Here is a 72089-nt window from a genome sequence, read left to right as displayed (position 1 = left end):
AATCCTTATTTGAAACATAATATTCCTATAGCTTAGGGAAATGAGTAAGTGGATTGGTGGCAAACATAATGGTTTAAAAGTCTCTGCTCAGATGTGGTACATGTCATGTCATACATTTCACTGTCTAAAACTTGGGTAAGCCCCAAACAATATCATGGAGACATAGACTCTTCCCCAAACAAAAGGCAAGTCATTAGACAAAAGATTGGAATGGATGAGTCTCTTGCAAAAAATGTTGGGAATATACAATGTATAATATATACTCAATATATACTTTAAATATCATTAGTGTTGGACTAACTAAAGGTTGTCATTTCTCAAAGTTCACAAATGGTGAAGCAGCTTGAATTAGTTTTCATATTGTAATCAGACTATGGGAACGGAACAGAAAGAATCAGTTGGTTAAATTAACCAAATAGACTTTACAGTTAGAAACTTTTTCATACATTAAAAAAAATATATGTATATATTAAGGTCTACCTTATAGGGTTGTTAAAAGAATTGAAATAAGAGAAACAAAATCCCAAAATATTTGATGCAGAGTACCATATACAGCAATAAATGTTATTTTCCATCTGATTTCTTACACAGAATCAAATGAATATTTCTAGTCTTCAAAATATTCAATGTAAATTAGATATATAGCGTGTAGCAAATAAAATACTTGAATACATTTTATTGAGCTATAACAGTGGAGATAGTCTGAAATTGTATCACAAGTTTTCAAAATTCATATATGCTATTTTTTTTTCTTGCATAAGAATAACAATGAAAAATAAAAGAGAAATAGGGAGAACAGAAGTCTAAAGACTAGGTTGAGTACGTTTCATGCCATATTATATAATTTAATGCTTTTTTTAATTAAAGGATTTAAGTTGCTGGGCAATAATTTTTAAAAATGCACTAAATCTAATATTATTGCTACTGAAAGCTTAAATAAATGAATACTGTAAAAATATTGAATTTAAACATATATATTTACTTCTGTATTTTTTTTCCAGTCCTCTTTAAATTATTTGCTTAAAAGAAATTCCTATCAAGATCTATTTAGGACTAGCATTTTTAAGTGTCTAAAACCAAAATGCTAAGATTTGTTCAATTGTTTATATTATTAACTATGTGGTGCACTTACTTTATCCCAAATGTCCCCACAATCTTTCCAAATTTTTTGGAAAAGAATCATATATAAAGAAAAAAAAGAAGTATTCTGGTCTTGGAAGTAATAAATTAAATCAGTATGCAAAGGATTATTTTATAGTATTTCATAAAGAACAGCGACCAAGACAGCCTTAATATTCCCATATGACTAAATTTTAGAGACAGACTTCTGCCTGACTATGAGCCCTTGACCACCCTTGTCCTGCAGCATTTACTTGCCACTGTAAATTCTTTCTCTATCGCTTTGAAGTGTAATTTTCTTTTTCCTCCAATGTCTTTGCCAGTTTTGTAGGAGAGGAGTATCTTTCTCCAGGACCTGGAAGCCATCCCTTCAAAATATAATCTTCAAGAAAAGATAGGACCCCTTTCCTTGGTCTCTGTGGGATGATAGAAGCTTGACTTAGATGAGAGCCAGTTAGCAAACACTGACGGCTTATTCACATTGATCAACTCCCCCACCTAAAGTCCTGCAGTACTTCCCCACTAGCTCATCCCTGTGCTTAAAATTCCTTCACGGTAAAGAGTCTGTCTGCAATGCGGGAGACCTGGATTTGATCCCTGGGCTGGGAAGATCCTTTGGAGAAGGAAATGGCAACCCACTCCAGTATTCTTGCCTGGAGAATTCCAGGCAAGAGCCTGGTGGGCTATAGTCCTTGGGGTCACAAAGAGTTGGACACGACCGAGTGACTAAATTTTGCTTCAAAATTGTTGAGACCAATCTCTCTCCCCTATTGCAATAATCTAGATGATATTTCAGTAGTCATGAAAAAACCTTGTTCTATCCTATGTAGTTTTTCTTTGATAACAGAAATAACTCCTTCCTGGACTAGATTAAATGCAGCCCTAATTAATGGCAGGAAAATATACAAGAATACTTTTTGAAGTTTTTAAACTCTTAATAGGGAAGTCACAAACTGAAATAGCTTTTAAGATCACCGAAAATGTCAGATGATATCTGCTCCATACTAAAACAAAACAAAAAGCACTTAAATTTTGGAGTCCTTATTAAAAAAAAATAAATAAAAACTTTGAAAGTGACATCATTTGCTTCAGAGTGACTCACATTTCATGAAGCAGCCAAAGAAATTAAATTTACTTGAAGCCACCCAAATGCTGCTTCACTGTATCAATGTGTGGCAGAAATAATACTATGGCACATAAATCCATTTTCTATTTTAGAAAGACAAGGCTTCTGTAATGAGCTGAAGTGCAGAGAGCAGCATTATCATATATTGTCATTGAAATATATTTCCCTGGTGGTTTTGCCCACAAAAGTATGAAATTGAGATGGAAAATAAAACAGGTAATACTGTAGACAGAAGGTTAGTGAGTATGCATTATCTAAAATGTGTGACTTGCTTAAACAAACAGTTAGTTTTCTGATTGATGGGAATTAAGATTAGATCTTTAGAAGTCCTAAATTTAAGGTGATGTAAGTCTGAAAGCATCAGAGATTCATATCAGCTTTACTGTTCCAATCTATTGACAAGATAAGATGCAATAAGTACTTGAAGATAAGATGAGTCTTGCTTTTGCTGGGAAAAAAAGAAAAAGAACTAAAGAAAGATCCTATATTTCAGGGTAGTGGAGTGGGAAGTGGACCAACCTCTCTCATTTCTATAAGAAAATTGAAAACTCTGTGATGCTGTCTAAATTGTTTTGATACTGTTGAGGAACCATTAGAATTGGTGAGACATGATCAGTACCCACTTTATATTTTTTCTTTCTTCCAGGAAAGTCAAAACAATGTACGTTTTATCCAAAGCCTAAATAAGTAAATTAAAAACAATTTTTTCCAGATGTTTTTAAAAGATACACCATTTTTAAATTTTTTCTTCAGCTTTTTGAAAATAAAAGATATCAAGTTTAGGGTCCTATTGGAGAGCTATTTTTAATGAAAAGATGAATTTTAGAAATAGAATAACTTTTTCAGTTTCTTAGTACTGATTAACTAAAAAGGCAATTGTTTCTCTATAAAAATCTATATATCACCTATATATCTCTCCATTCATTTATCTATGCACCTATCATATCTCAGTTAAATATCTATTATCTTTATATAGAAGATAGATACTTAATAGTTGGCATAGTGTCTGACTATGATACATATCTAACCTAACAGATATACACAGACACAACAAGAAATTATATTTCAACCTAAAATTTATTTTTACTTTGTCATTTATTCTGGCCAAATATAAAGATTTAGTATGTCTCAAAGAATATTGTGTTCATCTTCTCAAAAACTAGTAGGACAAAACTGAAAGGAATATGCCAAGAGAACCGTGAGCCATCCTGCAGCAGCAAAGCTGGGGTATTTCTTGCTATTGGCTATGCGCTCACCGACTGGGTAGACTTCCTCTTGGAAAACATGTACAACAGGTCTTAGATCACACACTTTCATTAGAAAAATAACGTTGTTTTGATAGCTTATGGTGGACGATGTTGGATTCATGATCTCTGAAGAAGAAGATTTAGCTTCGGGACCAGAGACCAGGCTTGACCACTCAGGGCTCTTGTGTGGCAGAAATTTATTTACAGTGAAAAGAGACAGAGAGAGCTTCTGACACAGATGTCAGACTGGTGGAGAGTGACCCAGTCTTAGCAAAAGAGCTATATACTTTTTTAATTGGTTATTACAATAAGTCAAAAGAATGTCTCAAGGTTCTAAAGATCTCACCAGACCCGCTCCCCTAGTTTACACTTTAAGATAACAGTCAGAAGGTCTTCAGGGAGGAGAACCTGTCTCCAAGCAGGATACATTGCTGTTATAGAATCCTTAGTACAGAGTTTAAACTGAGTTGTTGTATTGTATCATCATCAGTTCTGGGCTTAAAGAAAAAGTTTTCTGTGAATAAGACTAAGGAATGTAGAGGAAAAAAAAAAAGTTTGTCCTTTTTTCCTCTTTGAGAATTCCAGACTCTATCTGCTCTTCAAGAACCTCCTGAGGGACCCAGGACTTCTTATCAACCTACCTAGAAATTGACTCTCTCAGTTTCTGACAAAAGAAAAGAATACATGAATATTATGTTGGCTTCCCTGATGGTTCAGACTCCAAAGAATCTGCCAGCAATGCAGGAGACACAGGTTTGACTCCTGGGTCAGTTAGATCCCCTGGAGGAGGAAATGGCTGCCCACTCCAGTATTCTTGCCTAGAGAAGTCCATGGATACGGGAGCCTGGTGGGCTACAGTCCATGGAGCCTTGAAGAGTCAGACATGACTGAGTGACTAACACTTTGACTTCACTTAGTCTTCATATCTTCATGAGAACTGAAGATGAACATCTTTAGGTACTCTAAGAAAGAACCTTGTAATAATTTATCATTTCTATTTTAAAAAATTAAGTATATTATCTTAAAGGAATGAGGCAATATTCAGATTATTTCTGTAAATCATGACCATTAATAAATATCTCTTCTTTTTTTTCAATTGGTCTTTACACAAGGGTCATATCTCCTTGAACTTTATGCAAGAGGGCTAGGATTTAACTTTTCTTAGAGTAATTACTAAGTTGTTAAGTGAAGAACACTTAAGTAGAAAATAACAGAAAATAACAGAAACTATGTTTTTAAAACCAAAACAAAATCTGTTGTTGTTCAGTTGCTCAGTTGTTTCCGACTCTTTGTGACCACATGGATGCAGCACACCAGGCTTCCTTGTCCATCACCAACTCCCGGACATTGCTCAAATTCATGCCCATCAAGTCAGTGATACCATCCAACCATCTCATCCTCTGTCATCCCCTTCTCCCACCTTCAATCTCTCTCAGCATCAGGCTCTTTTCCAGTGAGTTGGCTTTTCACATCAGGTGGCCAAAGTATTGGAACTTCAACTGTAGCACCAGTCTTCCAATGGGTATTTGTCATTTCCAGGTTATAGGAAGGAGTATCTTTAGTTTTAATTAGGCAACTCCAGATGGACTCCTGGATGGCTCTTGGGTGAGGGCTGGTCACAGGGAAAACCAAGCTGTAATTAGAGACTTGGAATTTTTAGTCCCCCTCCACCATTTTCTTGAAAAGGGAGACGGGCAGAAATTTGAGTTAATGATCAATCACACATATGTGATGAAGCCTCTACAAAATTCCAAAAGTGTGTGAACTTCTGTAACCCTCATATCTCTTTCATCTTGCCTCTCACCTGATATCATTTATAATATTATTTAATAAACTAGTAAGTGTGTTTCTCTGAGTTCTGGGAACCACTCTAACAAATTAATAGAATCCAAGGTCATGGAATGGCAAATTTAACTCAAATGACCATTATATCTACAACTAAGGGCAAGAATCCCTTAGAAGAAATGGAATAACGTCTTAATCAACAAAAGAGTCTGAAAGGAAGTCCTTGGCTGCAGTCTCAAAAACTACAGAATGATTTCTGTTCATTTCTAAGGCAAATCATTCAATATCAAAATCGTCCAAGTCTATTCCCCAACCAGTAATGCGGAAGAAGTGAAGTTGAACGGTTCTATGAAGACCTACAAGACCTTCTAGAGCTAACACCCAAAAAAGATGTTGTTTTCATTACAGGGGACTGGAATGCAAAAGTAGGAAGTCAAGAGATACCTGGAGTAAAAGGCAAATTTTGCCTTGGAGTACAAGATGAAGCAGGGCAAAGGCTAATGGAGTTTTGCCCAGAGAATGCACTAGTCATAGAAAACATCCTCTTCCAACAACACAAGAGAACACTCTACACATGGACATCACCAGATGGTCAATACTGAAATCAAATTTATTATATTGTTTGCAGTCAAAGATGGAGAAGCCCTATAGAGTCAACAAAAACAAGACTGCGAGCTGACTGTAGCTCAGATCATGAACTCCATATCACCAAATTCAGACTTAAATTGAAGAAAGGAGGGAAAAGCACTAGACCATCTAGGTATTACCTAAATCAAACACCTTGCAATTATAGAATGAAGTGACAAATAGATTCAAGGGATTAGATCTGATAAAGTCCCTGAAGAACTTTGGATGGAGTTTAGTAATATTATACAGGAGGAAGTGTCAACAACATCCTAAAGAAAAAGAAATGCAAAAGGAAAAATGATTGTCTGAGGAGGACTTACAAATAGCTGAGAAAAGAAGAGAAGCAAAAGGCAAAGGAGAAAAGGAAAGATATACCCATTTGAATGCAGAGTTCCACAGAACAGATAGGAGAGATAAGAAAGCCTTCCTCAGTGATCAATGCAAAGAAATGGAGGAAAACAATAGAATGGGAAAGACTAGAGATCTCTTCAAGAAAATCAGAGATACCAAGGGAAAATTTCATGCAAAGATGAGCACAATAAAGGACATATATGGTACAGACCTAACAGAAGCAGAAGATATGAAGAAGAGGTGACAAGAATACACAGAAGAACTATACAAAAGAGATTTTCATGAACCAGATAACCACAATGGTGTGATCACTTACCTAGACCCAGACACACTGGAATGAGAAGTCAAGTGGGCCTTAGGAAGCATTACTATGAACAAAGCTAGTGAAAGTGATGGAATTCCAGTTGAGCTACTTCAAATCCTAAAAGATGATGCTATTAAAGTGCTGCACTCAATATGCCAGAAAATTTAGAAAAAGCAGCAGTGATCATAGGACTGGAAAAGGTCAGTTTTCACTCCAATCCCAAAGAAAGGCAATGCCAAAGAATGTTCAAACTACCACACAATTGCACCCAGCTCACACACTAGCAAAGTAATCCTCAAAATTCTCCAAGCAAGGCTTCAAATGTACATGAACTGTAAACTTCCAGATGTTCAAGCTGAATTTAGAAAAGAGTCTCAAAGTGTCTGACATGACTGAGCAATTGAACTGAACTGAACACAGTCAAAGGCTTTGGTATAGTCAATAAAGCAAAACTAGATGTTTTTTTCTGGAACTCTCTTGCTTTTTTGATGATCCAGTGGATGTTGGCAATTTGATCTCTTGTTCCTCTGCCTTTTCTAAAACCAGCTTGAACATCTGGAAGCTCACGGTTCACATATTGCTGAAGCCTGGCTTGGAGAATTTTGAGCATTACTTTACTAGCATGTGAAATGAGTGCAATTTTGTGATAGTTTGAGCATTCTTTGGCACTGCTTTTCTTTGGGATTTGACTGTGTGGATCACAAAAAACTGTGAGAGTTCATGAGATGGAAATAACCAAACCACCTGACCTACCTCCTGAGAATTCTGTTTGCAGGTCAAGAAGCAACAGTTATAATCAGACATGGAATTACAGACTGGTTCCAATTTGGGAAAGGAGTATGTCAAGGCTGTATATTGTCACCTTTCTTATTTAACTTATATGCAGAATACATCATGAGAAATGCCAGGCTGGATGAACCACAAGCTGGAATCGAGATTGCCAGGAGAAATATGTATAACCTCAGATATTGATGGCACCATACTTATGGCAGAAAGCAAAGAAGAACTAAAGAGCTCATTGAAACTGAAAGAGGAGAGTGAAAAAGTTGGCTTAAAATTCAACATTCAGAAAACTAAGATCATGGAATCCAGTCCCATCACTTCATGGCAAATAGATGGGGAAACAATGGAAACAGTAAGAGACCTTATATACTTGGGCTCTAAAATCACTGCACATGGTGACTGCAGCCGTGAAATTAAAAGACACTTGCTCCTTGGTGAAAAGTTATGACCAACCTAGACAGCATATTAAAAAACAGAGACATTACTTTGCCAACAAAGGTCCATCCAGTCAAAGCCATGGTTTTTCCAGTAGTCATGTATGGATGTGAGAGTCGGACTGTAAAGAAAACTGAGTGCCAAAAAAGTATGCTTTTGAACTGTGGTTCTGAGGGTCCCTAGGACAGCAAGGAGATCAAGCCAGTCCATCCTAAAGGAAATCAGTCCTGAATATTCATTGGAAGGACTGATGCTGAAGCTGGAACTCCAATACTTTGACCACCTGATATAAAGAACTGACTCACTGGTAAAGACCCTGATGCTGGGAAAGATTGAAAGCATGAGGTGAAGGGGACGACAGAGGATGAGGTGGTTGAATGGCATCATCGTCTTGATGGACATGAGTTTGAGCAAGGTCTGGGAGTTGACTATGGACAGGGAAGCCTGGCGTGCTGCATCCATGGTGTCACAAAGTGTAGGATACAACTGAGAGACCAAACTGAACTGACTGAAGGTCCTTGAAATCTCTGATCTTTAGCTAACTGGTCAGAAGCACGGGTGATAACCTGGATTTTTGACTGGCATCTGAAATGTGTGGAGGGGATGAGGGGTCAAACTTGTAAGATTGAGTGTTAACTTGTGGAATCTGACAGTATCTCTAGGCCAATAGCATTAGAATTGAGTTAAATAATATGGGCTTCCTCAGTGGCTCAGACAGTAAAGATTCTGCCAGCAATGCAGGAGACCTGGGTTCAGTCCTTGGGTCAGGAATTTCCCCTGGAGAAGGAAATGGCTACCCACTCCAGTATTCTTGCCTGGAAAAATCCCATGGGCTGAGGAGTCTGGCAGGCTACAGTTCATGGCATCATAAAGAGTCGGATACTATTAAGCCATAACACACAAATATGGGACACTTGGCTGCCGTTACGGAGAATTGCTTACTGTAGGGTGAAACCGTCACATATTTATTGACCAGGAGTGTCAGAAGTGAAGGGTTCTGTTAGAATAGCAAAGGAGACTCACAGGGAGGAAACACAGAGTAAGGAAGAACTGGGGTTTTCCCCACTAAAGAAGGAAAGCTAAACTTTCCCTTTAAAGATAGGGACAGAGTTCAAAGAATTTCTCTTAATTATTGTGATCTTTTCCTTGTTTGTTAACTGCTTCATGGAGATAAAATTCACATGATATACAATTCACCCACTTAAAATGTACAAGTCAGTTTTTTTTTACTGTATTGGAAGACATTGTATAGCCATCCCTATAGTCATTTATAGAATGTTTTCTACACTTAAAAGAAACCCCAAACACACCAGCAGTGACTTCTAATCTCCTTTTACCCCTTTATGTCTAGAGAACAATAAATCTAATTTTTGTCTCTCTATACTTGTATATTCTGGATATTTGATATAAATAAAATCTTACAATATGTAGCCTTTTGTGTTTGCTTAGCAAAATGTATTTTACTTAGCAAAATGCATTCACAGTTCATCCATGTGCAGCATATGTCAACACTCCATTCCTTTTATTTTGCTGAATAATATTTCATTTATGTGCCTGGAGTATTTTATTTATCCATTCACCAGTTGAAAGATATTTGAATTTTTTCTGCTTTTAGCTATTATGACCATTTTTCTTTTGATACTCATGCACAAGTTTTTGGGTAGACATATGCTTTTATTTGTCTTGAAAATATACCTGGGAGTAGAACTGCTAGGACATATGGTAACTTCTTCAGTTTAACCAAATGAAAACCTAAGACTATTTTCCTAAGTGACTGCACCATTTTCCATCATCAAAATTACATGAAAGTTGAAATTTCTCTGTATCATCATCAGCACTTGCTATTAAATGTGTTTTTATTTATAGCCATATTAGTGTTTGTGATGTGGTATCTTATCATGGTTTTGATTTTTGTTTCTCTAATGACTAATAATTTTGAGTGTGTTTTAATGTGTTTATTGGTCAGTTGTTCATTATCTCTAGAAAATATCTATTTGTATCTTGTACCCATTTACTTCATGGCTGCAGCCACCACCTGCAGTGATTTTGGAGCCCAAAAAATAGTGTCTCACTGTTTCCATTATTTCCCCATCTATTTGCCATGAAGTGATGAGACGATCTTGATGCTATGACCTTAGTTTTCTGACTGTTGAGTTTTAGGCCAACTTTTTCACTGTCCTCTCAGTTTCATCAAGAGGCTCTTTAGTTCTTTGCTTTCTGCCGTAAGTGTGGTATCATCCGCATATCTGAGGTTATTGTTATTTCTCTCAACAATCTTGATTCCAGCTTGTGCTTCATCCAGTCTGGCATTTTGCATGATGTACTCTGCATATAAGTTAAATAAACAGGGTGACGATATATAGCCTTGACATACTCCTTTCCCAATTTGGAACCAGTCTGTTGTTCCATGTCCAATTCTTACTGTTGCTTTCCTCAGGAGGCAGGTAAGGTGGTCTGGTATGCCCATCTTTTTTAGAATTTTTCACATTATGTTGTGATCCACACAGTCAAATGCTTTGGTGTAGTCAATAAAATAGAAGGCATACTAGAGGCATACATTTATTCTTTTGCATGTAGATAAACAGTTGTCCCTCTACCATTCAGTGAAAATAGTATTAGTTTTTCATTAAATTGTTTTGGAAAACTTGTCATCAGTTAACCAATAATTGTGAGAGTTTATTTTTGAATTCCAAATTCTATTTCATTAATTTATATTTCTATCCTATGCTAGCATTACACTATCTTGATAATTATATCTTTAAGATAAATTCTTGAAATCAAGATGTGTGAATCATCCAACTTCATTCTTCTTTTAAAATATTCTTTAACTATTACTTCTTTACATTTGCATATAGGTTTAGGACCCTTATTTATTTTTTCAAAATGATAGATAAGATTTTGATAGGGATTTTATTGAATCCATAGATTATTTTGAGGACTATTGCTATTTTAACAATGTTAAGTCTTCTTATGAGTATTGTTGGAAATATCTTTGAGGTAGCTTCCAATTTATTAGGTCTTCTTTTATTTGTTCACCAATGTTTCAGGCTTCTCGTTACATAATTTTACATTTTTGGTTAAATTTATATTTAGGCATTTCATTCTATTTTATGCTATAGTACTAAAATGGAATAATTTTAATTTCATTTATGAAAAAGATTTTAATTTTATTTGTTTGGCTCATATTAATTGAAATATTTAAAAATTCATTTATGGTTCATTACTACCCTGTGGAAATATAGTTGATGTTTTCTTTGATCTTATAACCTGCCACATTGCTGAACTGTTACATTAGTTCTAGTAGTACTTAGTTGCCAAACAGATATTAATCTTTTTTCAATTTATTGAGACTTGTTTTATCATCTAACTTATGGTGCATTTGAGATGAGAGTGTGTCCTACTGCTGTTGTGTGAGGTGTTCTTAAATGTCTTCAGGTCTAAATGGTTTATGCTGCTATTTACATATTCTATTTCTTGATTAACCTTCAACATAGTGGCTCCATCCTTGCTAATGTTGAAATCGCAATTATTTCAACACTAGTGTTGAAATCTCAACTGTTACCTTTGAATTATCTATTTCTTCTCCCAAAGATATTCATTTTTGCTCCATGTGTTTTGAAGTGCTTCTTTTTAGGTCCATACATTTATAATTGCTTTGTCTTCCTAAATTTTTAAATACCTAATCATTATAAAATGTCCCTCTTTATTTGTAGTAATACTTTTCGTCATAAACTCCATTTTGTCTGATGTCAATATAACCATTTTAGCAGTCATATGGTTGCTGTTTGTATGCATATCTCACACAGTTTGAATTTAAAGTATGATTCCTGTAGAAAGCATACAAGTGGACAGTTGCATATGACATGTTGTTTACTTGTATCTCAATTCTCAAATTACAGTCTCTGCCTTTTGATACAGATGATTTTGTCTGCCATTTTGGTGTTTGTTTTCTACTATCACATCTTTTTTCTTCTCTTCTTCCTACTCCTTTTTCTTTCATTAATTGAATGTGATCAGAGTTGTTAATCTTAAACTTAGTTGGATTAATTTATGCCTATATCTGTTGAATATTAAATTTTTTACCACAATTACTCAACTTAAATAAACAATTCACTAACCAAAAGTATCTGAAGAATACATTGCCTACAAAGAAACATCCTAATAAATCCATAAAGGTTAGTTCAAAATATGCATAATTCAGAATATAGCTATTCAAAAGCCCACTGCACATAAGATTATATATATACATATATCATTGTGTACATTTTATAATAGGATATTTACTGTGTTGCCAGAGTTTATTTAGTGCTTTCCTTATTGTCATAGAATACATCTATTGTGGAAAAAATAGATGAATAAATAAAATAAGTTTCTAGAGGTAGCATGGTTTATGTTTTAATTGTACTTAGAATCTATTATGCACTATATAAAAATATAAGATTTCTTCTGTGCTAAAATGGTTGTTTTATTACATCTTTCATTTGGATTACTTTAGAGTGATGTCTCAATTATACTTTGGTTCCATGAATATTTATCTTGTCCCAGGGTTAAATTTACTTAGATTCTAAAAATTTATAGCCTCAAATTTATTTCATTTCTGAAAAAGTATAGATTTAGTTTCTAAGCATAAAAAGAACTGAGTTTTCAAGCATTTTATTTTTAGACTATAATGAAATGTGTAGAAACACTGCCTACATATAGAGAGAAATGTAAACAACCTATCCTTTCTAAGATCACACGTTTTTTTTCTTTCTTTAGTTCATATATTGAAACTGTTGGAAAATGAAGCGTTTTGGATCACATTAACCCTATTTAGCACTGCTATGAGATGATTATGAATTCTCCTGAAATGTAAGTGGAGCAATTGGCTTATATCTCTAATTATTTTTCAACCAATATTAATCAATTTTGAAACAAAAGTTTTTAATTTACTTTTTATGTTCCACAGTATAGACATTCTCTTAGATAGGTGTAGCAATTTTCTTGTTAAACCTACTTTTTTATGTCTTTTTTGAGTATTATAAATGGAATCTTTCCACCATTGCATTTATAAGAGGTTACAATTTTATATAAAATATTTCATATTTTTAAATTTTAATTGTGTTGTCAGTCACTTTATTGAATACTCTTACATTATTTTGGTTGGATTTTCTGAGAATGTAATGATATCAGTAGTAAATATAGGTACATTTATTCCTTCCCTAAATATAACTTTTTATTCTAATGTCTTTATGCATTGTCTAAAACTTCTTAAAGAAAACATTAATGGTAGTGATAAAAGTTCTTTTTCTTTCTTACTAATATATTTCAGAATGATTAGGCATTTTACCCCAAATCAAGAATTTAGACATTGTTTACAGAATGGGCAGTCGTGTTAATTAAATGTTCTCATATTTCTATTTGTGTGGGGCTTAATTCTTAGTCAGAAACAATTTTACTTTTTATTTTCTAGCTCTTTTTGAAGATATCTCTCAAGATGGTTTTTGTTTTTTGTTCTTTTATTTATTAATATTTTGAATTAAAGTAATAAATTTCTTATCATTGGCCTCTTTATTCCAATAATGACACTGTTTGGTAATATTTTAATAATGCTGAACTGTATGTTATCTAGGTTTTAAAAAGTTACATGTAGTTGTTGTCTTTGACACTTGTTTTTTTTCTGGAATCATTTTCTTTCTATAAGCTAGAAACGTGTTAAATAGTGAACGTGTAAGTCACGTCCGACTCTTTGCCACCCAATGGACTGTAGCCTGCCAGGCTTCTCATTCCATGGAATTTTCCAGGCCAGAATACTGGAGTGGGTTGCTATTTTTTACTCCAGAGGATCTTCCCAACACAGGGATCTAACCCAGGCCTTTTGCTTCTCCTGTAGTGGCAGGTGGATTCTTCACCACTTCACCACCTGAGAAGTTTATCATAAGCTCAGTTCATAAGTTTATCATAAGTTCAGTTAGTTCAGTTCAGCCACTCAGTCATGTCTGACTCTTTGTAATCCCATGGACTGTAGCACGCCAGGCCTCCCTGTCCATCACCAACTCCCAGAGTTTACTCAAAATCATGTCCACTGAGTTGGTGATGCCATCCAACTATCTCATCCTCTGTCATCCGCGTCTCCTCCGACCTTCAATCTTTCCCAGCATCAGGATCTTTTCAAATGAGTCAGCTCTTCATATCAGGTGGCCAAAGTTTTGGAGTTTCAGCTTCAGCAGCAGTCCTTCCAATGAACACCCAGGGCTCATCTCCTTCAGTATGGACTGGTTGGATCTCCTTGCAGTCCAAAGGACTCTCAAGAGTCTTCTCCATCACCACAGTTAAAAAGCATCAATTTTTCGGCTCTCGGCTTTCTTCCCAGTTCAACTCTCACATCCGTACATGACCACTGGAAAAACCATAGCCTTGACTAGACAGAACTTTGCTGACAAAGTAATGTCTCTGCTTTTTAATATGCTGTCTAGGTTGGTCATAACTTTCCTTCCAAGGAGTAAGTGTCATTTAATTTCATGGCTGTAGTCACCATCTGCAGTGATTTTGAAGACCCCAAAAATAACGTCTGCCACTGTTTCCACTGTTTCCCCATCTATTTGCCGTGAAGTGATGGGACTGGGTGCCATGATCTTAGTTTTCTGAATGTTGAATTTTAAGTCAACTTTTTCACTCTCCTCTTTCACTTTCATCAAGAGGCTTTTTAGTTCTTCACTTTCTGCCAAAGGGTGGTGTCATCTGCATATCTTAGGTTATTGAGAGGTTACAAACAAAAACTGAGAGGAATTGAAGTTCCTGAGATGGCTATGAAACTGTAAGTCACCCAGTGAGTGAGGGAAAGTAGGTGCAATTGCAAGAAGCAAGATTTTAGAGGATTTCAAAATCATATTGGAGTTTAGGCTTTATGCTCTTAGTCCCAGAAGTTCTTTTGCTATTTTTCACCTGTTTCATGAAAACACATGTGTTTTGATGGATTTTTATGGTGACATTGTAGGGAGAGAAAAAGGAGGCAGATACAGATGGGTACAGTGTTCCAACTGTGAAACACTGATTAGGGCAGTGAGAAATGGAAAGGATGTCCCAAGGGCTATTTTAGAATTAGACTCTCCAGATCACTATGCAATCCCTCAATCACCTTTCTTCCTAATCCACCTTGCTTTGACAGCATTTCAAAGTGCTGCCCTCCTAGTTTCTTTCTGGGGCACATCTTGGATTATGCAGTCTCTTACTCAAAACTAGACATGCTCCTCTGCCACAACTGAAAGAAAAATAATTCTATCTTCTTACCTTGACATTTAAGAGCCATAGTGATCGAACCCCATTATCTTTCCAGATTTGTTACATCTGTATATTTACTTTGTATTTCAGTAACAGTAGCCTCTCTCATGAAATAATCATCACAATCAAGGTGTGTACCTTAAATATATACAATATTTGTCAGTTTTATTTCAATAAGACTGGGGAAAAAAAAATAAAAACTGTTGCATAAAAATGTAACCTCTCTCTCTAAAACTATTCTTCATTTCTCTTGTGTTTGTTCAGCTCAATTAAGTGCTACTAATTATTAAGAACTCAACTCATATGTTATCCCTTTAATAAAGATGCATCAGAGTGCCCAATCAGGTGTGTTCTTTTCTAAATTCTCATGGTGTTCTGCTCACATTTTTTCTTATGCAATGTTATATTATATATTGTCTCCCATATAGAATCTCTAGATGACATTCCCTATGTCTTCATTTCATATCCAAATTTCCCAGGGCATCAGTTATAGTGTCTTTCATAGAATAGATGCTTAACATTATTTGCTGAATTAATAAATTACAGTTCTTGGTTGTACTCCATTATATTCAGTATCAGGTTCAAGCTTTTAGAGTAGCCTAAAATGCCTTGCCTGACCTGGGGTGTTTGCGCTCCAATATCATCTATAGCCAATTATCTTTTCATTAGCCTATCACAGCAACCTTATGCCCACCTTAGGACTTTATAATTACTGCTTTCTCTATACAGTAGTATATTCCACTATCAGGTGACTCATCAGTTGCTTCTTCTCATTCAGATCTCAGGTTCCCTGGGAGGCCTTCCCCAACTGTCCTAATGTTAAACTACCATCATTCCCCCAGTTACACTCAGTTACGTCAGGTGTTTTATTTATTTATTTATTCTTGGTATTATCATTTAGTAAATTTTATTCTAGACTTTTAAATTATTATTCATTTTCTTTATCTTTATAGTCCCTAAAAATATAAGCTATACTAGAAGAGATATTGGGTCTATCTGGGCCACACAAGTATGCCTCAAGACTATAATAGTTTTTAATCTTAGTGCTCACTCTGTGTGTGTTTGCTGGATGAGTTACTCATATTATATCATTCAAATTCTTCTTCTAAGTGCATAGTAAACTGGAGATGGAAATACATAAAATGATTGAATAATTTATTCCTGTCAAACTTAGTTTCTCCCAGTTTACCTCAAGGGATCAACTGATCAAATTATTTTAGAGGAATAGCCTATTTTAAAGGTACATGAAATATCCAACGGGCATAGTGATCAAACCAGAACTTCCCATTTGCAATCCATCAATGGTGTGAAATCCCCAAATCAATTATCTTTCCATTTGAGAGAACATGCCAACATGACTTGAAAAGCAATCCCAGAAACTGGATTTCACAGCAGGTTAAAATTATATACATTAGCTGTAATATGTTTCTGCAATTGTATTAGTTCTTTCCCATTTCAAGTGTTATGTTATTCTTTTCATTTGGCTTTTTATGTAACTAATTGTAATGTTCTATAAATATTTTAGAATATTTGAATTCTGTAACATTTTGCTTTTTTTATGACTCTTAGATTGTTGAATTACAAATCATATGCAATAACTTGGTCAAATTTAGATAATACCTGTGATCAATAAATCTTAGAAGAAAAGGTGAAGAAAATCATGTTACTCTTTAATCCCCTGAAAATTTTCTCTATGAAACTAGTAACAAATGTTATTGAATAACAATGTCATTCTTAATAACAATGTTAAAGAATAACAATGTTATTCTTTACTCTTGTCTATTAAAATTTTAAAATTGCAGTGTGAAATAGGGGGTGCAAATGTTATATTAAGAATCCAAATATTAATATGTAATAATAGTAGATGCTTTTAATGGGCACTGACAATGCTAAACAGTTTGCACACTTTCATTTAATATTTATAACATCCCAATGAATATGTCCTTTAATCAATACCCTATTTTCACATGAGGAAACTAAGGCCAAGAGAGGTTTTAATAATTGCCAGTGTCATACAACTAATATTGGAAAATTTTTGTCATTCAGAGTTAGGCTTTTCTTCTTTAAAGTCGATGCTCTTAACCATAGTGAAATTTTATTACAACTGCGCCAGCAAAGAGGAAGAATGCTGCAGTCTTCCAGAGATCCACTGGTGCTTCTCTGCAGTTATAGTTATTGGAGAATATTCAAAAAAATCCCACAACTAACCTGTAAGAACAGGCCAAAGGATCAGGGCTCAGTATTATTTTTTTAAATAATTGTATTTATTTATTTTTGGCTGTGCTGGGTCAGTATTTGTGGCCCTAGAGCACAGGCTCAGTAGGTGCTGTGCGTGGGCAGAGGAGCCCCACAGCACGTGCGGTCCTCCGGGGATGGGACCCAAGGCTCCTCATTGGCAGGCGGTTCCTTTACCACTGAGCCAACAGCGAAGCCCCAGGGCTAAGCATTCTTTACTGTTCACACTTGGATGACTACAAACTATGGTCCTATATTATGTTTTACATATATTCTTATCTTTACTGTCTATAAAATGTGCACTAATTTCCAAAATTTTGTCTAGTCTAACTAACTCAATGCTAAATATACTACTAAAGAGTTTGTGACATAGAAGCTAATTAGTATATGCTAACTAGTGACAAAGCAAAAAAAAAAAAAAAAAAAAATATATATATATATATATATATATGTATATACATGTAGCAGGCAGATTCTTTATCATCTGAGCCACCAGGGAAGCCTTAAAAATATATATATATATATATATACACATACATGTATACATATATGTATGTATATACATATATATATGTGTGTATGTATATAGTGTGTGTGCAAAAAGATTACTTAAAATTAATTACAATGAAATCTCAATATTATAATTTTCATTTTACAAAGGTAAGCAACAGCTACATTAACATAGGCTTCATTGAAAAGGTGAAATACAAGAGAAACAGATAACAAATGATGCAACTGAAAGAAACAATTTACTTCCCACTGAGGTAAAATGCTTTTGAACTGTGGTGTTGGAGAAGACTCTTGAGAGTCCCTTGAACTGCAAGATCCAACCAGTCCATCCTAAAGGAAATCAGTCCTGAGTGTTCATTGGAAGGACTGATGCTGAAGCTGAAACTCCAGTACTTTGGTCACCTGATGCAGAGAGTTGACTCATTGGAAAAGACCCTAATGCTGGGAGGGATTGGGGGCAGGAGGAGAAGGGATGACAGAGGATGAGATGGCTGCATGGCATCACCAACTCGATGGGCATGAGTTTGAGTAAACTGCGGGAGTTTGTGATGGACAGGGAGGCCTGGCTTGCTGCAATTCATGGGTTCGCAAAGAGTCGGACACAGCTGAGTGACTGAACTGAACTGAGGTAAAAAGAGAAGCCTCCCATCACATGATGTTTTAGCTAGGGCTGAAAAGGCCATTTCAGAGGCAAATACAATTGCAAAAGCAGTTGCTAAAGTTGGGAGAGTAATAATACATCAAACAGTTAGCTGCTCAACAGAAGGCAATAGTACATTTAAACATAGATGACAAATAGAATGTGCTTTGCTTTTTAATTCATTTTGGTCTGTTCAACTATTTCTTTTCTTAAAGAGATTCAGAATTTTACAGAATTAATATTTATAAACTGACGTATCACTTTTTAATTTATTCAATATCATCTTTCCTCTGAAATATATATATTCTTATAGATTTTTTAAAATGAAAATAAAGCTGCATGTTAGTATTGATTCCTCAAAGTCTCCTATCTTAACTCCTGTATTGATTGAGTGACTTGAAAAATAGCATTATGGTTCAAGCAAAAGTGATTATAAATTTTTCTTCTATTTCTGGAAGAAAACTGAGTTGATATATGGTTCAATTATCTCTGTTATTTTATAGGATAGCCTGAGATAGCATTTATTCTGAATTACTAACAAAAATATAAACTTGAACAGTCAAATAGATAATTAAATATACAACAGTCTGGAATACATTTAATGTTAAATTGGATAAAAGTATTAATTGATACTGAGAACTGGAGTAAGAGGTCAAATGAATGTGAATTTTTTGTAACTTTATTTATTTGATGAATTTAGGAGTAAAAACACTTGAATCTTGAATAGACACATTTAGAAATTATACAGGAAGATAAAATAATGTAAAATGCCAGTTAATACTCAGTCATGTCTATCTGGCCATATAATTAGATGTATATGTGCTTACAAAGCTAGTTTCTCATTGAGTATTAAACAGACCCAGTGTAAAATATCTTGAATGCCTCTTTCATAAGATAATTCATAGTAATTAAAGATAGAATGTGGTGGCATCTTTATTTCTGCTCAGAAGAGTCAATTTTGGACTATAATCAGGAGGTTACTTTTCAAACTATATAGTCTCTATTACTAAATAATAGGTAAACAGAGACAGAAATTGAGGCATAAAACAAAGTTTATCACCATACACTTAGGAAAATTCAGTAAGTAGCACTAGTAGGCATCTGCAGAGCATATTTTAAAAAAGTATAGCTTTCTTATTATAAAAGTGGGTAAAAAATGATATTTAAAATTAATTTTGATGTACAAACATTAAAAATTCTATAAATAGTAACAAAAGTTATATTGAAAGACATGGGTCTCTCAGGACAGATTATGAAGTGCAGCAACAAAAGGTGACATGCAGAAAAAAATTGGAAGATCATGAAAAACGTGAGCAGAAATTGTTGGATGAGAACACAAAAGAGAAAATCTCCAAATCACACTTAGCCACAGGTGATGACAAAATCTCAATATGGAGAATTTAAAAGAAAATAATGTAAGAATTAAACCGCATGTTTATTTAATTTTGTTGTATATGATGATGTTCAAGTTCACTGTACATCTAATCTGCCTGGAATGGTAATATCAGCAAAGTCCTGTTAGGCCAACTGATCCCCACCATGCATCTACATCCACCAACAGTAAGAGTCTGATCTACACATGATGATAACAACAGCAGATCCAGGTAAACCAACCCATTTCCCACACTACACATTCTGATAGTCTGTTGATGATGGCCAAGTAAACCTCAGACAGATATCCATCTTCTGCCACATACCTTAACACTGGCAGTTTCATCTGCTTCCTTAACAACAGCAGGATTCCTGACCCACAGGTTACAGGCATAGGATGACAGGCCTGCTTCACTAAAGTATCAGTATCATCAGGTTCCCTATGCCACACTTGGGACAGGAGGTGGGTCAATAAACCCAGAGTGGTAGCATCAGCAAAGACTGACTGGGGTTGCACTATACCAAGCTCATTCCCACTGGCAAGCCCAACTGGTACCTATGTACAGCACAGAAGAAGAAAACGCATCAGAAGACTATCACTGCCAACTTTCTGAAAATTAAGCTTACAGTTTACAAAAATAGTCAGGGACCTACATGCTATGCCTAATAATGTGGCTGACTACCTGCTATAAAAAAGTTTTAGATAGGAAAATGAGTCTTCTATGATACTGTGCAAAATGTCAAGGATAAAACAAAACAAAAATCTCTTATCAAGAACTAAGAAAAATACAACTTGAAAAGTAAAAACAATCATTGACACCAACAGAGATTATTCATCTCTTACAATTATGTGACAAAGATTTTAAAGCAGTCATTATAAAAATGCTTTAAGAAGTAGTTACAAGCTCTCTTAAAACAAACAGAAAATCTTAGAAAATAAATACAAAAAAAGAATTTGTATTTTAGAACTGAAAAATATAATAACCAAGTAAAAACCTTGCTAAGGGGTCTCAGAGTAAAGTAGAGATAGCAGAAGGTAAAATCAATAAGTTTGAGGAAAAATAGTTTACCCAACCTGCGTAATTTTATTACCATTTGGCAACTCACTCCAGTATTCTTGCCTGGAAAATTCCATGGACAGAGGAGCCTGGCAGGCTACAGTACATGGGGTTGCAAGACTAAACATACACACCAGGCCAGAAATTTAATTAGTAATTATAAAGCCCTCCCCCAAATAGGAAAGAAGGGCATACTTCCTATCATTTAGACGCCAATATTACCTGACACCAAAGCCACACACAAAAAGAGTTCAAAAAGAGAAAACTATAGACTAATATATCGTATGAATTTAGATGCCCAAATTCTTAATGACATATTGGCAAATTAAATCCATCAATGTATTTAAAAAAAGAGTTACATCATACTGAAAAGATTGATAAACGACTGCTTTTCCTCTTGGTTTGAGAACAAGTCTGATTTATGCTCGGACCACTTTTAACATTGAACTGAAAGCTCTAAATAGCAAAAAAAAAAAAAAAAAAAAAGTCAGAAAAATAATTAAAATACATACAAGTTGGAAAAAAAAGAAAACTATTTTTATTTGCAGAGTACATTAATGTTGATGTAGAAACTTACAAAAATATCTACCAAAAAAATTCTTTGAATTTATTAGTTCTGCAGGATTGTTGGAATTCAAGATAAAATGCAATAACATTTAAAATTATCCCAAACAAGATGAACTACTTAGGTATAAATGTAACAGTGCACAAATCTATATGCCTTAAGTTATGAAATGCTGATCAAGAGCTCAAAGAAGCCATATATAACTAGATATACTTATGGTGTTCATGGATGGGAAGACTCAATATAGTAAAGATGTCAATTCTCCCTGAATTGATCTAAAGCTCCTATCAAAATTCCAGCATTTTTTTAACCACAGACAAGCTTACTCTAAAATTTACATGGCAATACATAAACCCTGGAATAACTGAAGCAGTTTTTCACAAGAAAAATAATGTGAAAGGAATCACTCTTACTGGTCTTAAAACTTAAAATATTCTTACTATAATCAAGACAGTATAGTACTAATGGAAAGATAAACATATAGATCAATGTAATAGATAGAGAACCAAGAAACGAACTCACACAAATATGCAAAATTGATTTTTGACAAAAATAAAACAATAAATCAGTGGAGGAGGTATAGTATTTTCAACAGAAATGGTGCTGTAGCAATTGGACATACTTATACCAAAAAACCTCATACTTACAGGGAAATTAATTGGCAATGAATCACAGAGTTAAATGTAACATAATTATAAAACTTTGGGGAAAAAAAATAAGTGATACTCTTCAGGACCTGACACTAGGCAAGGAAATCTTAGACTAGACAACAAAAGCACAATCCATTTTTTAAAAGTCATAAGTGAGAGTCTCATCAAAATTTTAAAATTTCACTGTGAAACTTATGTGAAGAGAATAAATTGAAAAGCTAAAGACTGGGAGAAAATATTTTCAAATTAACATGTTTAAAAAAATAATAGTTTCTAGAGATTGTAATGCACTCTCAAAAGCCAACTTAAAAAAAAAGAACAAAACTAGACAATCTAGTCAGTAAAATGGGCAAAAGACATGAACAGACCTTTCACCAAGGAAGATTTATGTATGATATATAAGCATATGAAAAGGTGGTTGACATCATTTGCCATTAAGAAAATGAAAATTAAAACCACAGTTCAGTTCAGTTCAGCTCAGTTCAGTTGCTCAGTCGTGTCCGACTCTTTGCGACCCGTGAATCGCAGCACGCCAGGCCTCCCTGTCCTTCACCAACTCCCAGAGATTACTCAAACTCATATCCATTGAGTTAGTGATGCCATCCAGCCATCTCATCCTCTGTCGTCCCCTTCTCCTCCTGCCCTCAATCCCTCTCAGCATCAGAGTCTTTTCCAATGAGTCAACTGTAATACACATCAATTCCACAGAATAGTATTTAGCAATCAAAGGAACAAACTATTTATACATATAAAAACTGGGACAAGTCTCAAAGAAATTATATTGAATTTAAAAAGATAATAGCAAAAGTTTATTCTATAGAATTCTATTTGCACAACACTCTTGAAATAAATAAATTACAGAGATGGAAAACAGATTAAGGGTCGCCAGGGTTTGGAATGGAGAGAGAGCATGTGATGGTAGACATAGGCAGCTATGCATGGAATAAAACTGCATATACACACACACAAATTAGTGCATCTGCACTGGTAAAATGTGAACAAAACTCCATCATTATAACCAATATCAAATACTTGGTTTTGATGCTGTATTATACTTATGTAAGTTGTTAATGTTGGGAGAGGTGGGACAAGGATGTTAGAGACCACTCTGTACATTTCTTTGCAATTACCTGTGAATCTATAAGCCTTTCAAAATAGAAAGGAAAAAGAATTACACCATAATCTATATAGAGTTACCTTTCCACAGTGATGCTTCAATTTGTGAATTGTTTTGCTATTCTTGTTGAATCATAATAGAATGCCTTTATTATGTATTTGTTATTTATCAAATGCCCATAATCTCTCAATTGATCTTTCCAACAAATATTATCCCATGTTATATTAGGAATTATTTAAAAATCAAAGTGTTTTTATATAAAAATAATTTGTTCTGTTTCTTATGCTCTCATATCTATAAACATGGTTCTTGCCATGAATTATTTTACTTTAAAACAAATTCTCACTTTAAAGGGGCCTCCATTTTCCCATTGAAAAGAAAAGTGATTATAATTCTGAGGACCTGTCTTAGTCTGTTCAGGCTCCTATAACAAAATATCACAGTCTAGGCACTTATAGAGCACAGTTCTGGAGGCTGGAAGTACAAAATAAGGATGTAGGCACTGTTGGGTTCTTGTGAAGGCCTTCTTTGGGGGTTGCAAACTGTTGACTTATTGCTGTGTCCTCATGTGGTAGAAGGGGCAAATATTTCTCTGGGACTTCTTTTACAAGAACACTAATCCCATTCACAAAGACTGCCTCAATGACCTAATCACCTCCCAAAGGCCCTGCCTCTGTGGTGGTGGTATCATCACCTTAGGTATTAAGTTTTTAACATATGAATTTGTGGGATACATAATCAATCTATATATAACTGGACTTTTCACATTGATTATTACAGACAGCATAAGGATGCATAAGTGGTGAGAATTGAAGAAGGTTGGAGGGAGAGAAATGCATGGTTTGGAATTCTTGATCCCCAGGGAAGCAACCTAAATTATCTAAAGTTTCTATGCTCTATCTTTACAAATATGAAGAAATTTCTTTTTCCATGAAATATGAGTAGTAGGTTAATCCGAAAACAAAACAAGAAGTTTACTGCTTATCTGTCACATTACTCTTTGAGTGCAGTTGAAGAACTAAGAGTGTGCTAGGGGCTTGGCAGCTGAGTTCTTGTCAGCAAGTCATCTCTTGCTTGGTTGGCAAGATTAAAAATGGTTATTGCCTTAGGAAGTAAAGAGTAGCCTGGAGGAAATGGCCTGAAGGAAGCTAAAGTGTAGCCCTGTAAAATCAATAGCATGGCATAAGGAATGTTATTTAGTCAGCAAAGGAACTTTGGAAAGTGTTTTTGTCCAGAAGATGTAGCAACTGTAGTGACAAGTTATAAAGTAAACAAGCTCACAAAAATTTCAGGAAATGCCTTGTATGTCAGTGCTATACTCTAGAGTGTTACAGCAATATTATAAGAAATAAAGGTTTTCTCCTTTCTTTTCTTTAGTCTTAATAATATTTCCTTGGATGTAACCATGTTTACACCCAAGATGAGAGTTAGTATACTAAGATTCCATCAATGACACTTCATTTTGTAAGCAGATGCATGTGTCACCTTGACTAGAATCATATACAGATCTAATTTAAACCTGAGCTTGAGATGCAATTTTTAAGAAAAGTAAAACCATAAAAAAAGGTACAGGTCAAAGATTTTCTATCAGTAGAGAAAGTGTAGAAGTGAAGAAATTAGTTTCCACAAGCATATACAGCCATGAGAGTTAGATGGACAAAAGATTGAGATAGCTCAATATTGTAATGGAATGGGGTTTCCCTGGTGGCTCAGTAGTAATACATAAAATATATGTATGTATGTATACACACATAGGCTTGGATTACCATGATATTGAATGGTTTGCCTTGGAAACAAACAGAGATCATTCTGTCATTTTAGAGGTTGCATCCAAGTACTGCATTTCAGACTCTTTTGTTGACTATGATGGCTACTCCATTTCTTCTAAGGGATTACTGCCCACAGTAGTAGATATAATGGTCATCTGAGTTAAATTCACCCAGTCCAGTCCATTTTAGTTTGCTGATTCCTAGAATGTCGACATTCACTCTTGCCATCTCCTGTTTGACCACTTCCAATTTGCCTTGATTCATGGACCTAACAATCCAGGTTCCTATGCAATATTGCTCTTTATAGCATTGGACCTTGCTTCTATCACCAGTCCCATCCACAACTAGATATTGTTTTTGCTTTGGCTCCATCCTTTCATTCTTTCTGGAGTTATTTCTCCACTCATCTCCAGTAGCATATTGGGCACCTACCGACCTGGGGAGTTTCTCTTTCAGTATCCTATCACTTTGCCTTGAACGCACTGGTCATAACAAACACCCTCTTCCAACAACACAAGAGAAGACTCTACACATGGACATCACCAGACGATCAACACCGAAGTCAGATTGATTGTATTCTTTGCAGCCAAAGATGGAGAAGCTCTATACAGTCAGCAAAAACAAGACCGGGAGCTGACTGTGGCTCAGATCATGAACTCCTTATTGCCAAATTCATTTAAACTGAAGAGAGTAGGGATAACCACTAGATCATTCAGGTATGACCTAAATCAAATTCCTTATGACTATACAGTGGAAGTGAGAAATAGATTTAAGGGACTAGATCTGATAGACAGACAGCCTGATGAACTATGGATGGAGGTTCGTGACATTGTACAGGAGACAGGGATTAAGACCATCCCCATGAAAAAGAAATGCAGAAAGGCATAATGGCTGCCTGAGGAGACCTTACAAATAGCTGTGAAATGAACAGAAGCTAGAAGCAAAGGAGAAAAGGAAAGATATTCCCATTTGAATGCAGAGTTCCAAAGAATAGCAAGGAGAAGTAAGAAAGCCTGCCTCAGCGAACAATGCAAAGAAATAGAGGAAAGCAACAGAATGGGAAAGACTAGAGATCTCTTCAAGAAAATTAGAGATACCAAGGGAACATTTCATGCAAAAATGGGCTCAATAAAGAACAGAAATGGTATGGACCGAACAGAAGCAGAAGATATTAAGAAGAGGTGGCAAGAATACACAGAACTGTACAAAAAAGATCTTCACAACCCAGATAATCACGATGGTGTGATCACTCACCTAGAGCCAGACATCCTGGAATGTGAAGTCAAGTGGGCCTTAGAAAGCATCACTATGAACAAAGCTAGTGGAGGTGATGAAATTCCAGTTGAGCTACTTCAAATCCTGAAAGATGATGCTGTGAAAGTGCTGCACCCAATTTATGCCAGCAAATTTGGAAAACTCAGCAGTGGCCCCAGGACTGGAAAAGTCCAGTTTTCATTCCAATCCTTAAGAAAGGCAATCCCAAAGAATGCTCAAACTACCGCACAATTGCACTCATCTCACACGCTAGTAAAGTAATGCTCAAAATTCTCCAAGCCAGGCTTCAGCAATACGTGAACTGAGAATTTCCAGATTTTCAAGCTGGTTTCAGAAAAGGCAGAGGAACCAGAGATCAAATTGTCAACATCCGTTGGATCATCAAAAAAGCAAGAGAATTCCAGAAAACCATCTATTTCAGCTTTATTGACTACACCAAAGTCTTTGACTGTGTGGATCACAATAAACTGTGGAAAATTCTGATGGAGATGGGAATACCAGACCACCTGACCTGCCTCTTGAGAAACATGTATGCAGGTCAGGAGGCAACAGTTAGAACTGGACATGGAACAACAGACTGGTTCCAAATAGGAAAAGGAGTACGTCAAGGCTGTATATTGTCACTCTGCTTATTTAACTTATATGCAGAGTACATCATGAGAAACGCTGGGCTGAAGGAAGCACAAGCTGGAATCAAGATTGCCGGGAGAAATATCAATAACCTCAGATATGCAGATGACACCACCCTCAAGGCAGAAAGTGAAGAGGAACTAAAAAGCCTCTTGATGAAAGTGAAAGAGGAGAGTGAAAAATTTGGCTTAAAGCTCAACATTCAGAAAACTACGATCATGGCATCTGGTCCCATCACCTCATGGGAAATAGATGGGGAGACAGTGGAAACAGTGACAGACTTTATTTTTGGGGGCTCCAAAATCACTGCAGATGGTGACTGCAGCCATGAAATTAAAAGATGCTTACTCCTTGGAAGGAAAGTTATGACCAACCTAGATAGCATATTAAAAAGCAGAGACATTACTTTGCCAACAAAGGTCCATCTGGTCAAGGCTATAGTTTTTCCAGTGGTCATGTATGGATGTGAGAGTTGAACTGTGAAGAAAGCTGAGCGCCAAAAAATTGATGCTTTTTGAGCTGTGGTGTTGGAGAAGACTCTTGAGAGTTCCTTGGACTGCAAGGAGGTCCAACCAGTCCATCCTGAAGGAGATCAGTCCTGGGTGTTCGTTGGAAGGACTGATGCTGAAGTTGAAACTCCAATTCTTTGGCCACCTCCTGCAAAGAGTTGACTCATTGGAAAAGACCCTGATGCTGGGAGGGATTGGGGGCAGGAGGAGAAGGGGATGACAGAGGATGCGATGGCTGGATGGCACCACCGACTCGATGGGCACGAGTTTGAGTACACTCCAGGAGTTTGTGATGGACAGGGAGGTCTGGTGTGCTGTTATTCATGGGGTTGCAAAGAGTTGGACACGACTGAGTGACTGAACTGAGCTGATATACACACATGCCTGCCAATGCAGGGGAGACAGGTTCGATCCCTGGGCAGGAAGATACCCTGGAGGAAGGAAATGGCAACTCACTCTAGTAGTCTTGCCTGAGAAATCCCATGGACAGAGGAGTCTGACAGGTTACAGTCCATGGGGTCACAAGAGTCAGACACAACTTAGTGACTAAACAAAGGCAACAATAATGCAATGGGTGGGAATATCAGGGGCAGCAAGCGATAATTCCATTTGGAGTGAGGAGGGTTATTTGCTGATTAGTATAAAGTCTGGTTTGATAGAGCACGTTTATTAATATAAGGGACAGCAACCCACTGAAACATGTCCAGGAAAGCTCATACAACTACGTAATTGTGGGAATATAAAGCCTCATGAATAATCTCAAAAATAAACTAGAACTTTCTCTACTATAGTGGCTGAGTGATGACTTCAAAATAACCATTAGCACAGAATCTGTGATTTGGGTGAATCAGTTGAGTAGTATGGAATCAAAAGACAAATGTTAAGCAAGGACTTGACCAGTTATCTCTGTTGATGTCAGAAAAGCAAAGGGCAAAAAACCCAGTGTCACCCAGTCAGAACTGCTGTGTCCTAGACCCAAAGACTCCATCACTAGCTGCTGAATCCTATAAAAATATAGGAAACTAAATAGAGATAATGTGAATGGGTTGATGTAAACTCATCAGTCTGCTTCAGAAACTGTCTCCAGATTCAACTGCTGAACTCTTCTTATAAGGAAGATATTCTGAACAGAATATGTACTTGTTATGACTGCATAAAAGTAACATACATACATATAAGTTTAGTTAGATATGAGAAAAACTTTGAGGCTTATTTGATTGCTCTGAGATGTGGAATACTTCTTCTCCTTGAAATACTTAAAGTCTTTTCCTTGATGATGAGGCTCACTGACAGACTTCTTAAGAGATAGAAGAAGAAAATCCATTTATGGAGACTGTAATTCTCCACTACTCTAGTTTCCTTAAGGAATTTTATTGTTATGCAAAGTATCAGGGACTTTATATTCAAGTTAGGATTTTTAATGTATTCTGTATTGATATATATACTATTTACAATTTTATTTTAAAATTATCTTACTAGTGTTCATTTCAAACACAAGAAATAAATGCCAAATGAAGACTGAATTAATCTAGTAACTGGGTTCAGAATATCACTAAAATATCACTATGGAGCTGTGATCATTAATCATACATAATCTTGGCACTATGTTCTAGTGGTTGATGAGTAGTAAAATCTGTAGCGTTCAGTTATTTGGAAATTATATATCTGATAAGGGACTTATATTTCAAATGTATGAAAACTGAATTAAAACTTTCTTCCAGTATGGCATATTATAATTTTTGTTATAATGATGAATGTTTTTAATCCAGTCACTTTAAATTAGTTATGCTTTATTTTCATCTATAACTGTTGAAATATCTTTCAGTTAGGGGCTTGGAGAATTTAGTACTGCCACCGCTGCCGCTAAGTCGCTTCAGTCGTGTCCGACTCTGTGCGACCCCATAGATGTCAGCCCACTAGGCTCCTCTGTCCCTGGGATTTTCCAGGCAAGAACACTGGAGTGGGTTGCCATTTCTTTCTCCAATGCATACATGCATGCTAAGTCGCTTCTGTTGTGTCTGTCTGACTCTGCCACCCTATGGACACAGCCCACTAGGCTTCTCCGTCCACAGGATTCTATAGGCAAGAATACTGGAATGGGTTGCCATTTCCTTCTCCAGAATTTAGTACAACACTGCTCAAATAACAAATGGTCTAAAGCAAAATACTGATATGAGAAACCACTTAGGACAGCAAAAATTAACTTTTTAAATATAACCTTTTTGTTTTGAGCCTATAGGTTTTTAAATGTTTCTGCATATTTTGAAATAAAGACTTAATTATAATAACTTGTCTAGTACTTATAGTGACAAATTTATTCCTAGTTAATTCATTTGTCTTTATGTAGAGACTTCCATAGGATTGTGCTTTAATTCAGTACTAACCAGGCTATTATTTGAAAGTGTTTCCAACTCAGCAATAAATGGTGGTGATTTAGTTATAATTAAATAGAAATGGGTATTTGAAAGCCTAATGAAGTTCAGAGAAGTATTCATTATGTTTCAATACATTTATATTATCTACTCGCCCAATAAAATGTTATACCTCTTTTGTAATTAACTAGGAATTAACTCATTTAATTAAAAAAAATTCTGGTCTCAGAATTCTTACTGTTATACATCCATTGAAAACCTAATTGAGTGCAGGAAACACATCTTGTAATGAATCAAAACAAAAAAATTAGTGTAGCATTGCAAGTGAATTATAATTGAAACTGTTTACAGAATTATGATGGATCTGTAGCATCCAACATTTTTCTGCATTGCATGTCTCTGATACTAAATATCTTTACATATTTAGTGTTCAATACTTTATCAAATATCATACATCCTATTTTTCTCATGTCTTTTATCTGATATGAAGAGCATTATCACATTAGTTCTTATAAGTAAGTCATTTTTAATTTCTAAAAGATTGAGTCTTCTATTTGTTTCACATTGCTGTGATTTAATGCATTTGCCTAGCTGGGCAGGATACATCTTTCTTCCCACATTCCCTGTCCCTCACCAAGCTTAGAAAATGTGATGAATTAACTAAGTGGCTGCAGACTTTTCTTTTGTTTCCTAGCTTCTTCTTTTTCCCCTTCCTCCATTTCTTCTCCTTCTCCCTCTTTCCTGTCCCATCTCCCTCCTCCATCTTCTTTTCCCCTTCCTTATCCTCTGTTCTCCATTCTCCCCCTCCTCCACTTCTTCCTCTTATGCCTCTTCTTTTTTTTTTTCTTTTTTTCCTTTGGAGTACCTATACTGAGATGTAATTCATATAGCCTAAAACTCACTCATGTAAAATAAACAATTTAATATTTTTTACTATATTCACACAGATATGTGCAACCATCATATAGCAAGTTTACCTCACTTTTGTCAACTCAAGCAGAAATGCCATAGCATTACTCTCTAACTGTCACTCTCCCTATTCCCCCATCTTCCACCCACCCTAACCCTAAGCAGCCACTAGTCTACTTTCTGTCTCTGTAGATTTTTCTATGCTGGACATTTTTATATGAATAGGATCATATGACATTATTATTTATTTATTTTTTTCATGACTGGCTTCTTTCACATGCCTAATGTTTCCAAGGTGCATCCATATCGGAATATGTGTTGGAGCGTGCATGCGTGCTAAGTCACTTCAGTCAAGTCTGACTCTACTCAACGCTGTGGACTGTAGCCTGCCAGGCTCCTCTGCCCATGGGATTCTCCAGGCAGAAATACTGGAGTAGGTCGCCACGCCCGCCTCCAGGCAACCTTCCCAATGTAGGGATCAAACCTGCATTTCTTTCATCTCCTGCCATGGCAGGTGGGTTCTTTACCACTATTGCCTGGGAAGCCCAACATGTATTAGTACTCTATTTCTTTTATGTGGTCAAATATTATTCCATTATATGAATTACCATGTTACCTTTATCTGTTTGTTAGTTAATAGACATTTGGTTTGTCTCTGTCATTTAACTTTTATGAATAATGCTGTTTATACACATTTGCATGCAAAAATTTTTTGTTTTATTTTGTTTTATTTCTCATGTGTAAGAGCAGAATTTCTGAGTCATATGGTAGCACTATGTTTAACATTTTGAGGAAGTGCCACACTATTTTCCAAACTGATTCTGTATTTACATCCCCACCAGTAGTATATGAAAATTCCAATTTCCCTACAACTTCATCAACCGTTATTACTATATAACTTTTTGATTACAGTTGTCTTGCATTATCCTGATGGAAGATTATGTGTTTTCTGTTGACTAATTCCAGATGCTCCATGGTCTCTTCCATTCCACATTATTGTATAGTGTCTACTTTTCTTTGGCCTTTCCAAGAAAAATGACTATTCTGGTAATTGCCAAATTATGATTTTGATATCTGCCATTCCTTGTACCTTTCCTGAAGAGCTTTCAGTTCTCCTCCATGTATTTCTGTACTCTCATTTACATATTATATCATTATAGACACAGAGATTGTAATTACATTTGTTATATAATCCATTACTCTCAGTGTTAATTTTGTTTCTCAAGTTGTCTAGAACTTAGACAGTGAGAATCTCCTCAAACTGACTACTATGTCTTTTTGACACGTTCTCACGTTATTTGAGAATTTCCTTTCCTTCTCAATCAAAAAGATGTTTCTGCCTTATCTTTTCCTTTCCAATTCCATCTCTGTAATCATCCCTTTTTTCTCAAGGAGACTAGACTCCTTTCGAGGCAAAATGATATTTTATAAGCACAAATGTTACCACTGGAGCATTATCTCATCTAGGCTTTCTCAATGGCTGAGCTAGGAAGTGTCAGTTTCTGAATGTAGACATGTGCATGTCTCTGTATCTTCTTCTATATCTACCTTTATATACTAAAAATATATGTAAATTGATGCTAATACCTCCAACTCCAAACCAACACCAAACAGTGCATTTGAAATATTCTCACTTCAGTATTTGTTACTCCCTTCCCTATCAGTGAGGAATGTGGCTGCCATTATCCTTAATATGTATTTTTTCTCTCGATCAGAGAAAACAGAGAAAGCAGTTTCTGAATTGCTGTTTCGTATCACTGTGAAAAGCAGTCCTACTAATAACCAGATTGGTATTTGTTTATAGCTCTGTGTCTTTAGATTGATGATAGTGTGAAAACAAAGTTTAAAAATAAGAGACCTGATTCTCCCTAATAAAAACAGAGACAGAACCATTTCCTCCCTCGCCCCCACTCTTTTTTAGAGCCTGTTGCCAGTTTTACAATCCAGGAAAGTATTTGTCAAGATCCTAGGAATATTTTTTTAAAAAACCTTGACAAACAGCAAAAAAGATAATGCCCCTATCATCAGTTTCTGTGGGAGCATGGGAACTGACATCTGACAGTTCAGCTGACACCTGGCTCCAAATTGCAAACCTATCTCCATTCATAAAGATTTGTTGTTTAGTCATGAATTCCTGTCTGACCCTTTTGCAACCCAATGAACTATAGCCCGCCAGGCTTCTCTGTTCATGGGATATCCCAGACAAGAATTCTGGAGTGGGTTGCCATTTCTTTCTCCAGGGGATCTTACTGACCCAGGGATCAAATTCAAGTCTCCTACTTTGGAGGTGGATTCTTTACAACTGAGCCACCAGGGAAGCTCTTTGTAAGGATAGAAGCTTCTTTTTCTCTTGTATGTATCAGGTCAATTAACTAATATAGATGGTTACCCCAACTAAAGTAAATTTCAGTTCAGTTCAGTTCAGTTCAGTCGCTCAGTCATGTCTGACTCTTTGTGACTGCATGAACTGCAGCAAGCCAGGCTTCCCTGTCCATCACCAACTCCCAGAGCTTACTCAAACTCATATCTATCGAGTCAGTGATGCCATCTAACCATCTCATCCTCTCATCCCCTGCTCCTCCTATCCTCAATCTTTCCCAGCATGAGGATCTTTTCAAATGAGTCAACTCTTCTCATCAGGTGGCCAAAGTACTGGAGTTTCAACTTCAACATCAGTCCTTCCAATGAACAACCAGAACTGATCTCCTTTAGGATGGACTGGTCGGATCTCCTTGCAGTCCAAGGGACCCTCAAGAGTCTTCTCCAATACTACAGTTCAAAAGCATCAATTCTTCAGCACTCAGCTTTCTTTATAGTCCAACTCTCACATCCATACATGACTACTGGAAAAATCATAGCTTTGACTAGACAGACCTTTGTTGGGAAAGTAGTATCTCTGCTTTTTAATATGCTGTCTAGGTTAGTCAGTTAAATTTAGGATGAACTATATGTGATTCAATCCCTGAGGTGGGAAGATCCCCTGGTTAAGGAAATAGCAACACACTCCAGTATTCTTACCTGGACAATTCCATGGACAGAGGAGCCTGGTGGGCTACAGTCCATGGGGTCTCAAAGAGTTGGACACAACTAAGCGGCTAACACTTATATGTGGTTTTAGATGGTACAAATCCTTTGCTTAAGGACTGGTTATTGTTTATCTGAAGAAAATGTCTGAGATGGATGTTATCTGCTCCCTTATGTAAAAGGGTGGGATTCCTTCCTGTCTTTGCAGTCTATTAATGGACTGCCTGTGATGCACACCAAGCTAGGGTTTAATGCTTATACAATAATAAAACTGTTGTTCCCTACCACCTTTTTGGAGGGTTTTCTGGGTTGAAAGTGCTTCCTATGTACTTTAGTTGGTAAAGAATCCACCTGCAATGCAGGAGACCTGGGTTTGATCCCTGGGCTGGGGAGATCCCGTGAAGGGAACAGCTACCCACTCCAGTATTCTGGCCTGGAGAATCCCATGGAATCTATAGTCCAGGGAGTCACAAAGAGTTGGACACGACTGAGTGGCTTACACACTTTTGTCATTTCTGTGTTGAAAGAAGATTTTGTTTTCAACTATATGTTCCCAACAATAGTTAATATTATATTCAAATGCTGCTTGGGTTAATTCTTCCTCCCCCTTACTTGATATATATTTTAAGTGCATATATATATTACTAACATATATTCATCTGAAATACAATTAAATTATTTATTTCTGTTTATATTCTAATTGTTTATTTTCCCCTTGGTGCTTATTTTTGAATATGAAAAACATCAATGATTCCAAAGTTGATGCTATATAAAAGTTTTAGGCAAGCAAGTATAATCTCACACCTCAAATCCTTCAACTTTATTCCTACCAATGAAACTTAACCAATATCATTACTATCTGCTTCATGCTTCTTGTGTTTCTCTTTGCACAAATAAGCAAATCATATTTTCTGATTTTCCCTTCTTTCTTACACAAAAAAACTAACATACTGAATTTGGTCTTTTGCACTCTGCTTTTTGTACTTAATATTATACATATAGAAAATATGTGTATTAATTTATTGAGATCTCCTCCATTCTTCTTTATGATGCATTGTACTAACAATGTATAAACACATTTGATTTAACCAATATTCTATATATGGACATTTAGGTCCATTATTTTGCAATTACCAACAATTCTAGACAAAATAACCTTTTGCATATACATTTTCATATTGTTGGAGTTGTATCTTCAGGATAGATTCATGGAAGTGGGATTTGTAGGTTAAAAAGTAAGCGCATGTGTAGTTTTATTTATATATTGTAAAACTCCTCTCCATAACAATTTGTACCAGATTGCATTCTCACCAGCAGTTTTCCATAGCCTCAAAAATATAATGTATTATCAAATATTACATTTGTGTCAATATGCTAGTTTAGAAATGGTATCTTAATATAGTTTTAAATTGAATTTTTCTTGTAATGCGTAGTGAACATCTAGCCACAGGTATAAGGGCCATTCCTATGTATTATACATAAATTTTCTGTTTATGTCTGTGGCTTGTTTTTCTATTTGGGTTGTTCTTTTCCTTAGTCCTTTATCTGTGTTAAATACTGTAAGTATTACCTTCCAGGTTGTAATTTGTCTTTTGATATTGGTTACAGTATGTTACAAGCTGAATTCCTCAGGAAGTTGATAAAGATTGAGATAGAAATTGGTATGTTGGAAGTTTATTAAAGAGCTCTCTTGAGATCAACACCAATGGAGAGGAAAGTATATGTTCTACTCTCTTCTAGGCCTACATGTCTCTTTCTTTGGACCATTGCAGGTATTTCAGAGATCAATAAGACCAATCATCAGTAGCAACAACAGAAGGGAAAAACAACAAAAGGAAGCCTGATATTTTATTCCAACATGCCCCCATTCTGTTTATCATGGCTATATTTAAATAAATGGAAAAACAGCCAAAATTTGGTCAAGTCCTAATTATCATATAGGTAGTATGTTACGTTGGATTTACTCACACATTTTTAGATGTAATCTGTTCAGTTTGTGAATAACAGTAGCTTTAACAGAACAGAAAGAGACCTCTTTAAAAACACTCAAAGACTTCTAAACTCTCAGAATTAAATGACCATTATCAACTGACTTTATCAAGTCATTTATTTAAATATTTGCAAGCAAATCTGTAGTCATTGCTAGCATCTAGGATTTGAGGAGAAAGTGGGGAAGATGATCCCTTAACTACTTCATTAGTATTTCCCAAGATGCATAGCTCTGCAGAAGTGCATTCTGAGATTATCTACCCAAGGATAGATATTAGAACAATACTTCAGAGGAAGACTGCCTTGTAAATATCTTTTAGTATTTTCCCTATATAATATGTAATTATTTTGTTCTTATAAATAAAGGAAACTAAAATATCCTTTAAATTCCTCGCTTTTGGCTTTCCTACTTGTCCTCAATTTTGACTTCCTTACTTCGACTCAATAAAATTATCATGTTGGGTGTATCCTTCCAAACCTCTTTGTATATGTTAAAGACATTAACATATATGTCCACTCCAGTGTTCTTTCTATGATCCAGACCATGTAAAGAAGGATCAGCCATGGGCAATTCAAACTGTGCACCCAGCCACAACTATTTATCCAAGTCTGTTTAACTGAAACATAACACACAGTTCAGTGGAGAAGATAATAAGCTACAGAGGGATGTTCTATAGTTTGCAATGTGAAAGAGTGAGAAGAATGTTATGCTTCATATTTCCGATGACTAGTGGTTGAGGTTTAAAGGAGGAAAGTTGGTATATGTAATTCTGTCCTCCTTTTCCTTATTCTATTCCCTATCTTTACAAAATTCTACTAGGATAGCTCTCAGAAAGTCAAGCTAGTACCTCAGTTTGGAGCATCCCGGGGATTAAGACTTCCAAAATAGATGATATATGGCAATGTTTGCTGTCTCTTTGGATAGCTGGTGTTAGTATTATTTCAGGAGTACTAGTCTCTAAGAAAGACAGCCCTCAATCATGTTGCAATTCCAAATTCACTGTTAGAAGAACACATATTAGGAAAATACTTGAACCCAAAGCTGTATTATAAAACCACTATCTCCTGAATATATATCCAAACACATAGGGTACTGTTTGTGATTGAATTTCCCCTGGATTTTGTGGGTGCACATGCTTCAGATAATAATACAGGAGAATATCAGATATGCCATGAGGTCATGGCATATCTGAATTGAGATCATGAAACCTGATCCTATTTCAAGGACACAGCAGCCCCAGAAGGACATCTCCCAGGTTTGACTTTAATTAAGGTCCTCCTCACTGGCTTTTGAAGCGACGGTTGAGATCTTAGCAAAATGTTCCCTTATCTCCTTGACCTCTTTTGTTCAGATCTTCAGCACTGGACGATTAAAGCTATTTTGTATTTTATTCAGAAAAAAAAAGAAAGATAAAGTCATTTCCAGGTCCTCAAGGGCAGAAGAAAGTACCTGAATTCACAGAAGGCTTGGCACTGCTCTCTTCTGCTACACTTGGCCTGAAACAACACAGATGGGTTGTATTTGAGGTGATAAAATGCTTGGGAAGGTGAAATAACTCCCGAGGAGAGGCGCTGACAATGGCAAATAAGGCATTTGGTTGGCAAAAGAAGTGAAAATTAAAAGACACAAACTAACTGGGGCCACTGAATCTATAAAACTCCCAAGTGCCCAACGATTTTAGATGACTTAAGTGGTTTTAACAGTTTGCAAAAAGAAACGTACTTACATGAATCAGTACCTAAATCATTGTGCTTTATTCTTTCTAATTTATTTTATTAAAGATATTTTTATCTGTAGCCTCTCAGTTTATATAAAAAACAAGAAAAACAAGATTCTGCCACAACAGAAGAAACACCAAACATAGTCAACATGCAGTGTATTGTTTAATTGAACTTTAGCTGGAGATAATTGTATAGATTCAAATAGAGTCATAAGAAATAATCTAAGAGATCCTTCATGTCTTTTGCCAGCCCCAGTGGTGGTGATGGTGTGTGCATCCTCAGTTGAGTCCAACGCTTTGTGACCCCATGGATTGTAGTCTGTCAGACTCCTCTGCCCATGGGATTTTCAAGGCAAAAGTACTGAAATGGGTTGCCATTTTCTACTCCAGGGGATCTTCCCCACCTAGGGATCAAACCCAGGTCTCCTGTATTGCAGGCAGACTTTTTACTGTCTGAGCCCCCAGGAAAGTCTACAATGGTAATATCTTAAAAAATTATAGTACAATATCACAGCCATGTTGATATTTATAACAATCAGGATGCAGAGCATTCCATCACAACAAAGATCCCTGGTCATGCAAAGCATTTTAAATCCCTGAATCAAAATATCTTACAAGTATTGGCTTAACACATTAAATGAAATGCATGGTAGTAAGAACCAGAAGAGATGCATATATATATAAAAGTAAGTTGGCTGTTTTCAAGGAAATCAAAATAGGTTGGACAGAAAGCATGTAAATTTACAAACTGCTAACAATATCCACCACCAATAATTGCGGTGGGAAACAATATTTATTAAATACATGCAGCCAGGTGTAGTAGCAGGTTCTCTGGGTGCAGTAGACCTGGGTATGGCATAAGCCCTCTTGGAGGAGGTCATCATTTACCCCACCATAGAGCCACCAGAACTTACACAGGACTGGAAACAGACCCTTGGAGGGCACAAACAGAAACTTGTGTGCACCAGGACCCAGGAGAAAGGAGCAGTGACCCCACAGAGACTGACCCATACACGCCTGTTGAGTGTCCAGGAGCCTCCAGCAGAGACTTGGGTTGGCAGGGGCCAGCTGCAAGGTTGGGGGCACTGAGTGTAGCAGGGTATGCATTGGCTCTTTTGAAGGAGGTCAACATTATCTTTATTACTTCCATCATAGTATGGCCTCAGGTCAAACAACAGGGAGAAAACACATCCCTGCCCTTCAACAGAAAATTGGATTAAAGATTTACTGGGCCAGTCAGAAGTAGACCCAGTTTCCCCCTCAGTCAGTCTCGCCATCAGGAAGCTTCCATAAGCCTTTTATCTTTCTCCATCAGAGGGCAGACAGACTGGAAACCATAATCACAGAAAATTAACCAATCTGATCACATAGACCACAGCCTTGCCTAACTCAGTGAAACTATGAGCCATGCCATGTAGGGCCACCCAAGTCAGATGGGTCATGGTGGAGAGTTCTGACAAAACGTGGTCCACCAGGAAAGGGAATGGGAAACCACTTCAGTATTCTTGCCTTGAGAACCCCATGAACGATATGAAAAGGCAGAAAGATAGGACACTGAAAGACGATCTCCCCAGGTCAGTAGGTGCCCAACATGCTACTGGAGTTCAATGGAGAAATAACTCCAGAAAGAATGAAGAGATGGAGCCAAAGCAACAACAACACACAGTTATGTATGTGACTCGTGGTGAAAGTAAAATCTGATACAATAAAGAGGAATACTGCATAGGAACCTGAAATGTTAGGTCCATGAATCAAGGTAAATTGGAAGTGATCAAAAAGGAGATGGCAAGAATGAACATTGACCTTTCAGGAATCAGTGAGCTAAAATGGCCTAGAATGGGTGAATTTAAAAGATGACAATTATATCTACTAATGCGAGAAAGAATCCCTTAGAAGAAATGGAGTAGCCATCATAGCCAGCAAAAGGACATAAAATGCATTACATGAATGCAGTCTTAAAAATGACAGAATGATCTCTGTTCATTTCCAAGGCAAATCACTCAATATCACAGTAATCCAAGTCTATGCTCCAACCAGTAATGCTGATGAAGCTGAAGTTGAATGATTCTATGAAGACCTTCTAGAACTAACACCCAAAAAAGATGTTCTTTTCATTATAGAGGACTGGAATGCAAAAGTAGGAAGTTAAGAAATACCTGGAATAACAGGCAAATTGGATCTGGAGTACAGAATGAAGCAGGGCAAAGGCTAATGGAGTTTTGCCAAGAGAATGCACTGGTCATAGCAGACACCCTCTTCCAGCAACACAAAAGAAGACTCTACACATGGACATCACCAGATGGTCAATACGGAAATCAGATTGATTACATTCTTTGCAATCAAAGATGGAGAATCTCTGTACAGTCAGCAAAAACAAGATGGGGAGCTGAGTGTGGCTCAGATCACAAACTCCTTATTGCAAATTCAGACTTAAATTGAATAAAGTAGGGAAAACCACTGGACAATTCAGATATGACCTAAATCAAATCCCTTACGATTATACAGTGGAAGTGAGAAATAGATTCAAGGGATTAGATCTGATAGACAGAGTGCCTGAAGAGCTATGGACAGAGGTTTGTGACACTAAACAGGAGGCAGTGATCAAGATCACCCCCAAGAAAAAGAAATGCAAAAAGGCAAAATGGTTGTCTGAGGAGGCCTTAAAAATAGCTATGAAAAGAATAGAAAGGAAAGGCAAATGAGAAAAGGAAAGATATACCCATTTGAATGCAGAGTTGCAAAGAATAGCAAGGAGAGATGAGAAAGACTTCCTCAGTGATCAATGCAAGAAATAGAGGAAAATAATAGAATGGGAAAGACTAGAGATCTCTTCAAGAAAATCAGAGATACAACAGGAACTTTTCATGAAAAGTGGGTCCAATAAAGGACAGAAATGATATGGACCTAAGAGAAGCAGAAGATATGAAGAAGAGGTGGCAAAAATACACAGAAAAACTATGCAAAAAAGATCTTCACGACCCAGATAATCACGAAGGTTTGATCACTCACTTAGACTCTGACATCCTGGAAGGCCAAGTCAAGTGGGCTTTAGGAAGCATCACTACAAACAAAGCTAGTGGAGATGATGGAATTCCAGTTGAGCTATTTCAAATCCTAAAAGATGATGCTGTGAAAGTGCTGTACTCAATATGCCAGCAAATTTGGAAAACTCAGCAGTGGCCACAGGACAGGAAAAGGTCAGTTTTCATTCCAATCCCAAAGGAAGGCAATGCCAAAGAATGCTCAGACTACCACACAGTTGCACCCAGCTCACACACTAGCAAAATAATGCTCAAAATTCTGCAAGTTAGACTTCAACAGTACATGAATAATGAACTTCCAGATGTTTAAGCTGAATTTAGAAAAGGCAGTAGAACCAGAGATCAAATTGCCAACATCTGTTGGATCATCAATAAAGCAAGAGAGTGCCACAAAAACATCTATTTCTGCTTTATTGACTATGCCAAAGCCTTTGACTGTGTGGATCACAACAAACTGTGGAAAATCCTGAAAAAGATGGCAATACCAGACCACCTGACCTGCTTCTTGAGAAACCTATATGCAGGTCAGGAAGCAACAATTAGAATTAGACATGGAAAAACTGACTGGGTCCAAATAGGAAAAGGAGTACATCAAGGCTGTATATTGTCACCCTGCTTATTTAACTTATATGGAGAGTACATCATGACAAATGCCAGGCTGGATGCAGCACAAGCTGGAATCAAGATTGCCAGGAGAAATATCAATAACCTCAGATATGCAGATGACACCATCCTTATGGCAGTAAGTAAAGAACTAAAAAGCCTCTTGATGAAAGTGAAAGAGAGTGAAAAAGTTGGCTTAAACCTCAACATTCAGAAAACTAAGATCATGGCATCTGGTCCCGTCACTTCATGGCAAACAGTTGGGGAAACAGTGGAAACAGTGACAGACTTTATTTTGGGGGGCTCCAAAATCACTGCAGATGGTGACTGCACCCATGAAATTAAAAGACACCTGCTCCTTGGAAGAAGAGTTATGTCCAACCTAGACAGCATATTAAAAAGCAGAGACATTACTTTGCCAGCAAACGTCCATGTAGTCAAGGCTATAGTTTTTCCAGTGGTCACATATGGATGTGAGAGTTGGACTATAAAGAAAGCTTAGCATTGAAGAATTGATGCTTTTGAACTGTGGTGTTGGAAAAGACTCAAGAGTCCCTTGGACAGTAGGAAGATTCAACAAGTCCATCCTAAAGGAAATCATTTTGAATGATTGGAAGAACTGATGCTGAAACTGAAACTCCCATACTCTGGCCACTTGATGCAAAGAGCTGACTCATTTGAAAAGACCCTTATGCTGAAAAGATTGAAATGGGGAGAAAAAGGGGATAAGAGAGGTTGAGATGGTTGGACGGCAACACTGACTCAATGGACATGAGTTTGAGTGGGCTCCGGGAGTTGGTGATGGACAGGGAAAGCCTGGCATGCTTGAATCTATGGTGTTGAAAGAATTAGGCATGACTCCGTGATTGAACTGGTCTGAACTGAACTGATTCAGGCAATTTATATTATAAGTTAGTCTTCACAGCCTCTTGAGATATGTAATAATTTTTATCCCCAACTCACAGATGTTTGGTTGCTAAATCATGTCCAGCTCTTCCGCAACCCCCTGGACAGGAGCCCACCAGGTTCCTCTGTCTATGTTATTTCCTACGCAAGGATATTGGAATGGATTGCCATTTCTTTTTACAGGGGATCTTCCTGACCCAGGGATTGAACTTGCATTGCCTGCATTGGCAGGTGGACTCTTTACTGCTGAGCCATGAGGGAAGCCCATTTTACAGATGAGAAAATTGTAATTCTTTCAGTTAGTAATACAAGGAGCTAGAATTTAATACTGTCTAGGCAATATGTGTCAAATGAGATTGAGAAGACAGAGATCTCTGGGGAACCCTCAGGATGGATACCCTGATATTGTGAAATGTATGTGCCATTGTCCTATAAATAGAACTTAGTTGAAAAGGTTAGATATGGGCCCAATTAAAGGAAATGAGATAAGAATGAGAAAAGTATCATCAGGTGATACTAATTGTCTAGAGGGTTTGTGTAGGTTAGTAGGATGTTAGGGGGAGGGAGAAAGAAATGAAGTAAATATTTGTATTAATTTCATGTGACTAAATTTGAGGAGCCATTATATTAAAATAATAGTGATATAATTAATAAACAAAATTTAAAAAATAATAAGAACTGTTACTGATGCTATGGCAGGCCACACTGTTGGTGCTTTACATGTATCACCTCATTTATATTGCATAATAACCCTTTTCTATAATCCCCTCAAAATATGTTGATTACTGAAAATCATTACTACAATTAGTAAACTACTGAAAATCCTGTTACTGTAGTTAGTAAACTATGCAAATGAGCAATTATTGAGGGAAACACAGGGAAAAACAGAATCAGCTCTAAGTTATGTAAGATCTCATTTTCTCAGTTCTTAGAATTTTTGGCCCCAAACTTTGATTATCTGCCTCCCATTCATCTACCCCTTTGCCAAAGCTGTGTATACTTTGAGAGAGGTGCTAACATTGAATCTGTATGTGATGTGTATTATCATCACTTTGATTAACTTGTAGGCATTTTATTTATTTTATTTGTTCTTTCAACCCTCCCATGTGGGAAAACTGACTTTCAAACTCAACATTCGAAAAACAAGACATGGCATCCAGTCCCATCACTTCACAATTAGAAAGGGAAAAAGTGGAAACAGTGATATTGGGCTCTAAAATCACTGTGGATGGTGACTGCCGTGAAATGAAAAGACACTTGTTCCTTGAAAGAAAAGCTATGACAAACCTAGACATTATATAAAAAAAAGCTCAAACATCACTTACTGACAAATCTGTATTGTCAAAGCTCTGGTTTTCCAGTAGTCATGTAAGGATGAGAGTTGGACCATAAGGAAGGCTGAGAGTCAAAGAATTGATGCTTTCAAATTGTGATGCTGGAGAAGTCTCTTGAAAATTCCTTGGACAGCAAGGAGATCAAATCAGTCAATCCTAAAGGAAATCAACCTTGAATGTTCATTGGAAGGACTGATGCTGAAGCTCAAGCTCCAGTAACTTGGCCACCCCATATGACGAGCCGACTCATTGAAAAAGACCCTGATGGTCAGGAAGGTTGAGGGCAGAAGGAGAACAGGACAGCAAAGGAGGAGATGGCTTGATGGCATCACCAACTCAATGGACATGAGCTTGAGCAAACTCTGGGAGACAGCAAAGAACAGGGAGGCCTGGTGTGCTGCACTTCACGGAGTGGCACAGAGTCAGATAGGACTTAGCAGCTAAACAACAATCCTCCCGTATTTCTTGCGAGCAGTCTAGCCATGTTTGGTTTAGTAAAAGAATATGTTTTCTTTTGCTTTTTCTAATCATGGTCACTTTGATGCAAACTTCTGATCTTACTACAGGTGTTAAAGTTTTTACACCAATAAGTCACCATTACAACCTGGCATCAAACAATTTTAAGACTTCATAGATGTTAAGTAACATGACTTTAAGTGAGTTTTAATGGTCGAAAAAATGTCTTGAAATCTATGAAAGTGAATAATAATGGCTTATAAAATTATTAGACCCTTACAAGCCTTTTAAGCCAGCAACTGAACCAAGAAGGGTGTCTATGCCATCTCGCTTAATGTTGTACCCAGATCCTTTGTCTTGTCTGTTTTGTCTTATTTATGCTGTTCATTTTGTCTTTTTATCTAATTATTAGAGTTTAGGACTGAATCTCCTCCAAACCACAGAAATGGTCATGGAACACACTTTCCTGACATGTGAACTTTCACCTCATTTCCCCAGATATTTCTTCCTCTGTGCATAAATCCACATTCATGCACATCTCCTCAGACCGACTTCTTAAGCTAGTTTCTAAAAGTTTGATTCCCTGGACTGTTGCTTCTGCTCCAGAGTAACTTTAAAACCGCTCATCCATTCTAAACTGTGCTCTGTTCATTGAATATAGCCTTAGGGGAAGGTTGTGCAATCTCTATGAGTCACACTCTACCCTTCAACAAAAGTCAATAGGCACTATCTGCAGACACCTCAGGACACAATTTAGCAGGCTAAATTTGGTCTGCCACCATATAGGTCACTGTAATGCTAGTTTTTACAGAAATAGATTATTAGAAAAGAACAGAAATAAAAATAATAGATAGCTTTCTTCAATCACCCAAGATAGGGTCCAGGGGGCTTGCTTTGAGGGTCACCAGAAAGATTTCCTGGGGGAGTTGAGGGGAATGTTTTCCCTAAACAAAAGCAAATGCCTGAGGGCATTTGATTAGACTATTAAAGTACCGATTACAAGTGTTCACCAAGGCCCCTTACCTGCATGGGAGGGTTGCCAGGTAAAATACAAGATGCTCAGTTAAATTTGAATTTCAGATAAACCAGGACAATTTTTAGTATATGCCAATTATTTGTATTTATCTGAAGTACAAATTCAACTGAATGGCCTGTGAGTATATACATTATGCATACGTAATCTGGCAACTCTACCCTGAAAATAAGAGTGATATGCTCTCCAGGCAGAATTTACTACCAATTCTGGCCAGTAAGATGTGAATAAAAATAGTGTACTGATGCAAGACTGAGGCTGTGAAAGTGCCTACGCAATTTTCCAGTTTGTCTTTTTCATGACCAATACAAATGTTTCATAACATGTCATCTCCTGGATAATGCAGGAAATAAAATTCTGTTTATTAACTATTGTCCTCTCCTTGCATACCTTAAAAACTCTGCAGATCCTCAAAGGACTGGAAAAGGTCTAACCTGTGTAAATTTTATATTCATCTGATTTGCTTGTATCATCTTGAATTTTGTTCTCTGAATCTCCACTTAGTGGCCCTGACTCAGAGACCTGATGCTGTTTCCTCAGTGTAAACCTTTACAGGCATCCTAGCTCAATCCCAGAGAAAGAGGGAAAGAATGACAAATTAAAATCAATGGATAGATCCTATTAACAATGTCCATTAAGTCCGCAGAAGACCCTTCTCAGATGGATGTAAACTAACTTTATTTATCAAATATGTTTAACATAAAGTTATATAAAATATCAATTACTGAATAATTTAGATATAGGACCAATAGAGTACAAAATAAATACAAGGAATGTGAGCCATACATGACATGGAATATACCTTGTTTTTTTACTAAATACCTGAGTGAATAAATCTGTGAATGAAAGGATGCAATAAAAAGACACTCCTCTTAAAATTAGATTTTTCAGTCCTGATTTCTTTTGTTCATTATAAGAAAAAATATTAACCTAATATTGTATAGTCATCCCTTACACACCTGCTGCAGAACAAGGGCTAGAATTATGAAATCACAACAATCTAAAAATTAATAATTACAAAAAACATCACATCCTCAACTCTCCTTTTGTGAGGGGTAAGTAGAAATTATGTGATCTTTGGAGATCACTACAGAGAAGTAACTTCTTTTATAGTTAGACTTACATCAGTTTGAGGGACAATATTTTCTCACACTATGAACAAAGCTAGTGGAGGTAATGGAATTCCAGTTGAGCTATTTCAGTCCTAAAAGATGATGCTGTGAAAGTGCTACACTCAATATGTCAGCAAATCTGGAAAACTCAGCAGTGGCCACAGGACTGAAAAAGGTCAGTTTTCATTCCAATCCCAAAGGAAGGCAATGCCAAAGAATGCTCAAATTATTGCACAATTGCACTCATCTCACATGCTAGGAAAGTAATGCTCAAAATTCTCCAAGCCAGGCTTCAGAAATACATGAACCGTGAACATCCAGATGTTCAAGTTGGTTTTAGAAAAGGCAGAGGAACCAGAGATCAAATTGCCAACATCTGCTGGATCATCAAAAAAGCAAGAGAGTTCCAGAAAAACATCTATTTCTGCTTTATTGACTATGCCAAAGCCTTTGACTGTGTGGATCACAACAAGCTCTGGAAAATTCTGAAAGAGATGGGAATACCAGACCACCTGACCCACCTCTTGAGAAACCTGTATGCAGGTCAGGAAGCAACAGTTAAAACTGGACATGGAACAACAGACTGGTTCCAAATAGGAAAAGGAGTACATCAAGGCTGTATATTGTCACATTGCTTATTTAACTTATTTTCAGAGTTCATCATGAGAAACACTGGGCTGGATGAAGAACACACTGGAATCAAGATTGCCAGGAGAAGTATCAATAACCTCAGATATGCAGATGACACCACCCTTATGGCAGAAAGTGAAGAAGAACTAAAGAGCCTCTTGATGAAAGTGAAAGAGAGTGAAAAAGTTGGCTTAAACCTCAACATTCAGAAAACTAAGATCATGGCATCTGGTCCCATCACTTCATGGCAAATAGATGGGGAAACAGTGGCTGACTATATTTTTGGGCTCCAAAATCACTGCAGATGGTGACTGCAGCCATGAAATTAAAAGACGCCTACTCCTTGGAAGGAAAGTTATGACCAACCTAGACAGTCTATTGAAAAGCAGAGACATTACTTTGTCAACAAAGGTCTGTTTAATCAAGGCTATGGTTTTTCCAGTTTGGCTTTTCCAGTCATGTATGGATGTGAGAGTTGGACTATAAAGAAAGCTGAGCACTGAAAAATTGGTTCTTTTGAACTGTGGTGTTGGAGAAGACTCTTGAAGAGTCCCTTGGACTGCAAGGAGATCCAACCAGTTCATCCTGAAGTAGATCATTAGTCCTAGGTGTTCATTGGAGGGACTGATGCTGAAGGTGAAACTCCAATACTTTGGCCACCTGATTTGAAGAGCTGACTCATTGGAAAAGACCCTGATGTTGGGAAAGATAGAGGGCAGGAGGATAAGGGGATGACAGAGGATGAGATGGTTGGATGGCATCACCAACTCAGTGGTGATGGGTTTGAGTAGATTCCGGGAGTTGGTGATGGACAGGGAGGCCTGGTATGCTGCAGTCCATGGGGTCACAAAAAGTTGGACACGACTGAGCGATTGAACTGAATTGATTTTCTTTCACACTCAGTATCAGAACTTGAAGCATCACCCATTCACTCAAAATTGATAAGGTTTGGTTGTTAATCCAGATATATAGTATACAACTTTTCTAGAATGAAATTTCTTAGAATTAGCCTTTGTTTTTAAGACTGAAGATCACATCTCTGGGCAAAAAAGGGCAAGTTTGGGGTGAAGCAAAGTCAGTAATTTAAAGAAAACCTCAGCAAATGAGATACAGACTACCAAACTCAGGTTAAGAACATAATGGAAACAGTGAAATCATTGTTTAGGCTCAGGGACCAGAACAAACCTTGGATTGAGGAGGCACATGTACTGGGATCCGAGTCTCTCACTTCGCTTACTGGATGTTTTTGCCAATCTGACCCTACCTGCTAGTAGAAACCTTCTGCATACAGCGTCCTACTTTCTCGATGGACTCTTAAAGAAGAAACTGAAGTCGCTCAGTCATATCTGACTCTTTGCAACCCCATGGACTGTAGCCTATCAAGCTCCTCAGTCCATGGAATTTTCCAGGCAAGAGTACTGGAGTGGGTTGCCATTTCCTTCTCCATAAGAAGAGAGGTACTTAAATAAATGGGTGTGAGTAGAGCTATACCAGAATGCTTGACAATGTTTATATTCTAAACATCAGACATATATTGAGTTCAGAGTTACTTCATGACTTACATGGGCCTTAAACATGTTTGCCTTCCTCTATAGAAAAATATGAAAATTGCATTTTATAATCACATTAGTAAAAAACATATATTAATGCCATTGTCAGAATATTTTCTTTGACCTAAATATTTCTTTTTCTTCTGATTTTAAAAGAAGTTAAAATATTTTCATGGTATAGGAAAGCAAAATTTGCCACCCCAAAATGCATTTTGTGGTATGAAGATTATTTCAGTGTGATTAGATACAAAAAGTCTACCTTTTTACCTCCCCACTAGCTGCCTAAAATATTCATATGAAGAGTCTGGTACAGGCAGAGCAGTATCACCAGGGATACCTACAAAGAATATGGGCTAATTGTGGCAGGGGAGCCCAGCAAGATCTGAAGACCAAAGTCCTCTCTGTGTGCCACTGTCGCTCATGGCACAGTGAGCATTTGTTTACCAGACATTTGCTTTTCCATCTCCACATGAACTTCCTTCCTTCTCTTTGAAGTCCCAAACCCCTACTGCCTTCTCCTTCTCTCAGATAGCATATAAATCTCAACTGCTCACTATGCACTTGGACCCCGTCTTCCTGTTGGAACCCTTGTGCATACATAAGTACATTGATTTTCTCCTCTTGATTTGTCTCATTCAATTTTAATCTTAAACTAGCCAGAAGAACTTAGAAAGAGTAGAGGGAAAGATTTATTTCATCCTTCATAGTGGGCTCCTAAAATTATTGTGAACTCTTGGTATAGCACTTACTGTGCTCAGTGGATATTAGCCCTGATTATTATTGCCTGACTGCATTTCCTCTTCTTCTGAAATTTTACCTAAATGAATAGCTTTCTTTCTTCATTTCTAAGTCAACCAAATAGTAAGATTTTCATCGTATCTAGAGCTGTGATATGAGGCGTGTCATTCTGTTAGGGTTTGGGGAAGGAGGAGCAGCTATGACAGGAAAGTGACAGCGCTAAATAAATGAATTTGCTTTCTAACTGGTGAGCAAAACTTACACACAGAAACCCACTGAAGACAATTTTAAAGCACTAAATTTGTAGATAATATTTCAATGTCATCCTCACCCTAAATGTGAGACTTAAAATACTTTTCATGTTGAACACAGTCATGGATTATATTTATAACAGGGAAATACTCTGGGTTATTGGAGGTAGACAGGTCTTTAACACCCTCTAATTCTTTGAATCTTACTTGAAGTTGTTGGATCCATACACTACCTAGAGAAGATTATCTTCAGTGCATTCAGTAAATGCTCACTAATTTCTTTCCTAGAAGTTGAAAAGAGGTATAAGAAATACAACTAGCATTGAACACTCTCCCCTCCTCCTTCCAGTATGAAATGGAAGTCCCTGCCCAGGGTTGCGATTAGGATTCTCTTTGCCCTGGGGTCTTATCTCTTACCACAGACTTTTCTTAAATGGGAAATTCAGCTATCTGAAGGCTAAGAGCAGGCTGAGTCATTACTCAAAATTCATTGTCCATCCCTGAGTCATTCCTGATGAGACAATTGATCAAGTGCCAACTGGTTTTGACTTGAGTTTACTTGAGAATTTATTCTTTCCTCATAGTCCTTCAGAATATTCTCTGATATCAGTTTAGTGGGTGAGATTTGATCATCGGGTTTTTTTTTTTTAGGTTTAGATTTGGGACTGGTGAACTTTTTTTCTTTAAGAGTTCTTCTCTGACTTAAACTACTACAGTGTACTGAACAAACCAGGTATGAAAGTGAGGTGGGAAGAGGTCTAATATTTATTAAAATTAGTCTGCCTCTAAATCAGGCTGTCTGGGCCTAACTTTAGGCTTCATCACTTAGTATGTGCCTTTCCTTCCTATACTTTACCCATCATTCACTTCTAGCTACACTGGCATCCTGTCTTTGGCTTTTCACACTTGCTGTTCCCTCTTTCTGTTACAAGGTCTCTGCAGATAGCCACATGGTTTGCTCCTTTACCACACTTATATCTTTGTTCAGATGTTAGCCTTGAGTTGCCAAACAATAAATATTTATTGAGCACTGCTATGAGGTGAGCACTGTTCTAATTATTTCATGTAAGTCAGGAAATATTAGAGACAAATGGTCCTGCCCTGATAAAGATTATATTCTAGTAGTGAGGAAGAAACAGTGGTTGACTACAAAACAAGCAAATTTTAATATGTATTAGAAGATGATACTATGAAAGAAAAGAGACTAAGGCAGATTTGGTATTAAGTCAGGCAATACTAATAGGATTCATGAAGAGGTAAACATAGTTTTAATATGAGGTATAAGGAAAAATACACCAGGGATAAAGACTAAAAGCCTTTGGAGCAAAACTACTAGAATTATGAAACTGTCATTTTGTCTTCATCCTTACAGTTTTTTGTGGTCCCTGAAACCTCCTCAAGCCAGGCCACCTTGCCTCTGGAATTTCTTAAGAAGGGGTTTCACTATCCTTTGATCTAAGACCACAAAGTCTTAAACCATGAGGAACAGAAATTAACTCATGTGTGGTCTGAAGCTCTCCCACTCGGGAAAATTAAGGAAGGAACAACAGAAGATCTTGTTTCAGTAATTTGCATATGCTCAAAAACTGCCCATAATCCAGCAATTAAGATATTGTTGCCTTGAAACAGGTGAGCAGTAAATACCCTTCTCTATGATACATCAATTTAATGTGAGCTATCTACTAGCTATGAGGGTCTCACTTTATATGTAGGAGCATTTGTGTGTAAAGAAAGAGCAAGGAAGCAAAAATTAAATGTATTGTGGCACTACAGTAATTTCTGGAGCCACATACTGGTAAGAATTTAAATATAGTCATCCTTGCAAAAATGAATTAATTCCTTTATAGTAATTTGCCCCAAATGAATGTGAAGACCTAACATCCAGTATCTGCAACTCATTTGGGCTACAAATAAATTTTTGAGTGTTTAATCCAGTGTACTTATATTACATTAAGCTCTGCTTGAAGAGTTTTATTCTACTATGATACAGCCAGGGATGCCATGAAAAGAATTGTAAAGCAGAAAAAAAGTGTGAAAATTACTCAGCATACTTAGCTTATTTTCCATGTTAGTTTCTTGAAAATGAATTTCTGGTGTGAGTTATTCTTCAGTAGCTATACCACAACAGAAATAGCAAAGGACTCACTATTTCTCCACTAAAACACTAATTAATATCTGTACCACTATTCTGAACTAATGCAATGCAAAAAAGTTTTATAGTATTCTTCCACTATGTGCTAATAATTCCATCATTCTGATTCCCTTATATGAAAGTGTCTTTTTTTCAGCCTGGCCCACAGTTGGAGGTGACCATTGAACAGTGATATACTATTTAACTCTGTTTTCTCTTTCCATCCTGCCCCCCTCAACCCCCCATTTCTCCATGCCAATAACCCTTCCCTGGCCCAATCAACAAATCTGAAAATGAGTTAACTGCTTAGGTATATTTTCTACATGCCAAATTTTGAAATACAGTGTGAACTTTGAGCAACATAGGCTTGAACTGCATGGATCCATTCATATATAGATTTTTTTCAATAAATATATTGGAAATTCTTTTGGAAATTTCAACAATTAGAAAAAAAAAAACTTGCATACCTAGAAATGCCAAAAAATGTTAAGGAAAAGTTTTGTCATGAATGCATAAAATATATGTAGCTACTAGTCAATATGTGTTAGCTTTCTTATTGTTTTATAACTTAGCTTTCAAAGAACTACATTACTGTGTAGTATGCTTCCTTCTTGCAATTGGAAAAACTGGTCATTAGCCTATCATAGGCATTTGTTATTATTATTTTTTAATGTAAAATGTTTCCAGTACTGTATTATGAGTATGGCTGTTATGTGCCATGTTACGTGTTATATAATATGCTATATGTTATATGCCTTATAGTTATATGCCATGAAAATTTTATAATGATCCACTCATTAGTGTTTAGGTTAGGTGACCATAAAGTGATCATATTACTACTTCTTCTTTATTAATGTAAATGGCTGTACTTGTGAATAAATAATCTTTTTCACATTATCTTTTTCTTTTTGATTATGTTAGTAGGATATGTTCGTAGGATAACATCTACTTTGTTTTGTATCATATAATAATGTAGGTACTGAGAGATGATTCATCTTATAGACAGATAATATAAATTTCTGTTATCAATAAATACATTGCAATACTATAAATGTATTTTCTTCATCACTTCCTTAATAACATCTTCTCTTCTATAGCTCACTTTATTGTAAGCATACAGTATATAATATACATAAGATGCAAAATATCTGTTAATTAGCCATTTATATTATTGGCAAGGCTTCTAATCACCAGTAAACTAGGAGTGGATGTTTTTGGGAAATCCAAAGTTATATGTGGATTTTAAGCTCTTCAGAGGGTCAGCACCCCTGACCCCCAAGTTGTTCAAGGGTCAACTGTATATTTTTCATTGCTTTGTCAGGCATCAGATAGTTTGTAGACATTGAGGTTATCAGGTTTTTAAAACCTTGTCTATAATATGCCAAAGAACAGATGGAAACTGATTTTTTCATTAAATTAAAATTTATTTGGGCAGATCAAGTGAGGAATTACCTGAAACTCCCATTAGTCATTTCCTTTGCAAAGATTTTCTTTGTAGTCAATCTGTGCTACACTGAAAGAAGAAAGATCTTCTTCCTTCAGATTTCCAAAGAAAGTTTCTGAAGATATTTTGTGAGAAGAGTGTCCTCCTTCATTTGTGTTAACACAACATTTTGTCCACATATTTATTACAATCTAGCTGGTAAGATTTGAAATCTTTAAAGTCAGGACCGAATATCTTATATTGATATCACTAGTGTGTCTAGCATGTAAGTCATATAGTAAAAATGCAAACATAGCTATTAAAATAATTCACTACCCTTAATTATATCCAAATATTTCATAAGTTTCACATTGCTTTTCATCTCTGGTGTATATGTTCAGGAAAGAAAAAAAAAATCAATGCAGTGCTGGCTCATGTCACAGCTTTGAGAAAGTTCCCTGTGTTCTACTTACTGGCTGCGAATAATAAATCCCTTCTTCTCCCAATCTTTGGCTTGATTGTTTCTTCTGACTTGACATCTGCCAAGAGGCAAATGAAGGTTTGGGTTAACACTCCCACTTAGGGGAAAATATTATCAGGTGATTTTGAATAAGTGGGTGGTATTTAGTAGAGGTGGAATAAAGACATGAAGGAAGGGTGTTATATAATGGTATCAAGTAATAGAAGACATAATATACGATCTTGACAAAAACTGTGTAGTCATTAAGTTTCCAGGGGCCTCCATTGTCTCTCAGGTCAACTTCCTCTCCGAACTCAGTGGGTCAGTTATGCAGGGCTTTAATAATATGTCTGCTACATTCTCTGAAACTACTTATAGCTTTCTAATTCCCAACTTTAATGATTGTTTAAATGATTTCTTTAAATGATTGTTCAAAACAGATAACCTCAGATTTGACTGAATATCAGATCCTATTATCTTTGTTGATATGCTGAAAAAAATTACTGAATTAAAAAATAAAAAAGAATAAAGCTTGAAAACTAAAGAAAAATAATAAATGCGTTTGTTTTCTTCCCCATTCAGATATCTTTGTGACTGTACCTGATATTCATTTATCAGGTGGGGAGGGCAATCAGGCAAAGCTGAACTTGAATTTAGTTTGTTTGGCTACTTTCAACATAAAAAACTACTAAGGAGGACAAATGGAAGAAACCAGTTTCTTTAAGTCATATCAGTTGGTCACTGATTATTCAGCATTAAAACAAAAGAATAAAAGAGCAAGCTTCAATAAGGCCACTTCCACACTTTGGGGCATGAAATGTCAGCCATTTTTCACTGAGCTGTAATCAACAATAGACAAGTCACCCTAACAACATATGTCTGGCCCAGGGCGCTTATTTTCAATCTCATCAGTCATTTTCTGACAGATTCCTGAAGGTCATAGGAAACAGAGACCTGGAAAGTTAAATAGATACACTATATGCATGTTGTTATTATTTTAATTTTTATTTTATATTGAAGTATTGTTAATTAACAATACTGTGCTGGTATCAGGTATATAGCAAAGTGCTTCAATTACACATATATTTTTTTTTCAATTTCAGTAATAACCTAAATGGGAAAAGAAATTGTTGTTGTTTTTTCAATTGGCATGGTATGGTAAATATTCAAATAAACTCTTCTGTAATTTTAGTTAAAACAATTTTAACCCTCCTCTTCTAACATGGATTTGTATTTTTTCCTACTTCTAGAAATAAAAGTCACTCATCATGCTAGCTAAAAGCTTTTTGTGTACCTCCTTTTAAAATGCTGCTACATAGTTCATAATAGAGTCTTATTCCTCTTGGGAATTTAGGAATAGCTTTACAGACTTACTATTCTCCTGTTCATTCTGTTCCCCAAGCAAAACAGTATTGGAAATATTTTTTTTTTCAAATTCCCTTCTTCTGAAAAAAAAAGAGGGATTTTTTAAAAATCTGATTATTGCAAGAAGACAGAACCCATCCTCTTTTCTTCTTCTCCAAGGGAAGCACACTTGAGGAAGAGTTCAGTTCACTCAGTATATCCCCATGCAGACAGACAGCCCTAAAGCTAGACCGAGTGACCAGGACTGGGAAGTGTAATGAAGGGACAGATCTAAGCTTTAGTACACAATGCTGCTTTTTTTTTTTTAATTGAAGCTGATATTTTGATTTATATCTATATGAAACTTGAGTCTGGTCCTCACTTTGGAACTCAGGGGCTAGAAAGGAATGTTTGTAATCATTACCCACAAACCACAACAATAGAAATTGAAAAATATAATCTCATTGGCCTGTAACCTAAAATCCCAGAATAAAATTCTATGTATGCCATCATCACAGAGCACGTATCACATGTTCCTTATGTATTTGGGTGGAATTGTACTGTCTAATGTGATAGCCACTAGTTGCATGTGGCTACTGAGCATATGAAATGTGGATGATCTGTATCGAGAGGTGCTATAAATGTATTAATACAATACACACCATATTAGAAAGACTTGGTTAAGAATATAATATCTCAATAATTTTTGTACTGATTATTTATTGATGTGGCAATATTTGAGATATATTAGATTAAATAAGGGAGAAGTCATTGCAACCCACTCCAACTCTTGCCTGGAGAATCCCATGGACGAAGAAGCCTGGTGGGCTGCAGTCCATGGGGTCGCTGAGAGTTGGACATGACTCAGCGACTTCACTTTCACTTTTCACTTTCATGCATTGGAGAAGGAAATGGCAACCCACTCCAGTGTTCTTGCTTGGAGAATCCCAGGGTTGGGGGAGCCTGGTGGGCTGCCGTCTATGGGGTCGCACAGAGTCGGACATGACTGAAGCGACTTAGCAGCAGCAGCAGATTAAATAAGAAGCATTGCTAAAATTAACTTTACATGTTTTTCTTTTTGCTTTTAATGTAGATACTAGAAAATTCAAAATTCCACACGTAGCTTAAATTTTATCTTTATTGAACAACAAGGAATTAGAACAATGAAGAAAGTACTTTTCTTTTTCAAGATGTGGATAAGTGTCAACACATAGGAGGTTGTGGGCAAATGTAATTAAAATAAAATTAATGTGAAACAAAGAGAATGATAATTTGTGACACTATTATACAATGCCTACAACTAATTCCTACGTTGAAGTCCTATTTGGTGCTGTTTGCTTTGCACTTTACCCTTTGTGATTATATATCATGTTTCCACTGAAATTCCAGTTTCAAAATAAGGCTTTGTGTTATTTTTTTGAAGCCAAAATAATTAAACTCAAATGAGTTTCTTTATACTTTGAGAAAATAAAAATGATTTTCTCTGCTATAAAGGGCTAGTAGACCAATTCTCCCATATCTATGTGTGTGTATGTTCCCTTGGAAACATAATAAATTTAAGTCATGATAATTTTTTGAAATAGAGACCACTTTCTCTAGGAATTAAGTCAATTCTCCAGTATTCACAATATAGGCCTATCTCTAAAGTTATAGGCCAGATGACTTCCACATATGTCAAAATGTACCTTTAAATAGCTCAGGGATTCCTCATGAAATGTATGGGAGAGGATCAGAAAGTACAGCCCTTAGTCTGTCAACAAGATAGTGAATCCTTTTTCTATCATCTTCACTGCCACATAACATATGTGAAATTTTGTTCCAACTTCATAGTCACTGTTGTGCTTCCTTATATGCATATAGATCTGTTAATGCTTACCCAGTTACATATTGTGTTCTGAATTCTATATTAGTCTGGAGGAATGTTTTTGTTGGCAAGGATAAATTATTTCTCTAACATTATTAAAACTATGGTCTGAGACTGAGTTGGTACAAATCCTTACTGAATATAAATGTTAATCTGGTGCTGAAAAATTATGATGTAATGAGCTAAAACTAAAGTGGTTACTCACTAAAATGATGAGAATATTCTAGAAGCTGAGTCATTCACCATGATTGCTGGTGAGACACAGTCAGTATTTTTTTAACTGAAGCATAGTTGATTTACATCCCTGGTGGCTCAGATGGTAAAGAGTCTGCCTGCAATGCAAGAGACCCAGGTTCAATCCCTGGACCAGGAAGATGCCCTGGAGAAGGAAATGGCAACACACTCCAGTATTCTTGCCTGGAGAATTTACTGGACAGAGGAACCTGGCAGACTACAATCCATGGGGTCACAAAGAATCAGACATGACTGGGTGAATTTCACTTCTTCATTTGTTTCAAGTATACAATGTATATATTCAGTATTTTTTATAGATTATGCCTCATTGAAAGCTAGTATCAAATATTGGCTATATTCCCTGTGTTGTGCAATATATTATTGGTACTTATTTACTTATTTACTTTATGCATAATAGTTTGTACCTCTTAATCCCATACTCCCATCTCACCCGTTCTCACTTTCTTCTCCCCACTGGATGCCACTAGTTTGTTCTTGATATGTACATTCAGTATTAAACAATTGAAGCTAGAAAGGATTCTAGATTTTACTGAAACTGCTCATTTACTTTTCAGATAATAAAATTAATACAGAGAGAGCTGAAGTGTCTTAATTAAGGACACCATCCACACAAAGTAAAATGATTGGAATTAGAACCCAGGGTCAAAATCTGTGTACAATGCTACAGTGATTTTTTTTTTCTTTGAGTCAGTCCTATTTTACCATAGCTTATCTCCTTAATTATAATTAGTAAGTTAAAGTGTGGACTTTGCCCCACACTGATGTTTAATAAAAATGGGACCTGGAGTGAAAATGAATATTTCTCATGAGGTGTAGTGAACAACTGCCACCGGATATCAAAAGAACATTTTCATCTTCCAGTTCATGCTGCACTAACATTCTTCCAAAATAATATTCTTCTGTTCTGTGTGTGCTCTTTATGAGTGGATAGGTTATTCTTTTTAATTAGAATTCTTTATGACAGGTTTTACAGATACTATCACTGGATGAATAAAAATCACAACTGTTTTGTCTTTTGGGTTTTCTGTCTTATTATTCAACTTGATCATTTAACTTGATTCTTTCTACGATTCTTCTAACTTCGTAATCTCAACAACACTTTTGGTTGACATCAAGAAAAAAACCTCCCTGTGTAAAATTTCTTGGCAGATTGAGACAAAGTTGCACACTCCTTTTATTCCAACCTTCTCAGACTGTAATCTGTTCCAAGGGAATGTTCAAAGCATTACAGTCAGGTGGCTTAAAATGAAAATCACATTATACTTTGAAACAAAGGACATTATTTACAGGAACAACTTTATAAATAGTCTCAAGTTCCTCTTAATGAAAAGATGTCAAGTAGAATATTTTTATTCCAAAATATGTGATCCCCTAGCTTAAAGAAACTGTTTGACATTCTTTTATATTTAAGATATACCATTCTTATGTAGCTAACTTCATTGGGATTTACCACATAATGCTTATGTTGATGGAAATTTTTTTAAGGAAAAGGAATGTATTTTCAATGTATTTGAAAACTACAGAAAATTGAACAACCATATAGACATTTTCCACCCCAGTACACAATCTCTACTTCTTTCAAAGTATTAAAGGAAGAAAACTACTCTGCAACCTAAAGTTTCTTTACTGTATAATAAACTAGCTGACTTTACATTAGGGCCATTTAAAATATATCTACTCTCATCTGTGCAAGCCTCTGTCCTCATGGGATAAAAAAGGACCTAAAAGAGTTAGTGTCCATAAGCAAATGTTACTGACTTCTTAGCTGACTTTTTCATCAAGAACTCATTTCATAAAACCTGTATCTTCATGGTTCATTCAGAAAAAAATCTTAAGGTAAATATCTGTCCAAGGAAGTCATTAAGAAATGGATGGAATTTTGTTGCTATTCACACATCTGTCACTTAGTACCAGACACTGATTTAGAAATACTTCATATTTATCCCATAGTATTAGATTACTTTAGAACTGGGCCATATTTCTATCTTGACTTCATCCAAGCAAGAATTTATGGGCATCTTGTCAGTAAAGAATCTGCCTGCAGTGCAGGAGACCTGGGTTTGATCCCCAGGTTGGGAAGATGCCCTGGAGAAGGAAATGGCAACCCATTCGAGTACCCTTGCCTAGAAATCCCATGGATAGAGGAGCCTGGCAGGCTGCAGTCCATGGGGTTGCAAAGAGTAATGCACGACTGAGCGGCTAACACTTTAAACCAATATAGCATCAAAAAATTGCCTGATATATAAGTAAATTTAATAAAGTTCTGGTGTGTCTCTGAAATCATGCTTGACTTTTCCTGCCTCTATCACCTCAGGCCACATCTTGTTATGCATACATTTATTGCCTCTGCCTAGAAGACATTGTCAATACCCCATTGCCAAAATCTGGCCCTCAGAGCAGTGAAAGAGCATTTTTATTATTACTTTAATAATTTAAAGAAATCTTAGATTTTATTCATATTTTTGTGGACTAAGCAAATGTTCATATTTAAAAGAATGATATTTTTCAGAGTAAGATTTCTATTTTTTTTTCCTCACTTCCTTTAAGTTTTCACACTTTGGTTGCAAGAACTTACTGTCCTGAATAGTTCTGCACATGCTCTTGGAAGCCAAAATAGAATTTACCAAGTTGTCCATTTAAATTATTTTTTAATCTATTTAGGACTAAATTGGAATCAGTTCTGTGTACATGCTTAGAGTGGATAGGAGAGAAATTTGTTGAATACTCAGACAGCTGATCCATCCTAGTAAGGATCATCTTTTTCCTTCTGCAGCAGAATCTCCTCCAACACACACTTTGTACTGGTACAATAACCCCCTTCATTTTCATTCTAGACACAGAAAGTGAGTTTATAAGAAAAGAACTGCTTGTGACAGGTTTGATCTGAATTACTCACTTTTTCATCAGGTTACTCAGTTCAGTTCAGTTCAGTCGAGTCACTCAGTCGTGTCCAACTGTTCGAGACCCCACGGACTATGGCACGCCAGGCCTCCCTGTCCATCACCAACTCCTGGAGTTTACTCAAACTCATGTCCATTGAGTCAGTGATGCTATCCAACCATCTCATCCTCTCTCGTCCCCTTCTCCTCCTGCCTTCGATTGTTGTTGCTCATGCCATTTAAAATAAAAAAATTAGTTTACTTTTAATAATGAATTATTTTTCTATGAACTTTAGGAGATCTGCATATCTAATATTTCCTCATTACACAATTTATTTTCTCATTGCTTAAAAACTAAGTTGTATACTCTCCTCAATTCCTATTCTTTCATTTATTCAATAAATATTTACTGTATACCTATAAGTCATGCACTCTGCTAGGGCATCTTAAAATCTTGAATAAGATAGTACAATCCCTGCTGTCCAGAAACTTACTGACTGGAGGAGGCAGACATTTATCAAATGAATATGTGAATTAACATATTTTAAACTGTGATTAATTGTGTTGAATAAAGTTACTGGAGTAAGGAAAGTGAATAATAGGAAAAGTTTAATTTGTTTATCAGATCAGTGAAAACTTTCCTTTGAATGTGATATATGAGCTAGAATTTGAAACATAAGTAGTATTTAATTAGTGGAAGAAAAATTGGTCCAGAGAAAATGGCACATATAAAGATCTTGAGTGAGTAGGACTCAAAAAAGTTCAACCCGGCTAAGGCATTTAAACTTGTGTTCCAGGGGTTAGGAATCTGCCTGCCAATGCAGGGGACATGGGTTCAATCCCTGGGTGAGGAAGATCCCCTGGAGAAGGGCATGGCAACCCACTCCAGTATTCTTGCCTGGAGAATTCCATGAACAGAGGAGCCTGGTGGGCTACAGTCCATGGGGTCGCAAAGAATCGGACACAGCTGAGTGACTAACACTACCACTAGTAAGACACTTAAAGTGAGGAACAGAACAGATTATTTTGTGTCTGGGAAGGCAGACGGTGGCTGACCATAAAGAGCTTTGCAAGCCTAAATACTGGATTTTGGTCTCTATTCTAAAAGCAAAATGTTTGAAACAATGTAGGCAAGTAAGGACCATAACCCTTCCTGCATTTTTAGATCAATGGCTGTGATATGATGGGTAGTTTGGGGGTTGGCAGTGGCTAGCTTTGATGTGAGCTGAAATTTGAAACCTAAGTAGTATTTAATTAGTGAAAGAGAAATCTTTCCAAAGAAAATGGCACACATAAAGATATTGAGTAAGTAGGACTCAAAAAATTTCAACTTGGTTAAGGCATTTAAACTGGTGGTCCAGTGGTTAAGAATCTGCAATGGTTGTCTTAAAAATTCATCCTTTAAAAATAAGAAAAAATAAAGACATGCCAGATGCTTCCCCCTCGGTCAAAAAGTAGACACAGTTTGCTTACAAAACAAACAATGAGAATCAAAAGAATTATAGGCTTGTCTGGAGGTGCCTGGATTCTAAGTGTGTTGCCTTCAAGTGAAAGTATCAATTCTTAGGTGAGATTTGTTATTTGGAAGAGCAGAATATACAGAAGGTGGTTAAATATTAAAACATGATCATATAGGGAAGGAAAGATTTTCTGTCCATCCTCTTAGTTACAATTGCTGGGGTTATGAAATAAACTGATATATGGCAGATTAACAGATTAAGAGGTCTACAAGTGTATTAATTTTTAATATTATATGTACAGGGCATCAGGAAAAAAGTGAATACCACCCCCCCAAAAAAAAGTGAGATTTGCAAGCTTATATACCATGTTAATAGAGGAAAGGGAAGGGAGATGTAGGTGACTTAGGAAAGAGTCAATAAATCTTAGGAAAATAAACGGGCCCCAGTAAAATTAATGGGAGCTAGGATAGTTTGTGACAAAGATTTCTGGACGTGATGTTCACCCCTAGTCTCCTCTCCTGTGATGAGTCAACCTTCTCTGGTTTATGAAACACCCGGGAAGGGATTTATGACAATTGGATTTCTTCTAGAGAATTTGTCTTTAGGCAAAAAAAAAGAAAAGGGAGTTCAGAGAAAGTTTCTCCCTGCATGTTGTGTTTTACAAGTGCCTTCAGCTCAAAACAATCAATGTATAAAGTGGTGAATTTTCAGGTTGCATCTCCTAAACTTCTTCAGTCCTCAATCCAAGTAAACCATTATGTAATTTTTATGGAGCAAAAATGAAAACCTGAAATATATCTCCATAAAAATTCTCTCTAGTATTCTTTTTTCCTCTAAAATAAATAAAAAATTCCTGTTTTACTTTTTCAACTTTCACTTTCCTAGGGTGATTTTGTGCAAGTTCTTTTACTTCAGTGTTTTACTTATATGTAAATTTCCTGATCTGAGTTACAGGTAGAGTAGTTAATTGACTATGGGACTTGGTTCCATGGATATGAGACCTATGCTGTACCCATTCAATACAGCACACTAGTTAAGAGAGTGGAATCTAGATCTAGCATTAATACGTTCAAATCCCATTTTTTCCTCTTACCAATAGTATGACCATGGGAAAACTATTTCATATTTCTTGGCCACCATCCACTCATACAAAATTGGAAATAATAACAATTTAACAGGTTTTTAAAGAGATACTTGTAACATAACTTGATACATGTAAGATAAGTTGTATCTAGTATATAGCAAATACTTGTTAGATATTTCTATTTATCCAGACAAATCTTTACTACTGACCAATGTTAACTTGAAAATCCACCTTGGAAATCTACCTTAATTCAAAGTTTTAATCCCTAATGAATACCTTTTCTACATAAACCCTAACAATAATTTAAATCATTATGAACATTGCCTTTTTATGTGAACAAGAGTTTTGAGCAAAAACTTGCTACACATTTATAAATATTGAAATAAAAGATGTAGTCTCTGCAACCCCCAAAAATATAGAATGGAATAATACACTCAAGACAAATTAATAAAGCACTTCTTCTTCAAGGTCTATTGTAAATCATACTCATTCTATGAGGTTGTCTTCTTCTTGATGGACAGAGTTGGCTCAGGTAAAATGCTGCTGCTGCTGCTGAGTCGCTTCAGTCGTGTCTGACTCTGTGCGACCCCATAGACGGCAGCCCACCAGGCTCCACTGTCCCTGGGATTCTCCAGGCAAGAACACTGGAGTGGGTTGCCATTTCCTTCTCCAATGCATGAAAGTGAAAAGTGAAAGTGAAGTCGCTCAGTCGTGTCAGACTCTGTGCAACCCCATGGACTGCAGCCTACCAGGCCCCTTCATTCATAGAACTTTCCAGGCAAGAGTACTGGAGTGGGTTGCCATGTCCCTCTCCTCAGGTAAAATAATTTTGTATATTTTAGCCCATTGGAAGAAAAAAGGAGTTAAGTGCAAGAATGTAGACCATAAACCTAACTTGTCACTTTTCCTTGTATCCAAGTGACTGGAACTTAATCACATGCCCACATGTAGGTGTGGTGTCATGTGCTCAGTTAAAAGTCAGGGGGTTCAGTAACTGAAAGGCAAAAGGAGAAAATGTATGATTGGCATGATCGGATGTTACCAATGTACAATAATTATAACTTGTGTGGTATTAGTGTGTAGGTGGAATGAAAAGGACAGAGGATGAAAAGGGAGGAAGAAAGGAAGAAATAGAGGAAAGGAAAGAAAGGGAAAATAATGCTGTAAGCAAAGTGTACAAGATTTTAGTTGAAAAGTATTTTATTTATAATAACTCAGAGCAAAGATATCAATTATGGATTAAATCATATATATGTATACATATACATATACATATACATATACAAGTTAGAAATTTGTCTGCATTCGACACCCGGGTAAGACTTTGAAAATTCAAAGGAAAATGAAGGGTTTTCTAAAGGAAAACAAACAAAAAAGAGTAAACACATGGTGAAAACAGGTATGAAATTTTGAATGGTAGAAACAGCAGTGTGGCAATACTGAAAAAGGAATATTAAGAATCATTCAGGGAAACTTGAAGCCTAACATGTAATGAATTTGGAATGAGATAAGAAGCAATGATGTTTTTAAGAGTAATTTAATACAAGCATTCTTTTGTAAAAGTTTTACTTGGTTGAGTTATTGTTGATTTACAATGTTGTGCTAATTTCTGCTGTACAGAAAAGTGATTGAAATATATATATATATATATATATTTCATATTCTTTTCATGATGGTTTATTATAGGGTATTGGATATAGTTATCTGTGCTGTATAGTATAGCCTTGTTATTTATTCATACCATGTGTGATAGTTGCATCTGCTAATCCCAGGCTCCCAGTCCATCCCTTCCCTACTCTGCCTCCCCCTTGGATGTGTGTGTCAGATGCTCAATTGTGTCCAACTCTTTGTGACCCCATGGACTGTAGCCCACCAGGTTCCTCTGTTCATGGAATTCTCCAGGCAAGAATACTGGAGTAGGTTGCCATGCCCTCCTCCAGGGGATTTTCCTGACCCAAGGATCAAACCCATGTCTCCTGCATTGCAGGCAGCTTCTTTACTGCCCGAGCCACGAGGCAACCATAGTACATTTAATAGAAGCATTCTTTAAGAAGATCCAAAGACAAACAAATGCAGGACTGATTTGGAGTCAGAAAGTAAGATGAGGAGGCTCTTAAAGGGTGCTGAAGATAAGGCAGGATGAGAAAAATGGAAAAGAAGGGATATTGCAAACAATGTTTCTAAGGAGGAATTGCAGCTTTCCATGTATTCTGAAGTCATAGATCTTCTGGGCACATGAAGGACATGAGTCTCAACGAAGTGGATAGGAGCCCAAAAACCTTGAAGTTAATGAATGCCAAAAATATTTCATTTACATAAATTATGCTGGGAAACATAAAACTTGATTATCTGTTACTTCAATGGTACTTCTTCCTGGTTGAGGAATAGTATCTTAGTTTCTACAGACAAGAATAAATATGAGAACCAACAAAATTTTTTAAAGAAGTAGTTCAAGTTACAAAATAGCTTCTTCATTGATATTTAGGATTTCATCAGCCCCAGAACAGTGAGAATAGAACTGGGGCTTTTTTATTTAAAATAAGCAATCAAATACTTCAAATTCTAGTGAAATAAAAATATAAAAGAAAGTGAAAGTGTTAGTGGCTCAGTCATGTCTGACTCTTTGCAACCCCCTGGACTGTAACCTTCCCAGGCTCCTTTATCCATGGAATTCTTCAGGCAAGAATACTACTAAACTTAACCCCTTAAATCATCCAGTGATAATATTATTTCAATGTTATGAACAATGAAAATTTAAAATAAAGCATATGACATTGATATTTACAACAAAATATTATTTCTTTTGCTTGAGAAGAAAAGATTAAAAGTGCATTCTGAATATCAAGTTGAGTAACTCTGCCTCAGCAATACATTAATGAATTAAATGTTAATTATTGTAGTTTCAAAAAAAATACAATTACAGCATCCCTACTCTTTGAAGCTTTAGGCACTTCACCACCTTTAGAATTAAGAGTTAATTAGGAATCTAAAATTAAAATTGCTGCATTAATAGAGGCTTCATTATTTTTCAAAGGAGAATTCTTAGATCTTTTATTGATACTGTTGCTTTAGAATAATATGATCAGCATAAATTACTTTTACTCTTTGAGGCTTTTTCTAGCTAACTAATGACCTTAATTTACTTTGGAGTTTGAACTATTTGATAACAAAACATAAAGAAATATATAAATTGAGAAATAAAAGAAGAAAGAAGGGAAGGAAGGAAAGAAGTAAGAAGAATAAAATCAAGTTATTTGGATGATATCAAATCAGCGAGAAGGGAAAAAAAAAAAGACAAGCAGACAACTCACCAGGAAGAAAAATTCAAAGATATCAGACACAGTGAAAGTCAAGGATGAAAAAGGTAAGGTGTTTTACTGAAAACACAGGCTTTACCAAAAGTGCAAATGCTAAACAGTAAGCCTCTCAGACATTTCCTACCACTTGTCTCTCAAAATACCAGCTGCCAGATTTCTCAGAAGAAACTGGGCCAAGAGATCAAAATCCATAGAGATTAAAATTTTTGGTCAAAAAAAAAAAAAAAAGAAAAAACAAAGCTAAGTCCTGTCCAATTTCTCTGCAAAATGTCTAAAATCCAAGTCAAACCTTTAATACAGAACTCCTCATCAGCTCTTTTTGCTTCATTCTTAAATGTGAATTGGCATTCCAAGTTCACAGTAGTTCAAAGGAATAAGCAACAACAATAGCACACATAGACCCAAGAAAGAATTAAGAAAGAGGATGGTGCAGAATCAAGGGAATACCCAAGATGTTACCAGCCCTATAGCTGGCAAATAAGGCAATTCAATTTATCTTGCTTTAATGGAAGACAGCCAACAAATGTCAGTGATAAAATAATAACAATTGGTGTGTTTATCCTGAGAGCAATTGCACAATTCTATCAGTTTCTGGATAGAAACTGGTTTCTGGATAGAAACCAAACAAGTAAATAAACAATTAAGGAAACATGAGGCAACTTTCTAACTTTGGAAGAGTAGTCAACGAAAAGAGAGAAGGATCAAAAAGAAAGAAAGAAAAACAGAAAATGCAATCATAGCTTACTATATGGCCCTGCTACGAACCATATCTACAAAGTTATATAATAAAGATAATTAATTCAATCAAATTAGATTATATAAATTCTAAGGGTATGGGTGGGTCCTTGGAATGTAAGCAGAATGGCATCTGTGTCTCTGGTGCTTCTCCAGGAAAGAATACAAGAGTAGTCATTCCCTTCTCCAGGGGGTCTTCCCAACCCAGGGATCAAACCCAGGTCTCCTGCATTGCAGGCAGATTCTTTACCATCTGAATCAGCAGTGGCCACAGGACTGGAAAAGGTCAGTTTCCATTCCAATCCCTAAGAAATGCAATCCCAAAGAATGCAGAAGCTACGGCACAATTGCGCTCATCTCACACGCTAGTAAAGTAATGCCCAAAATTCTCCAAGTCAGGCTTCAGCAATATGTGAACCATGAGCTTCCAGATGTTCAAGCTGGTTTTAGAAAAGGCAGAGGAACCAGAGATCAAATACCAACATCCGCTGGATCATCGAAAAAGCAAGAGAGTTCCAGAAAAAACATTTGTTTCTGCTTTATTGACTACGCCAAAGCCTTTGACTGTGTGGATCACAATAAACTGTGGAAAATTCTGAAAGAGATGGGAATACCAGACCACCTGACCTGCCTCTTGAGAAACCTGTATGCAGGTAAGGAAGCAACAGTTAGAACTGGACATGGAACAACAGACTGGTCCCAAATAGGAAAAGGAGTATGTCAAGGCTGAATATTGTCACCCTGCTTATTTAACTTCTATGCAGAGTACATCATGAGAAACACTGGGCTCGAAGAAGCACAAGCTGGAATCAAGATTGCTGGGAGAAATATCAATAACCTCAGATATGCAGATGGCACCACCCTTATGGCAGAAAGTGTAGAGGAATTAAAAAGCCTCTTGATGAAAGTGAAAGAGGAGAGTGAAAAAGTTGGCAAAAAGCTCAACATTCAGAAAACTAAGATCATGGCATCCAGTCCCATCACTTCATTGGAAATAGATGGGGAGACAGTGGAAACAGTATCAGACTTTATTTTTTTGGGCTCCAATATCACTGCAAATGGTGGTTGCAGTCATGAAATTAAAAGATGCTTATTCCTTGGAAGGAAAATTATGACCAACCTAGATAGCATATTAAAAAGCAGAGACATTACTTTGCCAACAAAGGTCCATCTGGTCAAGGCTATAGTTTTTCCAGTGGTCCTGTATGGATGTGAAAGTTGAACTGTGAAGAAAGCTGAGCATCAAAAAATTGATGCTTTTTGAGCTGTGGTGTTGGGGAAGACTCTTGAGAGTCCCTTGGACTGCAAGGAGATCCAACCAGTCCATCCTGAAGGAGATCAGTCCTGGGTGTTCATTGGAAGGACTGATGCTGAAGTTGAAACTCTAATACTTTGGCCACCTCATGCGAAGAGTTGACTCATTGGAAAAGACCCTGATGCTGGGAGGGATTGGGGGCAGGAGGAGAAGGGGACGACAGAGGATGAGATGGCTCGATGGCATCACCGACTCGATGGACATGGGTTTGAGTAAACTCCGGGAGTTGGTGATGGACAGGGAAGCCTGGCGTGCTGTGATTCATGGGGTCGCAAAGAGTTGGACACGACTGAGCGACTGAACTGAACTGAACTGAACTGAAGGGTAGGGGTTGAGAGTGTGGAGTTTTGAAATTTTGAGACCTAATCTATTTTTTTATACAACTGACAGCTTATTAAATCTTCCAGATATAAAATTTTAAAATAAATTTTAAAAGCTCTTCTGAGGGGATGATTCAGAAGAAATGGAGGTAAAGTCAGAAGAAACATTTTCAAGTGTGGAAAGTTGTTTCCCTGGGAAATTGAGAATCTGGATAGGTGAGCAGCAAAAAGGAGGGTAGTGGGGGGAACTGATTTTCATTTTAAGCTTTAGAGGTGTATTTGATGTTTTAAACATGAATATTTATCATTTTTATTGAAAAGTAATGAGAATAAATTTCCTGCTTCTGGTCTGGTCTGTAAGGAGTTTGAAAGTTATCACTGTGTCCTAACAAGAAGCAAACATTTGAACAAACTTGAAAAATCAACCACTCTTAGATCTATTAGAGAAGTGAGATCACGATGCAAACCACTGCCCCCAAAATTGGAGAGACAGATAGGCACAACCTACTGGATGGAAATCTGTGAGCTGAAGCTTCTGCAGGAACCAGTTTTACTGTAGCAAAATTTAAATCATAACTGAAAATTTTCTAAAAGTTCAGGTAGACAAGTCTGAGAGTTAAAAACTCCAGAGGGGGAACCAATTTTAGGGCAAAGAGGTCTGCTTTTGTGAGTTTTACCAGTTACTAACAGTGAAGATAAGAGGAAATTCCCCTTAGATTTCCAGCTGAATGAGTGGAAAAATAATCATTTTGAAATAAGCCTGAGCATTCTGTTCTTAACAAGGCCTACCCTCAGGAGAACCTAGTTAACTAGAACCAAATCTGTTGTATTGTTATCAAAGCCTAACCAACGTGCGGAAAAGAAACTCCCACCCCCTCTAGCCATCCTGTCTTACCTATTGATGGGGAGGGCAGGGGGTTGGATTGAGAAGCACATGTCAAATTCACGGTCCAGAAGTACAGCCTAACTAAAAGACAGAAACTCAATATTAGAACCATAAAACACTTCCCGTCCCTTGACACCTTAGCAACACACTACTGAAGCCTTAATTTCCTGAGTTCCTTTGACTTAGTGTATCATATATGGCATTCAACAACAACAAAAAAAACTGCAAAGCATATTAAAATGCAAAGTTAATAAGTATATTATTTTAATCAGAATAGCTGAACAGAGCCTTTTTGAGGAAGTTTTGCAACATACAGTCAGTCAGTCAGTTCAGTCACTCAGTCATGTCTGACTCTTTGAAACCCCATGGACTGCAGCAGGCCAGGCTTCCCTGTCCATCACCAACTCCCAGAGCTTACTCAAACTCATGTCCATCATGTCAGTGATGCCATCCAATCATATTATCCTCTGTTGGCCCCTTTTCCTCCTGCCTTCAATCTTTCCCAACATCAGCATCTTTTCTAATGAGTCAGTTCTTTGCATCAAGTGGCCAGAGTACTGGAGTTTCAGCTTCAGCATCTGTCCTTCCAATGAATATTCAGGACTGATTTCCTTTAGGATGGACTGGTTGGATCTCCTTGCAGTCAAGGGACTCTCAAGTGTCTTCTCCAACACCACAGTTCAAAAGCATCAGTTCTGCAGTGCTCAGCCTTCTTTACAGTCCAACTCTCACATCCATACAGTACTACTGGAAAAACAATAGCTTTGACTACATGGACCTCTGTCGGCAAAGTAATGTCTCTGCTTTTTAATATGCTGTTAGGTTGGTCATAGCTTTCCTTCCGAGGAGCAAGTGTCTTTTAATTTCTTGGCTGCAGTACCATATGCTGTGATTTTGGAGCCCCCCCAAAAATAGTCTCTCACTGTTTCTATTGTTTCTCCATCTATTCACCATGAAGTGATGGGATTGGATGCCATAATCTTCGTTTTCTGAATGTTGAGCTTTAAGCCAACTCTTCACTCTCCCTTTAGTTTCATCAAGAGGCTCTTTAGTTCTTCTTCACTTTCTGCCATAAGGGTGGTGTCATCTGCATATCTGAGGTTATTGATATTTCTCCCAGCAATCTTGATTCCAGCTTGTGCTTCTTCCAGCCTGGCATTTTGCATGATGTACTCTGCATGAAGAAGTGAAGTGTTAGTCCTTCAGTCGTGTTTGACTCTTTTCAACCTTATGGATTATAGCCCACCAGTCTTCTCTGTCCATGGGATTCTTCAGGCAAGAATACTGGAGTGGATCCTTTCCCTTCTCCAGAGGATCTTCCCAACTCAGGGATCGAACCCTGGTCTCCTGCATTGCAGGCAGATTCTTTACTGTTTGAGCTACAGGGAAGTATGCATAGAAGTTAAATAAGCCAGGTGACAATATACAGACTTGACGTACTCCTTTTCTGATTTGGAACTAGTCTATTGTTACATGTCCAGTTCTAACTGTTGTTTCCTGACCTGCATACAGATTTCTCATGAGGCAGGTCAGGTGGTCTTCAGATCTCTTGAAGAATTTTCTACAGTTTTTTGTGATCCACACAAAGTCAAAGGCTTTGGCATAGTCAATAAAGCAGAAGTAGATGTTTTTCTGGAACTCTCTTGCTTTTTCAATGATCCAACAGATGTTGGCAATTTGATCTCTGGTTCCTCTGCCTTTTCTAAATTCAACTTGAACATGTGAGCCTTACTTTGCTGGCATGTGCGATGAGTGCAATTGTGTGGTAGTTTGAGCATTCTTTGGCATTGCCTTTCTTTGAGATTGGAATGAAAACTACCTTTTCCAGCAACTTTTACAACTTACAACATCTGTATAATCCAGTGATGAGAGAATAAAGAAAACAACACATTTAATCAATTTGATATCCATTGGATCATAAGAAAGGAATTGTTGTTCAGTTGCTAAGCTGTGTCCAAGTCTTTGTGAAAAAGAACAGCTATTTAATCAGATATATATAAGAGCAAATTAATTGTTAGTGAATTATCAAATCATTTTAACTTGTCCATGATATTTGACCCATTACCAGATAAATATTTGCCTTTAGCCTGTATTAGATAATAGTGGTAAATAATGGGGAAATAGATGAGTAATACACTTTTTAAAATCCTTAATCAGAAGTATTTAAGAATATGAATATTCTTCTCACATCCTCAGAAGTATATCCAGCATATTAGGAATACACACACATACCTGTGCACATGCACACACACACAACTGGTACTTAAGAAATATTTATCAAGGAAGTTCTTTTGCCTGAATCTTATTATTCATTAGAATTGAAATCAAAACAGCAAAAGTGATACTTTGGCATTTATTGTTATTGTTCAGTCACCAAGTCATATCTAATTCTTTGTCATGGACTGTAATATGTCAGGTTGCTCTGTCCTCCTCTATTTTCTGGAGTTTGATCTAAATCACATTCACTTTGGTATATGGTCTAGCAATAGGAATTAATCAATATTTTCTCCTCATATATTTCCAGACAAACAAGATTATGAGTCATTCAGGTCTTGGCCCAACTTCAGATATTAACATAAAAACAGTATGAATTACTCACAACTCCAGAATTTAGATTATCTTTAACTTTTTCCATTTCTTTCTTTAAGACATTGTGTCTTACAAGTGTGGAAATCATTACATAAAAGACTGTCAAGCTACTTCCTGTTCTTTTAGGAAAGTAATGAATGTCTTGTTTTTCTCCTTTCTGAAACAAATGAGAACCTTGAACACTATCTTAATAGAGCACGCTGCTCCTTTATAAATAAAACTTCCAGTCAGATGTTTGCTTTACAGTGACTAGTAAGAACTCATCATAAATGTTCCCAGCTAAATCAAAGGCTCTAGCTACACTTTTACTTTATACAAGAATGGAAGTTTTACAGTCAGCTGAGCCCCTGAAGAGATCTTAGGTCTTAACAAATATTGAATGACTGAACTTCTAATACATTTAAAACATAGTGATTTGTTTTAGATTGGACAACGTACATATGTTTATTCTTAGGCAAAAAAAAAAAAAAAAAATCACTTGAAAAAATAACTCTCCTATCAACAGCAGAAATAGCTAGCATTTATTGAACTTAACTCTGTTGCCAGGCAGGGTTAGAAGTTATATTTTTTACTTCAGATTCTCACAGATATGCTGTTATAATGTTGTCAGTATTGTTGACATTCTAAAAATGAGGAAAATGTAGCTTGGTCAATATAATCCCCCTAGTAAGAGTTTGAATTTGAGTTCAAACACAGTCATTCTAACTCCAGAGTCCAAACTATTAATCATTATATTAAAAGACCAGTTTGATGCAGGTTGGTTGAAAGATAGGTATAATTAGAAATAATAAAATTAAAATCATCTTTAAATCTGTCACCTAGGTAAAACAATGTAATGTATTGGTGAATTTTTCCCTTTGTCTTTATTAAAGCTTGTCTCTCTCAAGATTAGAACCACACAGATAGGGTTTTAACTTTTTATTTTTTTGGTTTCCAAATATGTAGTGAGTATTTCCCATGTCATTAAATGGTCTTTGAAGACACAACTTTAA

Source organism: Muntiacus reevesi, chromosome 3 (assembly GCF_963930625.1).
Source record: "Muntiacus reevesi chromosome 3, mMunRee1.1, whole genome shotgun sequence".
NCBI lineage: Eukaryota > Metazoa > Chordata > Mammalia > Artiodactyla > Cervidae > Muntiacus > Muntiacus reevesi.
This window is presented reverse-complemented; position numbering follows the sequence as displayed.